We start from the raw sequence: 70,656 nt of genomic DNA, 5'->3' as shown, positions 1-70,656 counted from the left end.
GCTTCTGTAGATATTTGCCCCCCCCCCCCGGAATATCTCATCCATCCGTTTATGACTCTTCCATGGTTTAACTCCAAAAGTGCTCAGAATTAAAACCACTATGAATCGAATGTCAATACTAATAAACCTTCATATTGTTATTCTGTTACAGACAAGAACAGTAAAAAGGCTTATGGCGAAACACTTAATGCCTCTATCGTGACAAATGTTTTAGCATAGCACAAAAACTTCGCAAACATATCAAAGTTCATTCGGAGGAAAGGGAAATGAAAAGCAATGCTCGCAACAAGCGCTTTAGCCAAGCAGGAATCCTTTGCAATCATCACAGCAGACACACGAGAGAAAAGCCTTTAAAGTGCATGGTTTGTGACAAGCGCTTTAGCCAAGCAGGAATTCTTCACCGTCACAACAGGATACATACTGGAGAAAAGCCTTTTAAGTGTAAGGTTTGTGACAAGTGCTTTAGCCGAACAGGACACCTTCGCCGTCACAACAGGATACATACTGGAGAAAAGCCTTTTAAGTGCAAGGTCTGTGACAAGTGCTTTAGCCAAGCAGGATACCTTCGAGTTCATCAAAGGATACATACAGGAGAAAAGCCTTTTAAATGTAAGGTTTGTGACAAGTGCTTTAGCCGAGCTGGACACCTTCGCCTTCACAACAGGATCCATACTGGAGAAAAGCCTTTTAAGTGCAAGGTCTGTGACAAGTGCTTTAGCCAAGCAGGATACCTTCGAGTTCATCAAAGGATACATACAGGAGAAAAGCCTTTTAAATGTAAGGTTTGTGACAAGTGCTTTAGCCGAGCTGGACACCTTCGCCTTCACAACAGGATCCATACTGGAGAAAAGCCTTTTAAGTGCAAGGTCTGTGAAAAGTGCTTTAGCCAAGCAGGATACCTTCGAGTTCATCAAAGGATACATACAGGAGAAAAGCCTTTTAAATGTAAAGTTTGTGACAAGTGCTTTAGCCGAGCAGGACACCTTCGCCTTCACAACAGGATCCATACTGGAGAAAAGCCTTTTAAGTGCAAGGTCTGTGACAAGTGCTTTAGCCAAGCAGGATACCTTCGAGTTCATCAAAGGATACATACAGGAGAAAAGCCTTTTAAATGTAAGGTTTGTGAAAAGTGCTTTAGCCGAGCAGGACACCTTCGCCGTCACATCAGGATACATACTGGAGAAAGGCCTTTTGAGTGTAAGGTTTGTGACAAGTCCTTTGGCCAAGCTGAAAGCCTTCGCCTACATAACAAAGTACATTTGGGTGAAAAGTTTAGCTGCTGGATTTGTCAGAAGTTATTTCGTACTGAGGACGCCCTGCAAAAGCATTACGATGATCACATCGGTTAAGCAGAGACTTCTGGTTTTGAGACAAAGTCTGATGATGTTCTCAATATAACTAGCTGGACCTTAACTGTTCTGTTTAACTTCTTACAATTACATTTTCAAACATAAGCTATATACCTTGGCGAACCTGGCTACTTGCAGTATGCTCAATCATTTTTACCTGCTCCTGTGTCAATTACAGTACTCTTTGTTTTACAAGTCTGAATGAAGCTTACTCGAGAAAGCGGAACATGTAATCAAATGAATAGCGTTGTAATTTTTGGGTTTTTTATACTTTTTGAGATAAAGTATCTACAAATAAAACCTTGCTTAAAAGTGCTGTTTTGAAATGTCTAAAAAACATAAGCGTTTTACTGCAAATCCCGGACACAATTATTTTAGTTAAATAAGTGCAGATCACGTTCCGAGGAAAACTTAGCCTGCAATGCATTAACGTTAGAAGCTCTTGATCGTATATCCAACCAACCATTTTCGATTTAGAGTTACAGTGGACGGTGGGGGGAGAGGGCAGGGGAATAGCCTGCGTAGCAAGCGTTTCTGTGGAGTTTTCTAAAGTGAAAAGCCAATTTTCGTAGTTTCGGACGCGCCCAAAATAGGGCGACAGCGAAAACGAGGAGGATGAGACGTGAGGGGAGGGGAGAAAGGAGGGGAAGGTAAATAACTGTTACGACTTCGCCGAGGTCCGTCGTGTGGCCGTAAAGGGACTGGTTGTAGTCAAATTCCAAAAGTTTAGAGACTGACACGTACGCAAGGGTTTCTAATTCAACTTTAAGAAAGTTAGACGTTCAAAGTTTAAAACGATTTTAAGGTGGTCAGCGGTGCTTCCTTCTACGAGTTATGTATCGACATTTTGTTGACCGAAAAACAGCAGTTTGAGCTTGTTCTTAAGGACTACGCCTCCTAATAGGGATCTAATTTTTCCAGGTAAATGGTAATGCAAGCTTAATACATCTTATCTTGTCGAAATCCACGCAAAAATTTCGAGATAATTAGGTTAGAAATCTGAAAGAAGTGGCAATCAAAATTTCCACGCCGATTCCATTTGAATTCGATTTTTTTTTTTTACAAAATCAATTAATGTAAAAATCAGTAAAGTAACAAGCAAATATTATCCTCAGGCCAGTGCAATATTGGCTTAAAAACGAGTGAGATCCTGTTATTAGTCATGATCATCTTGTTCAAGACACCGGCTTCCTGATCGGACTGTTAAAATTGAAAGAAAAAGAAAGGTTTTGTCAAATAACAGAGTGAATCACGATGTAGTAACGGCACTTAGGGACTTGGGTTTGTAGTACAGGATTTCTTTCTGAACTAAACTGAAAAATTATTGGGAAATTATACTCATTTACAACAGGGATGAATAACAGGGTTTAAAAGACAGTTTGAAATTTCTTTCATGTGTTTTAACGGGAGGAAGTTTCGAAACGTCATTTTGTGCAAATTGAAAAGCCAAACCTCATACAGTAGACAAAATTTATTCACAATTTTTGAGACCTGTTAAGGATTATTAAACGTTTCAGAACTGAAAAAAGGGGAAACAGCTGAGTTACTTTATCTCAGGTCGGTTAAGTCACGAAGGCTGCTGATTTGATATTTATCCTTAGTGGATCCTATGGGCCCCAATCCCCTTAGGACGGGTTATTGAACAAGAAAAATGGTTATTTGTGTGATATTATTACTTTGTATCATTTTTAAAAAGTAGAACCGAAACTTTCTTGAAGGATTTAGAGTAAATCAAGCAGAATAGTGATTTCCTCAATGCCGGAGAACTTTCGTCATCAAGGTGGCTTATTTTAGCTTCACTGCCTCGCTTGCCAAGTTATCTATCGACAGACGACGTTATGGACTTACTGAACCTTTGGCTAACATCAACTTACTCTCAGTACAACGGTAAACCTAGGATGGTCCAGCTTCGAAACAAGGAGAACAATAGCCAGATTAAATCTAATGTATAAAATATGCCATGACAACGTCGGCATTGACAAAAATAGTTATTTGTGCCCCTCTAAAATTAGCGGAGCCAGAACTCTGACCACTTTCATAAATGGCTGCCGGATTGATATTCTTTTGTTGAAATTCAAGTTAGCCTTTCTGGCCTCGTTCTCCAGTTCAAAATTCAAAAGAATGCATTATCTCAAGCGAGGCTAGTGAGGCAATTTGAATTTAAACAAAAGAATATCAATCCGGGAGCCATTTATGAAAGTGGTGTATAATTACAAATTTTTTAATATAAAAGCCACAAAGAATGCATATTTTTATTCCTTTTTTCCAAGCGCCTTCAGAATATGGAACAAACTTCCGAAAGATATTGTTGAAAGCATCTCTTTTGAGACTTTTAAAACGAAGATTTCCAAGTATTTTAACGAGAAACTTTAAAGTGGTAGATATTATTTCTATTGTTGTTATTTACACTTTTTGTATTTTTAACGTTGGTGTTATGTTTAACGACTTTACCGACGTATTTTAATGTAGATGTAAACACTAAAAACAGTTACACGGCACAGCCATGGGGTCTCCAATTTCTGTCGTTGTAGCAGAAGTTGTGACACCACAATTTCAACGACTACAGCAATCACACCGTACATAAAAGGCATGTCTGAGAACATCTCGCGCATCCTACAACCCTTCAATATCCACGTCGCCCACAAACCCATCACCACCCTACGAACCGAGGAACAGGGAGGGAGCGATTTAGAAGATCAATTGCTCCGACTGCCAAGCCTTCTACGTTGGAGAGGCTGGCAGAAATCTCGCAACAAGACTGACTGAATACAAAAAGGTGACGAGGAAAGGTGATGTTAACAATCACATTGCTGAACATCATCGACTTACGAATCACAATATAGACTGGGACTCCGCACAATGCCTAACCTACAGCACTAACTATTTTCAACGACTCACTTTGGAAAGCTGGTTTACTAACAGACTCCCCTCAACAGGTGGCAGTTACTACCGGCACCATACAAACGACTCATTCACGATGCCAACATTACAAACGAACCGAACAGAGCGACCTAACTTTACCGACGGATCGAAACAGATCAATCACGACCGACTTACGCCACTTGAGTCTTACAGCCAACAACATCACGGCAAAACTGACCAATAATTTTACACGAACTGAAATAAGAACATTCTACCGACGGCAACTAATGACTCACTTGACTCTGACGATGACTTCCGCACAGGTTGTCGAAACGTCAGTCACCACCTCCGAAAACAGTCCTTCTCAGGACTACACTCACCCGGACGATCACACTACTCTTTCAGCTCTTTTTCAAAGGTCTTGAAAAGTAGTAGCAGAATGCAATTTGAAAAAAAATAAAATTATAGGAGGGTTTCTTTTATCTTTTGTTGTTCCACTCATTAATTTTCTTCTGTTTTCTTAGTAGCTAGGTAAAAGCATCTCGCCTTCTGTTAGAGTACAGCTCTTATTGTTGAAAAGATTTTCATGAAGGAAGCAATAATGATTTCAAGAAAAAAGAGAATATTAGGCGAAGCCTTACTGTCTCCCAAGCAACCTATTAGAGCTTTTTTCAAGCGAAGAGTACATGTATATCTTACCATTGGAAAATATATTTCCGAGCTTTAAATTACCTCAAAAATTCGCGAGAGAATGTATGTTCGGCTTTGTCAATTCTGTCAATGTGTGATCGAAAAGCTAATCAGCAAAGCTTGGTGTGGTCACTCTGTGTTTGCTTTTCGGAAAAGATGTTTACATTTGTGTTTTAGCATCCACCGGCAGCACTTAGTTAAATTTTCAAACCTAATAGGTTTCCATATGGACACACTCATAAATTGCTTGTTCTATTTAATACTACGAATGGTAACTATATCGTACAACAGCCACAGAACTGTCTCATAACTAACGCTGAAGTCTTCGTTCAAATGTTTGCTTACTGCCTGTTATTTGTTGTTTCGCTGGTTGGCAACACGCTTATCGGTTTAAAAAACCATGAAAACGTATGAGGAAGTCGATCAACTTGTTCATCGTAAACATGGCCACGTCTGATCTGCTGTTCCCATTTTCCGATTCCCTCACAATGTAAGCAAATTGTTTGCGAAATCCTGGTTGATCGGTGGTTCTTTTGGTCAGGCCTTGTGTAAGCTGCTTTTTTTCTTGCCTGCTGTCTCGGGGGGGGGGGGGGGAGGGGATGTCTATTCAAAGTATGGTTCTGATAGCAGTGGATCGTTTTGGAGCGGTGTTATTTCCTCTTCGATCACCTCTCATCAGTTTAGAACCCAGCTTTTTTCTTATTTTAGTCTCTTGGATCATTGCAATGGCTGGGATCGCCCCATTTGTTTTGGAGCCAAAATTTTTTTAAAACTTCACTGGAAAGTAAACCCGTGCGATTCTTGTGAATGAAGCCTATAGGATGTGCATGACGTCAGTTTTCAGTACCCTATTTTATGTGGCTCTTATTTTGGTTGCCATGCATGCCGGCTCTATAGCACTATGTATCTTGAGATTGAATCACTGAGCATACCAGGAATACGATCTGTTAACACAGAAAAACAGCGACTCTAGAGGGAGAAAGACTTGCTCAAGTTGGTCCTTGCTATATATCGTGTCAACCTTCACACTTTGCTGGCTGCCATACAAAAATTTCCTGACTGCTTATCAATTTCCAAAATTTTGCTTTATCTTCATGTTAATTAAGAATTTTCTACTCCATTGCATTTTCTTTGACCATTTTCATCTGTGCAATAAATCCTGTCATATGCTTCTTTTTCAGTGGAAATTATTGTGAAGGACTTAAAAATCTTGTCACAGGTGCCGCCCCAGAACTCAAAGCCAATCAGATTGCAACGTACAATTCACATTCGTATTTAAATACAGTGGCTCGGAAGTAGGTTTACTGCAATTATTAGGCACAATTATTATATCTGTTGTATGAAGTTGCACTTGAAGTATCAACTGATGTTTGATAAACACGGCTAAATGCTAAGCGAACCATAGTTACCAGTTATGCTTTTCATGACATCGGCCTGAGTCAAGTCTACGTTAAACAAAGATTTGAAGTATACTGAACATGAAATATTTTTTACATCTTTCAAGACAAAAAAAAACATGAAAAAAAAAAATGATCTCAACGTACATAGCTGCTTTCTGCCTAAACTCTGTGTAATTGAATTCATATAAAATCAACCTCTATCAAAGGATAAAACTTCACGAACAATTGTTAAACCTCTGTAAAGCTTTCATACGTCAACTTCAAGTGAACTGATTGTCTCACGAAGCAAATAATTGAAGAACCTTATGTAGTGGTAAACCTTCCTGAAAAATTTATTGAAAAGGGAGTGACAGTAAATGTGAGTTGAGACTTAAATGATATATGTCAAGCCATTTTAAAAATTACTCATAGAAATAAGTTTTGGACGTCGTTTTCCACAACGCAAAAGATAACAAGACAATATCGCACGCAATTCCAGAGACTCGCGGCATTTGAGTAACAAGAAGAGGTCGAAAGAGGTAATGATGACCAAACGAAGACAGTTATAATTGGTTAAGTTCTCTAGACAATTTCTAATCATGGGAACAAAAGAGCAACTCCTTATTTCCATACACCCATTTCTCCTGTTTCTTGTATCTTCAGTCTCCTTGGAGCTGTTGCACAAGTTTTGGCTCATTACAGTTGCGCTCTTAAATCCATGCGTATGCTTCTTTTTCGGTAGAAATTATCATAAGGGGCTGAAGAATTTTATCAGACGTGCTACCCAAGAATTTGGAGGAATCAGTCCGCCCCGTAGCAGTGAGGTTCATATTCAAATACAGTGTGTGGAAAATTGGCTGACTAAGACACATTTAAAGAATCCGTCCCTTGAAGTTGAATCAAAGGATGACTTAAGTACGAATAGATTATTGCTCCTTTACGTTTGAAATCCCGGCTTAAGGCTGATTGAACTCAAATTGTCAGTGGTATTGTTCATGGCACTGGCCTTCTGCTCGAACGTTTTTTCGCAATTCAAAGGAAAAGAAACTTTTCGTCAAACATATGAAACTAAAGCAGAAGATATTGAAACCAACTAAATATATTTTTGTTTTCAATATCATTTAAGTTCTCAGAGAGTTCTTTTCGAACACTCCTAAATGCTTCCAGATCACTAACTGTAACGCTTTTATTCAGAGACAATCAAACCATGAGAATGCGGAGGATCAAGGGGAAAATTGATTTCTTCAGTTAACAAGTTTGTGACGTCAATCGTTGCCCTCATAAAGCAAATGATAAAGAGCGCTTCGTGTCCCTTTCGTGACATGTAAGATGGTATTTTGCAAAGTTCACTGGACGGAAATGACCTTACCTCGTTCTTAGTACTCGAGAAAACGTGATACACCTCTGAAATTAATTTATCCAGGTGAGAAGGAGAATATGAAGTGGGCTTTAATTAACCAATAGCTGTATCCCAGTCCTTTTCAAAGATACTCTGTAGTTATGAAGGAAATTAGCAATCGACAGATTCTTCCACCGCCCAGGGGACAATCAATTTATTTCTCAATATTTGTTCGAACTGGTGATTTAGTGCAAAGAAGCCTGGAAGTAGTAATGTGTACTTTAAAATAAGCAAATGTTGGATTCTACCATTACTTTCATATCTGAGCATGATGAAATGAAATTCAGTTTTCAAAAGCCTTTCAAAGAAACATCAAGTTTTCCAATTCAAGTCCGCCAGTTCCTGTCCGTGAGGAGGCAAAGAGTTAGTTTTATTTACCTTGTAGAAGTCAATTTCTCCTCTTCTGATGCGTAAAGCCGGATGTTAATAAAATGTAACTGTTTTTTCAATTCTGCTCATCGGACATAATATAATTCTAGCACTCTTCAGGGAAAAGGATAAATAACAAGCAATGTCTTCTCTCAAGCGTCAGAAGCTACATGACAGAAATAAATTACTATTAGATTGGTGTCTGAGAAGTTATCTCGTGGGAAGAAGAATAACTTCCCGTGCTATAAGGGGCATGAGAAAAAACTATCTGCAGTTGAACCTGTACTGTATTAAGTGGTCCTCAATAAGGGGGTATTGTGAAAAACCATATAAAGCGCCATTTTGCTTTACATTTGAATGAATAAAAACTCGCTCAGAAATACTATCAGCATTGATTTCGGGAGATGGATTAGACTTAAAAGTTTGTCGTTAGATTTATTTGAGTGTTTCCGCTCTAACTGACACCGTACAATACAGGGAGGGGGGCGGGGAATAAACAGGCCATCGGAACTTAGCAAAAGGTGATCACGACCGCTTAGTAAAGATGAGTATTAGAAGCTAGTGCAGAAATTAAGGGGAAGAAAACGAGGAATTTGACAGCTGACCGCTAATATAGGAATAAAGGCTGAAAGTTTCTAAAGAAACTGTGGTGCTGCGTCGGTGGGGGTAACAAGGTAGTTGGTTGTATCAACTAAGTTGAAATAGTAAATTGGCCACCGTAACGAATAAAAAAGCTGACGTTTCGAGCGTTAGCCCTTCGTCCTTCGCTCTGACGAAGGGTTAACGCTCGAAACGTCAGCCTTTTTATTCGTTACGGTGGCCAATTGACTATTTCAACTTAGCAGTTGATATAACCAATTACGCTAATATAGGAGACCGCTTAATACGGTGCGAATTAATACAGGTTGGACTGTATTTACAAAGACCAGTCATAATTAAGTAACTCCTATTGCAACATCTTGCAGAAAACTTGTCGAATTGACCATCATTTTAAGCGAGCGTTCCGAATTTTTTCTTGATGCAAGACGGGGGAACTAAACTTGCAGCAGAAACGGTTAAAAAAGCCAATAGTACAAATATAGCTGTGTCAAAACACTTTCAGCACTTGATTCAAATATCATGGACTTGTACTACGATACCTGCTTATTACAGTTGCCCTGTAGCGACTGCGATATATTTTGGTGTTGGCCACAGGACCTCAGAAACATATTCCGCGTTTAGAGTGACGGTAGTGTTTTTATTTTTGTCTTCTATAATCAACCCAGCTCTTTATTTATGGAGAATGAATGATACTCTAAATGAAGTAAGATAATATTTTTGCAGAAGTTTAGCTGTTGCTGGTAACATCAATGGAGAGGGGAATCGAAACTCAGGGCTACTCAAGCATAATTCCTACTCCGCAAAATATACCTTATCCTTGTGATATAAAATAAAGTAATAAAGTTAATTTATGAAGAGCCATGTTCCTCCCTGGCAATTCATAATATTTCTTATATCAATCAATTCATAACTAAATTTACTTTGTAAGGGCAGCTCTAATTATAAAGGCGTTGAAATATGTGTTGTAAAATTGATAATTTCTCATTTGAATTAATGATGAAAGATCGTACTTACCACGGATTTAACTCTGAATGCTTTGCTGCTTTGTAAAGTGAACCAGCCATCTTTAGAATTAGAATCAGCAGCATATGTCTATTTTAGTAACATTACGAGTGGCGAGGTTCAGCCCACCCCTGAAGGGCAAATAGAGAGGGCTCCCCGCTAACCACACGTCTCGAATACTCTGTTGACTGACTTGACCTAAATAAAAGCCGGGATGGAAAGAACTCGACCTCCAATCTGATCGGGTTGAGGCCTTCAGGTCATTTACAGCGATCTTTAAACGGCTCTCACAGGGACTTCGCCTTAACATCATCAGCCACACGGTTACGTTACGTACGGAAGTACGTCACGCTTTTGTGAGTCCATCTCGCGGTGCAGAGAATTTCCCTAAAGTAGAGGGAAATGCTCTACAGAGCTGACAGATATGAACGAGGTGAAAATAAAACATTACGCAACATGGATGGCTAAACCTGCTTGAGATTGACACGGATTGAAGACATCGAACTAAACTAACTTGTAGGGTAAATTTTTAAGACGCCACGACGTAAGAGACGTGCAGGCAAGCGAAGAATCATAAGTGACGCGTGATTTCAGCCAAAATGGACATGTGTTAGATATCATGAATTTATATTCTTTTGATATGTAGAGAGTGAATTTCAGAACCAGCGTGAGGTGTGATTTGCCTCCTATAACATATAGGCGACCTGTGAGTTTTTCTTTCAGCTCGAGAAAACCTCAAAATTTCGCGCAAGCTTTGAACTGAAACGAAGAAATACTCGAAATTTTTCCTTTCATATCCGTTACGTGTGATTTTTTTAAAAAATTGTGTTTAAAAAGGAATCGGGAACCCTACTTTGCTACCGTTGACGTTGTATAATCCTTGGACAACAGCATATAAAAATTAATTTAATTGTGTGGCCTTACTTATTCGAACTGAACGAAGATTAGCTTGGAACCTTTACCACCAGCGAAAGAATGTTTGATAATATCATTAGTTTTATTTCTCAAGATCATTTTAACAACTACGTTTGAGATGGTCTATGAACACTTGGTTCCTTCACCAATCAATTGACCTCTTTCTTTTCTTCTGTTTGAACCTTTAAAAACAATTTTAGAGTCCAGCCCAGTGTGAAATCTTTACCGGAGCGCACCGTGAGGAAACTGGATCTAACCACCAAATTTAAGCGTTGGCGAGCGTTGGCTAGCTGCGTTGCCTGTGATGTCTTCATGCAGACTTGTTGGTTAGAATTTTTACATCTTTCTCAGGTAAGCTACAGTTTTACGCTCACACCAGTTGCGGATTTTAACTTTAATAGTTGATACTGAGTCATTTTTACTCAACATATATGACAGTTTCGAGACATTCGATGGATAATTATTCGAACCTTGAAATGTTGAGAGATCGTAGAGTATCTTGATCGTCATCGAAATAGCTTCTGTAGAGAGTTGATTAAATTAAATCTCGTGAGTTAATGATTGCCGTTACATGCTTGTGGTTTATTTTTTGTTTATTGATAACATCACCAATGCGAATTTTCAAAACGGCGCAATTCAGAATAAACATTTGGATTATGTTTAACATCTTGCATTAGCAGGTACAAAAAGCAGGTCACAGGTCACAATTAACAGGTCACAATTAAAGAGTTATACACTGGATTGAGTAAAGGCGTTGCATTATAGTGTTCCATTTCCGGTCGTCAGAAATGAACATATGATATACATGCGTTCCGGTTTTCGTGTAAGAATAGAACAATAAAATGTCACTAGTTCAACATTCTGTGACCTGTGACCTGCTTTTTGTACCTGCCCAGCATGGACAGCATCGTGATTGTGTGGTAATGTGTTGACTCCTCTGTGCTTTATCAGCACATTTATTTCTACACGTTTCCTCTCTGACACGAATGTTCCATATTGCGATCAGAAAGGAAGTCGATGTCTACACCAGGTTATTTGAGTCAGTTTCAATTCAAATACGCTTTATTTATCTGAAGTTTATTTATCTGAAGTTTATTTATCTGAAGTTTATTTATCTGAATGGGTTATTTAAAAGATTGTTTAACTTCCCTGGACCTCACACATTTGCTCTGTCAAATGTTTTTGAGATAAAGTGCTACTGTATGGTGGCCGAGAACTGCCAATAAAAAAATCACATTTTTGTGTAATAAATGTTAGTTTGACTGAGTAATAAAACAAAACAAAATAAAACATTGAGTAAAATGAAATGAAATTTAAAAGGAAAATGACATGAAATTTAAAAGTACATTGAATTTTAAAAATAAAACCACTTTACTTTGAAGTTAAACTAAAATGGAAATACAATTCAAAGTGAAATATAAAATCAATTTCAAATGAAATTCAAAGTGAAAATGAAAGTGAATTTCACCGTGGCTGAGCACTGCCAGTACCATCATTCTGTGCACACTTACAAAGCTCTGTGCCTGCGATTCTATTAGCCAATATGGCGAATAACCATGAGGCTACCTGGACCGATGACGATAACCTAAAAGAAGTTTGAACTAAATATGTCCAGCAAGGCTTGCAAAGATCGGAAGCACTGGATTTTCTCAGACGCGAATTTACACAATATGCATGGAGTATGTGTTCCCTTGACAGAAGGCTTCGTCACTTTAACATCTTCTAGAATGACAGGAGTGTCGAAGTTCAGGACATGAAAGAAGTGGTGGAAGAGGAGCTTAAAGGTCCTGGTAAGCTGCTAGAATACAGAACCTTGCACAAGAAAATCAGATTGGAGCATGGGCTAAATGTTACCAGAGACCAGGTTTACAATGTGATGTCTGAACTGGACCCACAATGTCTCGAAGCCCGTGGTAATGTTGGAGCCAAGAGACAGCGAAGGAAAAGAAACTTCGCGACATGTGGTTTATAACTGGGTTCATTCTCTCGATGGTCACGACAAGCTAATGGGCTCTCAAAATTCAACATTTCCATAAGCAGTGTATGGGTGCATGGACACAGCTAGTAGAAAGCTGCTGTGGTTGAAAGTTTGGGTTTCCAATCATGATCCCAAATTAATAGGAAGATGGTATCTTGAACATTTATATGAAGCTAAGATCATATCTGCGATGCTGAGAGTAGATAAGGGAACCGAAACAGGGACCATGGCCACAATGCACACTTTCCTTTGCAGACACCACAATGATATGGATCCTCATAAAACAGTCATATATGGCCCTTCTACCTCAAATCAGGTATGGAAGTGCTCTGTGTATTTCATACACACAGTGAGTCTGATAGGTATGTGCAACAATTGGGATCTGGATCAGTTATCTTCAGAACCTTTTTGTACCTCTTGCCTCTGCTGTATATCATTCAAAGGAATGTCATGTACTTCTTGACATAATTTACTGTATTTGCCTACAGAAGTATCCTTTCATGACTGCTTTTAACATTATATTTAATGTTTTGGCAGATTGCTTTTGGCTTTCATCATGGTACCTCTTATACAGAAGGAGTTAGATATTTTCAGAGAAACAGTGTGGAACACACGCAGGATCAGAGCACAGAGAGACACTGCACTTCCAGATGGTATACCAGACCACATCTATAACTTCCCTGAGAATTATGGGCTTGAAGAGTGTGGTATGTGCCATAGCATCCTCTGCCTTATAAATGAATTTACAATGTGGATCCAGTACTTTCATTCATTCATTCATTCATATTCATTCATTCATTCATTCATTCATTCATTCAATAGGGTTATTAAGACTTGCAGTCTTTGATTTATTGCTCCCTGATGAAATCCCATGACAACCAAGTATATGAGATCTTGATCCAAAGGCAAAATTCCTTTTGGTGGTTGTTCAATGGTACACTGAATGTACATAATACTGATCAGTCAACATATTTTGCCTTCTAAAAAAATAAAGACTTTCTTTCAGGAGCATTTTTCTGGGAAAGGAAATGAACCCTACAAACAATACTCTTGACATCCAAGTATGAGGATATTAACAGAGAGGAAAAGTATAAATTTGGAGGGATCTCTAACCTCCCTGTTAATGCATGTTACATTTCTTGCTCAGGTTTACCAGTTACTGAGGAACAACTCAAGGAGGTGGCAACTGAATCTGGTGTATTAAACATTGCAGATGATTTCCTTACACTAGAATTTAGGGAAGAATGTGAGTACATCATTCCTGATAATGATACTGTTAACCCAGATGAATGGAAAGATGCATATATTTTTTAAAATAGAACTTCACACTTTCAGTGTAATTTAAAAATTGGAACATGTTATCTATGTGGTTTATTAGTAAATTTCTGTAAACTATCATGGAATGCAACAACTTTAACAATTTCAACATATATAACATATCACCTACTTTTATAAAACCTTTGTTCCAAATATGTCTCTCATTTTCAAATAAGCAAAAATCCAGTTATATTTCTTATTTAATATAAAACTGAAACACTGTTCAAATTCGTATGATGCATGATCCTCGCAGTAGAGAGTGCTATTTATGCAATGGCGAAAATCAGACCTTACAAAAATCAGGCCTGTACGGGATTTGAACCACTGACCTATTTTCACTATTGTGACGATCGTGCATCATTCGTCACTATAACCGCAGTTCAAAAAATATATGAACTCCATATATTCATCGTAACTTTTCAAATTATTAGTCAGAAAACTTTTGTTCAGAATAAGCCTCTCATTTTCTTATCAACAACATTAACCTATTGACGTCCAGTGCGCCCGTAAGCGCCCATGTGGACCCACACCCTTTCTATGCCTTGTGATGTCATCACTTTTAACCCTGGAGCATGACTTTGAGCACGTACTTGAACAGGTTGAAAATATCTTACAAACGATACCAGAATGAGCGCAATTGAGTGAAGGAGATTGGAGAAATAGCCAAAAAACCGTGTAACTTTGACCTGAAAATCTGCACGAAAATCTTGTTCCATTACCCACCTACCTTTCTGAGCATGTGGTTTGAAAATAATGAGTAGTTTCCTAAAAAATCTCTACACCAAAATGAAGCCTACTAAATTTCCAGCAAGTGAGGAGAAACTTCAGGCAAGGAAAGGGGAAAAAAAGGGCAGGAGAAAGAGAGAAAAGTAAAAGTCGTAAGTGGGGCATTACTTTTCAACCCAAAAACTATCTCAAAATTTTGCTTTCTGCATGTGCCCAAGATTTTCAGGCCGCCATTTTGCATTTGGATTGAAAGGCCTTCGAGTGTACAAGCTGTCAAAGGGTTTGTGGTAAGTTTGAGCTTTTAAAACCACAATAGTGACCCGAAATCTGCTTGACTAGCTTCAAAACACAGTTTTTCACAAAAGCTGTGGCTATTAATGGGTTAAAGTCAATAATTTAACATGGTAATAACATAAGGTAAGGAGAAAATCAGAGTTGGCTGTACACTCAGAGTAAATAAGTGCAAAAAGCAAGATTGTAATTTCAAAAATGAAATCAATGTTAGACAACAACAGGAACAGTTAAAATAACTTATCCTTTATATATTCTTGTTTTGTGTACATATTTGTCCTTCATATATCCTTCAATGTTATTTTGACCTATGATGGTACTAACTTAAGTCCTAAAAGTCTGCAATACTTGTTACACTGGTGTTTCTCCAAAAATTTCTTCATGGCTATTTCAGACAAATTCCCAGTACAGAATTGGTATGCACCATCATCAGTTAGCATTTGAATCTAACGATGCAATTTCTGGGTCATATATTGTGTACCCAGCACCCTGAATGTCAAGAACAATAAGCTTACCCTCAGATTTCTTATGAGTAAAATGGACAAAGGCCTGTGCCTTGTCACAAACTGTACCCTTTTCACATACTTTACCGTTATTGTTTAATATGTACTTAATAAAATCACCGTCAATGTACTCTTCAATTGAAACAAACTCCCCACTGTCTGTCTTGCCCATGAATACCTTTTTATATTCAAATGTTGGGTCAAACTCCACCAGGCGCTCTTTTTCAATTTGTTCCTTCAGTTGTGATGCAAAATTGCGGGCCAAATAATGCATTTAGACTGACTTCTTTGTGTGACTTTTTTCAGTTTCTTGTTTTGCTTTAATTATTTCCGAGGTACTTCTTGATGACCCATGTCACTTCTTTGAGTCCCTCTGTTATGCCAGTGGCCTTCAAAGCTCGTTGGAATCCACCAGAAGTGAATGGTGTCTCAGCTACCAAGAATTCTGCCTCCACTGGTACATTGGACCATTGCATGTGTTCAAAATCAAACTTATAGATGCTAATGACAGTGGAACTTTTCTTGGAGATGACTTTCCCTAGTTTTAGCATATCCTGGATGGACAAACTCTTGGGGTACAATTTACTTGAGCAAACTTTCTTAGGGCTTGGTTCCGACACAGCCTTTTTCCTTCGATTTTCATCACACCTTGTTTTTTTGGTCTTTAGCAAAAGTGAGAAAGAACAAAATTATAAGGTTATTACGAATGGCTTGCAACAATTCCAAGCGTATTAATTTTTTACCTTCTCCCTCACCAATGTTTGGAAATTTGTAAATGAGTAAAATATCAGCTTGTGGCATACAATATCTCCACAGAAGGGTTTAGAAAAGAGTACATGTGTAAATGCTGCAACTTAGAAACATCAATTTATTTTTTTATTTCATGGTTCAAACATGATCAAAGGTGGCATGCCATTTTATATTCATCCCACCACTCCTCCTAAAAAAATGGTCATGCCCCCTGCCTTCCCCCCCCCCCCTCTACCCCTCATTTCGGGCGGGTGAAACCAACAGTGCCAAAACCAAGCTCTGTATCTGTATTTTAATGCACCAGCATTAAGCTCTTAAGTACATTTATAAAACGCACATAGAATACTTTGTGGTCTGGAATTTGGCACATCTTCTTACAAGAAGGCCCACATTCACCAGCTAAGATGTCGCAAACCCTATCTTTAACAATCTGGGGAGCAAAGTGCTTCTGGCAAGCTTCTGCTATGTTGTCAAAAGTTATTTCATCGAAATCGAATGGGACGAATTCTCTTGGCCTAATCCTGGCGTACTTTTGCTCTTTTCCAGTTACTTCTGAACTCATCCTCTGCACAATTATTTCATCTTTCACCTCTACAGATTCTCCTGCTGGTCGTTTCCCCTTAGCAGCTCTTTTTTGATGCTGCTTGTTTGCGAACTGCCTCCACTCCACCATATTGGCTAATAGAATCGCGGGCAAAGAGCTTTGTAAGTGCGCGTAGAATGATGGTACTGGCAGTGCTCAACCACGATAAAATTCACTTTCATTTGCACTTTGAATTTCATTTGAAATTGATTTGATATTTCACTTTGAATGGTATTTCCATTTTAGTTTAACTTCAAAGTAAAGTGGTTTTATTTTTAAAATTCAATGTATTTTTAAATTTCATGTCATTTTGCTTTTTAAATTTCATTTAACTTTACTTAATGTTTTATTTTGTTTTGTTTTATTTCTCAGTCAAACTAACGTTTATTACACAAAAATGTAATTTTTTTTATTGGCAGTTCTTGGCTACCATACTACTGGATTAACATCTAATTCTTACTATCTAATAGTTAATTCTCTTCTGTAGCTGCTACATATTTGATTGTAAACCAGCTATGAGAATTTGGTGTGTGATCAAGATAACTTTAGTAGTGAAAATAAGCCAACTGGGAGCTGGTCATTATGTTGGTTGGTAATATTACTAATATTGATATTACTACAACATTACAGTACTATACTACTAGATAAGTAGGATTTATTACTGCAAGGATTGCTTTCGTACATTTCAAACTGCAGTACACATACATGATTTTCATAGATTCAAAATTCATTGATTTATATCACTTCAGCAGGTCTAACACAAACCAACATAATGACCAGCTCCCAGTTGGCATGCTAGCTTAGTTCAGTTGGTAGAGCACTGTACTGGCATTGCAAAGGTCATGGGTTCAAATCCCATATGGGTCTGAAGCTTTTTCAGGCCTCATTTTCACTAGTACATAAGTAAGGTTTATTACTGAGAGGGTCGCTGTCATACTTTTAATGAAGAGAATTACTATTTAGATCTTGGGAGTGAAAGTGTTAACAGTGTTCTCAGTGACTCTTGACATTCCCACCTTTGTAATGGGACAAGTTCATAACAAAGTCTTGTTTGGAGTCTTCAATTATGGAATATTTTTCATTTTAATTTTGTTTTGTACTCAAACAATTTTGTATGTTTCCAAGGTTCAAAGTGCTCAAAGAGATCAATTTTTGTGATACTGATGATGATGATGTTGATTTAGTTGCTTTTGATTAAGATAAAAATTACTTTATAATAATTAATTATTATAATAATAGTAATAATGATTATAAAAATAATTCTGCAAGTGTAAGTCAACCATGCATATCATAATCTGGAAATGAGTTCTTGGTTTTTGTGTTCAGGCTAAGAATTCCTTTCAGAAAAAAAAATTTGCTCTGATGTGGAACTCATGGACAGAATATGCAATACAGTTTAGAAATCTTCACTTGCATTCATTGCAAGAGGTAGATTTGGATGTTGAACTTTTTTGATAGCTTAGATGTACTTTGTTCAATGCCACAATTTCCAGTGGATAACAGAGATCTGAGAGTGGAGTTAAAAATATTATCCTGATCGCATCTACAATCTAGATCTCCCCTCCATCATCTACAGCTTTTGTAAGTATTTGCTCTCTTGGAATATCTCATTCATTCATTTGTGCTACCTCCCATGGTTTAAACTGCTTAAAATTAAAACTGCTTTGAATCGAATGCATTACTAATAAACCTCCATGTTGTTACTCTGTTACAGACAAGATCAGTAAAAAGGCTGAAGTCGAGACTTTTAATTGCCTCCATAGCGACAAATGTTTTAACAGAGCACCTAAACTTCACAAACATATGAAAGTTCATTCGGATGAAAGGACAATGAATAGCAATGCTTGCAACAAGCGCTTCGGCCAAGCAGGAATCCTTTTCAATCGTCACAAGATACATATCAGAGAAAAGTGTTTTAAGTTCATGGTTTGTGTTAAGCACTTTGGCAAAGCAGGACACCCTCAAGAACATCACTCGGTACATACTGGAGAAAAACCTTTGAAGTGTAAGATTTGTGACAAGAGCTTAAGCCAAGCAGGAAACCTTCGGCAATATCACAAAGCACATACTGGAGAAAAGCCTTTTAAGTGCAAGGTTTGTAACAAGTGCTTCAGCCAAGCAGGAAACCTTCGACAACATCACAGGGTACATACGGGAGAAAAGCCTTTTAAGTGCAAGATTTGTAACAAATGCTTTAGCCATGCAGGACACCTTCGAGAACATCACAGGGTACATACTGGAGAAAAGCCTTTTAAGTGCAAGATTTGTAACAAATGCTTTAGCCAAGCAGGACACCTTCGAGAACATCACAGGGTACATACGGGAGAAAAGCCTTTTAAGTGTAGGATTTGTTACAAGAGCTTTAGCCAGGGAGGAACTCTCCGACGACATCACAGGGTACATACTGGAGAAAGGCCTTTTAAGTGCAAGATTTGTGACAAGGGCTTTAGCCATGCAGGAAACCTTCGACAACATCACAGGGTACATACGGGAGAAAAGCCCTTTAAGTGCAAGGATTGTGACAAGTCCTTTGACCGAGCTGAAACGCTTCGCCTTCATAACAGAGTACATTTAAGTGGAGAGTTTAGCTGCTGGATTTGTCAGAAGTTATTTCGCACTGAGGAATCCCTACAAAAGCATTACGATGATCACATGGAAAAAGCACTTCGTACCAGTACCTAAGTTAAGCAGAGAATTCCGTTTTAGAGACAAAGTTTGGTGTTTTTCTTCTAAATTGCAGGCACTAAACTGTTGTGTTTAATCCTTCTTCGTCTTTACAATAACATTTTCTAACATTAGCTTAACACCTTAGAACTTGGCTACTCGCGATCGCAGCGTGCTCAATCATTTATACTGCTCCTGCCATTTAGAGCACTCTTTGTTTCACAAGTCATAATGAGGCTTACTCGAAGAAGTGAAAAGTGTAATTAAATGAATGCTGTGTAATTTTTGAATTTTTTATACTTTTTGAAATAAAGCATCTACATGTTTGAAGTTTATTTCCAAGTAAATATCAGGTGGTTATTACTAGGCTGGCTTGCATATAGCGAAGAGCTAGTCGCGGCAAGCCAGACAATTGAAAAGTAATTTTACACAATTTTATATAATAATATTCACATACAATTACAACATGACAGAAGAAAGAGGAGAACTACAGACTAAAGAGACTAGAGACTAAACATAATTACGGTTAGAAATTAACCTTTCATCAAGTATTAATTAAAGTATCTATTTCGCCTTTGGAGTGGACTACAGACTAAACATAATTACAGTTAGAAGTTAACCTTTCATCTTATTAATTAGAGTATCTATTTCAACATAGGAGTTTTCAGTTTCTAGAATTTCGATTAATTTTGTTCTAATGGATTTTTTAAAAGAGTTCTTTGATAAGTTTTTAAGACTAGTTGGTATCCCATTCCAGATTTTAACGCCAACACGTGAAAAACCCTTACTTTGAACATTAAGCGCAGATTTTTTAGTATATAAATGTTCAGACGTTGAAGAACGTGTGCCGTAAGGGTGAACGCTGGAAATTTTAGAAAACAAATTGGATATATTACTTGGTGCAATAAAAACCTTGCTTAAAAGAGCTACTTTGAAATGACTAACAAACATAATTGTTATAATGCATATCCCAGACACGATTTTTCTTCTTAGTTTGGAAAGTGCAGATCACGTTCCGATGAAGACTTAGCCTGCAATGCATTACCGTCAGAAGCTCCTGATTGTTTACCCAACCTTTCATTTTCGATTTAGAGTTAAATGGTGGTTTGGGGGGGGGGGGTGGGGGGCAGAGGAATAGCCTGCGTAGCAAGCGTTTCAGTGGAGTTTTCTGCACTGAAAGGCCGATGTTTGTAGCTTGGACGCGCACGAAATGGGGCGAGAGCGAAAACACGGAAGAGGGGGGAAGGAGAGAGAAGGCGAAGGTTTCCTTCCGAAATTACGAGAAATGTAATTACTGACGTTTGAGTGACATGGAAACAAAGTAGTTAGAAATTAATATTTTGGTGGCACGTCGAAGAGGTTCTCGTGGCGTTTGGCGGGAAAATTAAGTTATTCTAGGTCGGCCAGTCTTATCTTTGTTCACCTCCTTTTGCTCTTATTAGATGTAATTTTGTTTTCCAACTCACTGTATCGTATCAATACATTAATTGATTTTTCTATTTGATTAGTAGTGTGACCAGGTTAGTTACCCTTTCCTTATATTTTCTGATCACTTCTAAAGGGTGTTTTTTGTAGTGGGTTTTCGTATCTGGCGTAGCACAGTTTCTTTTCAAGGAAGAACCCATCAGTTTCATTGTACATGCGTTAAGAATGTATTAGGATGCGTATACTACAAGACTGGCTGACTCATCCTCAATAAACTTTTCATAGAAAATAACTCGTCTGAGTGTAGTCAGAATTTGGCTTTTCAGTGGAGACAACTCCGCGGGAATCTTTCTGCTCAGGCTAGTAGAGGAAAGTTGTCGCCCCACCCCCACTCCCTTATTTTTTGACCGTCGCACACCCCCTTGATACAAATTTCAAATTTGTATCAATGGGGTGAATGATTTCAGTGAAAAACTGGGGAGATAAATAGTTTTTACCTTCCCAACCTTCTGCTGCCTTAAAAATAAAAAATTGCACTTATAACGTTAGCGCTTTCGAGGGCCTCACAAACTGTAGATTACGAGTAATTTTTAGAGCAAATAAACAAAGATGTGGTTTACGGAATTTTGAAGATACAGACCAAAAAGCGATTAGTTAGATGTAAATTTTATGTCAGCTCGGATAATGAAATCAGTTGTCCCAAAATTTTACTACTGATTTTGGAAGGCCAGTGATGGTTTACATTACCCACGTGGGAATTATGATGAGAAATGGTTCGTCATCGGAGACAATGGGCCTTAAAATACCCTTATTTTTGGACTTTTTTACAACCAGAAAAAGTCGTCTTTACTTCAGAGAGAGGTGGGGAAAGTAATAAATGAAAAAATCTCGACCAGCGTATATAAAATCTCCGTGACTGCGGTATAAATTTTAGAATATTCTCGATTATTGCTAATAATTCTCGACTAATGCTTATAAATGGTATATTGTTAGAAAGACCTCGGCTAAGAACGAAGAAGACTATGGGAGATCGCGCGTTTTCAATAGCTGCCCCCTTCTTATGGAACAGTCTTCCTCTGCCAATAAGACAGGAAATATCAATCAACTCCTTCAAACGCTCTGTTAAAACATATTTATTTAAAAAGGCTTCTAGTTAGATTATTTATTCATTTAATTTAATATTGTGATTTTTAAAAAAATTCTATTTTTCACTAATTACTCTGGAAATTTATTATACTGTAAATATTGTAATTTTACCGGGTTTTATAATTAATATTGTAATGCGCTTTTGAGTATTTTTATAGAAAAAGCGCAATATAAGTATTAAATATTATTATTATCAAAGGATAAAACTTCACGAACAATTGTTAAACCTCTCTAAAGGTTTAATGCGTCAACTTCAAGTCAACTGATTGTCTTATGAAGCAAATAATTGATCTGAAGAACCTTAGGAAGTGGTAAACCTTCCTGACAAATTCATTGAAAAGGGAGTGACAGTAAATGTGAGGTGAGACTTTAATGACCTATATGTCAAGCCATTTTAAAAATTACTCATAGAAATAAGTTGTGGAAGACGTTTCCCTCCAGAGACTCGCGGCATTTGAGTAACAAGAAGAGGTCAAAAGAGGTAATGATGACCAAACTAAGACAGTTCTAAATGTTTAAGTTCGCCAGACAATTTCTAATCATGGGAACGAAAGAGCAACTCTATATTTCCATACACCCATTTCAACTGGTTTTTGTATCTTTAGTCTCCTTGGAGCTGTTGCACAAGTTTTGGCTCATTTTAGTTGCGCTCTAAATCCATGCGTATGCTTCTTTTTCGGTAGAAATTATCGTAAGGGGCTGAAGACCTTTATCAGATGTGCTACCCAAGAATTTGTAGGAATCAGTCCGCCCCGTAGCAGTGAGGTTCATATTTAAATACAGTGTGTCGAAAATTGGCTGACTAAGACACATAGAGTCCGTCCCTTGAAGTTGAATCGAAGGATGACTTAATTACGTGCCGACTGCGATATATTTTGGTGTCGGCCACAGGACCTCAGAAACATATTCCACCTTTAGAGTGACGGTGGTGTTTTTATTTTTTGTCTTCTGCAATCATCCCAGCTCTTTATTAATGGAGAATGAATGATATTCGAAATGAAGTAAGATAATATTTTTGCAGAAGTTTAGCTGTTGATAGTAACATCAAGGGAGAATCGAAACTTAGGGCTACTCAAGCATAATTCCTACTCCGCAAAATATACCTTATCCTTGTGATATAAAATAAAATAATAAAGTTAATTTATGAAGAGCCATGTTCCTCCGTGCAATTCATAATATTTCTTCTATTAATCAATCATAACCAAATGTTCTTTGTAAGGGCAGCTCTAATAATAAAGGTGTTGAAACATGTGTTGTAAAATTGATAATTTCTCATTTGAATGATGAAAGATCGTACTTACCACGGATTTAACTCTGAATGCTTTGTACTTTGTAGAGTGAAGCAGCCATCTTTAGAATTAGAATCAGCAGCATATGTCTGTTTTTTAGTAACATTACGAGTGGCGAGTTTCAGCCCACCCGTGAGATGCTTCCCACCCCCCCCCCCCAACCGCATATCTCGAATATTCTGTTGATTACTTGACCTAAGTAAAGAAAAGCCGGAATGGGGAGAACTCGACCTCCATTCTGGTTGGGTTGAGGCCTTTAGGTTATTTACAGCAATCTTACAACGGTTCTCAAAGGGACTTTGCCTTTACATCATAAGCCACACAGTTACGTTACTTAAGGAAGTACCTCACGCTATTTTGAGTCCATTTCACGGTGCAGAGAATTTCCCTAAAGTAGAGGCAAATGCTCTATAGAGCTGACAGACATTAACGAGGTGAATATAAAACATTACGCAACATGGATGGCTAAACTTGGAGGAGATTGATACAGATTGAAAACATCGAACTAAACTAATTTGTAGGCTAAATTTTTCAGACCCCACGATGTAAGAGAAGTTCAGGGAAGCCGGGAGAATTTATTAGTGACCGTGATTTAAGCCAAAATGGACATGTGATAGATATTATGAATTTATATTCTTTTGATATGCAGCGAGTGAATTTCAGAACCAGCGTGAAGCGTGATTTGTTTCCTATAACATATAGGCGACCTGTGAGTTTCCTTTCAGCATGTAAAACCTCAAGATTTCCCGCAAACTTTGTACAACCGAAGAAATACTTGAAATTTTTCCTTTCCTATCCGTTACGCGTGATTTTTTCATTCAAAAATTTGTGCTTAAAAAGGAATCGGGAACCGTACTTTGTTACCTTTGACGCTGTATAATCCTTGGACAACACCTTGTAAACTTAATTTAATTGTGTGGCCTTACCTATTTGAACTGAACGAAGATTAGCTTGAAACCTTTACCATCAGCGAGAGAATGATTGATAATATTTAACAACAACTTTTGAGATGGTCTATGAACACTTGGTTCCTTCACCAATCAATTGATCTGTTTCTTTTCTTTTGTTTGAAGCTTGAACAATTTTAGAGTCCAGTCCAGTGTGAGATCTTTTCCGGAGCGCACCGTGAGGAAACTGGATCTAGCCACCAAAATTAAACGTTGCGTGTGATGTCTACATGCTGACTTGTTGGTTAGAATTTTTACATCTTTCTCAGGTAAGCTACAGTTTTACGCTCACACCATTTGCGTGAGAAATAATTTCAACTTTAATAGTTGATACTGAGTCATTTTTACTCAACATATGTGACAGTCTCGACACATTCGATGGATAATTATTTGAACCCTGAAATGTAGAGAGCTCGTGGAGTACCTTGATCGTCATTTAGATAGCTTCTATTAGAGAGTTTATTAAGTTAAATCTCGAGAGTTAATTATTGCCGTTACATGCTTGTGGTTTCTTTTTTGTTTGTGAATAACATCAACGTGAATTTTCAAAACGGCGCAATTCAGAATTTAAGAATTTTTTCATGCTTAGCGTGGGTATATCGAGTAAGGATACAAGAGGTGCTCGAGGCGCAGCAGAGAGCAACTCTAGCTTCTTGAGTGCTCTCCAAACTTCCCAAGTACATCCATAACTCGATATACGCACAGCTAAAAGCATGGAACAATTCTTTTAGATCATACGACAACAATTTGGGCGCTGAAAGACATTTTATTTTTTTGATTGATTACAAAGTTCTCGCAACGAAGTACAAAGGCGCTCATTGGCTGATTATTAACACGCCACAATCACTTCAGCGACAGTTGAACAGAACGCTTCATCTAATTTCTAAAATTGTCAATGAAAAAGTCGTTTCTTCGAAAGTGGGTGAATTTTTTTTAAACAAAGTCAAACTCCTCGAAGAAAATGTCACGGTAACCAAACAAAGTCAAAATACACGAGTTTTGGTAAACAAGCCTGGTTGGTAAAAGTCAAATACCAGAAGTAGCGGGATTTGCAGTTTTAAAAACGATGTTCACATTGCCGTGTACAGTGCAATTATTCCCGAAGTCGGACTCCAGGAAATTTGCATTCTTGTCGTGAGCCACCACCGCACTGTTATTTTGACGGACAGTAGTACTGGTGAAAGAGGACTCAGTTGTGCCGTTGACAAGGCTGTTTGACAGGACCTCACGGCAACTGCGAAGCTGGGATGTGGATGGGGGCGTGTTGTAATGAGCAAGGCTTTACTCATTTCTGTGACCGGAGATCGCCATGATGTACCTGTTTTGAATTCCTACATTAGACCACAAAGTTATGGCTGTCGCCCTGACGCTGTGGTTGGTGTAGTATAGAGCTTCGACAAGGATGCTGCTTCGCTTATGTTTTTCATCATGGAGTCGAGCGAGTTAACTCCGACTGGAAGTGCTTCGTACCAGATGTTGTCGTCAAAACTCCAGTTCTTTCTTGGATATTGGAAAAACGACTCGCTCTTCGGGTTTAATTTGGACATGTACAATCTCAAGGCCTTGTAGCCGTCGTTCCCGCCGTCTGTTTCTTACATTCGGGCCAACTTTTCGGTGCTTAAAAAAAAATCGGCAATTCCACCAGGATGATTTTTGGTGGCTTCATCATGCGCCATCGTCGCCAAGTTGCGGCAAGTTGGGTCCACTTCAAACTTAAAGCTGGTTGTTTTCAGGGTCCTCTGACCCTCTCGACCTCTTTTACAAAAGAAGAGGATGATATTGAACCACACGTTACGGAGCAGAGAAAGTGGGCTGCTCAAGGCGAGAACTTGCGAGGATTTTAGCCACAGCAAATCCTCGTTTTCAATCGCCGGTTTGTGTTTTACGTTTTCTTTTTCATTGATGCTTCAAGCTGACAACTGTCGCATTCACTATTTCGTTTGACCTTTGAAATCTTGGATTAGAAGTGAGCTTTAGGCCTTTGTTCAGTGACGGTGCATTCAGATATCTTTCAATGTCATGACGAAGACTAAGGAGTGTAGATTTACTGTACACATTTCCGATTCTTTTGTTGATTTTGTAATTAAATGGTTTTTGGTAGGTTTAACAAATGTAACCAAAAAACGTCAACAACAGAGACGTTTACCTTTAAAAGTTCCCACAGACCAATTTGTAGTCTTCTTAGTTCTTGCTGAATGTCTTTCAGCTATAATTTTCTCCAGCTCCTGTTCCGATAAATTCGGGAAACGGGCCTGTTGTGCTTCGTTTTCGTTGTGCTTGTTGGCTTGACTGCCTGCAGGAAGGTCGAAAGCCAAAGAAAAGTTTAGTTGGTCTTCCATTTATTGATATCGCTTTCCGAAACTTTAACTTAAGGAACTCACACGACGGAAATTCTGCAACTATTTTGAAACTGCACAGGTCATTTTATTGAGCACGGCTGTGCGTACATGTACACAGAGATTTTTTTCATGATGACGCAATAGGAATTACATAGGACTAGCGCGCGCTATGTTATAAAATTGTTTGGACAATGTTTAACATCTTGCATTAGCATGTACAGCATCGTGATTGTGTGGTAATGTGTTGATTCCTCTGAATGTTCCATATTACGATCAGAAAGGAAGTCAATTTCTACACCAGTTTATTTAAATCACAGTTTCAATTTAAATACGCTTTATTTAAGTTTATTTATCTGAGTGGGTTATTTAAAAGATTGTTTAAACCGGTTGTCTCGCTTAACATTCCTGAGGGTGCTAATTTTACAGTCAACGTTAAACGACTTAAAAAATGATAGTTGTTTTCACGAGGAAGATTATATGTGACTTTGGTAATTTGAGAGCACGCGCGCGAATAAATCAATTTGAATAATATGGCGGAAGACGGAGAAGATGGTCGCATGTACGTCCTTCTTTTTTTCATTGCTGAGTTTATGCAGTTGACTTTCATCCGACGGAGGAGCCAATTTCAACAGAGGCTGAGATTGCTTACAATCAAAAGCAACAAGAGAAGAACAGAGGCGTGCTACTTTCAGTTAAGGAAGGCATTTCGTAAAAAGAAAATCGCTTGGGTTCTTGAAAGGCCACAGTTCTGGCTGGAGCTTATGGTTTTAAACCATTACGAAAATAATATCTGGCAAGAACATAGTGCATCATATGAATGGGAAACTTTATTATTTATTATTTTTTTTTATTTAAAGATTTGTACAAGCAGTACCAGAGCAAAAACAAGAGGACATAAGTCCCCTACTAGGTTTAAGCTCCATAGCTTCTTGGATCATAAAAAGAAAAATTATTCGCTCTATGACTATCCATGTTGTTTTGAATGCCGCAGAAACTTCACGGGAGAATATAAATACCACGCGTGTTGTATTTCCGATTTCACAGCCCAGTCAAATGAATAACCGCGAACTACTCCTGATTGGCCAAAATTAATTACCAACTCGCTTAAGCGACCTGGTTTAGTGGCTTAAAGTTAATGAGAATTCCACTGAAGTTTGCCGACTCGCTTAACTTTAAGCGAGTTGGCAAAACAACTGTTTTCACTCGCTAAGCGACCTGAAAAATAATGTTCTTGAGATAAAGTGCTACTGGACTAGCCTCTAACTCTTAATATCTGATGGTTAATTCTCTTCTGTAGCTGCTACATATTTCATCGTAAACCAACTATGAGAATTTGGTGTGTGATCAAGATAACTTTAGTAGTGAAAATAAGCCAACTGGGAGCTGGTCATTATGTTGGTGGTAATATTACTGATATTGATATTGTTGGTAGTAATATTGAGGTCTAACACAAACCAACATAATGACCAGCTCCCAGTTGTCATGCTAGCTCGGTTGGTAGAGCACTGCAGTGGCATTGCAGAGGTCATGGGTTCAAATCCCGTATGGGCCTGAACATTTTTCAGGCCCTGTTTACACTAGTACATAAGTGGCGATGATTACTGCGTGAATCACTTTCATACATTAAATGAAGAGAATTACCAATTAGATGTACTTTGTTCGATGCCACAATTTCCAGTGGATAACAGAGATCCGACAGTGGAGTTAAAAAATTATCCTGATCGCATCTACAATCTAGATCTCCCCTCCATCATCTACAGGTTCTGCAAATATTTGCTCTCTCGCAATATCTCATCCATTCATTTGTGCTACCTCCCATGGTTTAAGTGCTTCACTGCTTAAAATTAAAACCGCTTTGAATCGAATGCATTACTTATAAACCTCCATGTTGCTACTCTGTTGCAGACAATATCAGTAAAAAGGCTGAAGGCGAGACATTTAAATGCCTCCATAGAAACAAAGGTTTTAATAGAGCACCTAAACTTCACAAACATATGAAAGCTCATTCGGATGAAAGGACAATGAAAAGCAAGGCTTGCAAAGAGTGTTTCAGCCAAGCAGGAATCCTTTCCAATCATCACAAGATGCATGCGAGAGAAAAGCGTTTTAAGTGCATGGTTTGTTTTAAGCACTTTGGCAATGCAGGACACCTTCAAAAACATCACAGGGTACATACTGGAGAAAAGCCTTTTAAGTGCAAGATTTGTGACAAGGGCTTCAGCGAAGCAGGACACCTTCGAGAACATCACAGGGTACATACGGGAGAAAAGCCTTTTAAGTGTAGGATTTGTGACAAGAGCTTTAGCCAAGGAGGAACTCTTCGACAACATCACAGGGTACATACTGGAGAAAAGCCTTTTAAGTGCAAGATTTGTGACAAGGGCTTTAGCCGCGCAGGAAACCTTCGACAACATCACAGGGTACATACCGCAGAAAGGCCTTTGAAATGCAAGATTTGTAACAAGTGCTTCGGCCGAGCTGGAACCCTTCGCCGTCACGGCAGGGTACATACTGGAGAGAAGCCCTTTAAATGCAAGGATTGTAACAAGTCCTTTGGCCGAGCTGAAACCCTTCCCCTTCATAACAAAGTGAATCTGGGTGGAGAGTTTAGCTGCTGGATTTGTCAGAAGTTATTTCGCACTGAAGAATCCCTGCAAAAGCATTACGATGATCACATGGAAAAAGCACTTCGTAAAGTAACTTAAGTTAAGCAGCGAATTCTGTTTTAGAGACAATGTTTGGTATTCTCCTTCTAAATAGGAGGCTCTAAACTGTTACATTCAATTCTTTTACGTCTTTTCTTTACAATAACATTTTCTAACATTAGCTTTGCAGTTTGGATCGGAGAACTTGGCTACTCGCAGTAAGCTCAATGATTTGTCTCTTCTCTCAGTTAGAGCACTCTGTTTCACAAGTCTGAATGAAGCTGACTCGCGAAGATGGAAAGTGTAATCAAATGAATGCTTTGTAATTTTTGAGGTTTTTTTTGTACTTTTTGAAATAAAGCATCTACGATAAAATAGCGCGACTTTGAAATGACTAAAAAACATAAGTGTTAAAACGCAATTCCCAGAGACGAATTTTTCTTAGTTTAAAAATTGTAGGTCATGTTCTGATGGAAACTTAGCCTGCAATGCATTAACATTACAAGCTCTTGATCGTCTATCTAACCAATCATTTTCGATTTAGAGTTAGGGTGGACGGTGGGGGGAAAGGGCAGGGGAATAGCCTGCGCAGCAAGTGTTTCTGTGGAGTTTTCTGAAGTCAATTAGCATAGAGAGGCACAATCAATGGCGTCAAGAGACAATCATTTATTGAAAAGTTAAATTCAATCCCGCAAATCGTTAAACATTTGTGTAATAATTACAAACAATAAAGGGAAACAAAATTTCAAAATTGTTTCCTAATTTAAGGCTATTATCCTTCGATTGCTTCGTTATTGATGCATCTTGGTAAGTACGTCTGCATAAACCTGAACCACTGTCCACATTTGGTGACAGTGATGGTACCAATATTCCTCTGTAGTGCTTGAAGTAACAATTAACTGCGTGCGGTAATTTCCCTAAGCAAGTTCTTGACGTCTGGCTTTAGCGCGGTCGGTCACCTGTACTTGAATTTCAGGACGACTTAGATCCGCCTTTATTGCAGCTTTTAAGGCACTAATAGCTTGTTCAACAATATTGAGAAAGGGACTGTAAGGTGGCAATTTTCTTAATTCTGAATTAGGTCCGGGAATGGCAAGATTCCTGTGGGCTGGCGCACCATCATAAATTAAAATCACGTGTTCATCGCCGTCGAGATTTAGCCTTGTCTGCGCGAGAAAATCATCAAATCTTCGTTCATTCATGCCTCCGAGTATTGCCGAGTGAAACACTAGACCACCACTGGGGGAAATTGCCAATGCCACAGTAGTCACATTTCTTCTTCGCTGACCACATACTTGACGATAGGCCCTCTCTCCCCTTAAAGTTCGTCCTTGACTTCGTGCGTTCCAAATATTGTAGCCACACTCATCTATAAATACAGTGTAATTTACGACTGCATGACCCATGAACCAGTTTCCATATTCTACTCGTTTTCGTAGGACATCAGGGCGGTTTCTATCAACCGGCAGAGGTCTTGCCAATTTCACAATATCATATAAGAAGTTTAAGTCTATTGATATGAGTGTGTTCCGATCAGCTATAGCTGATTCTGATTTCTGCAAAAATCCACCCGATAATTTTGATGATCTTGCGATCTGCTACGATACTACCTAAAAAAAGATTCTGGACAAACACGCATCGCTTGTAACGAGAACGATACTAGAAAGACCACGCGTTCCATATTCTCCCTCGCAGCCGTTTTTAGTCTCGTCACGCAATGCTTCTTTGGGGACGAGCGTTGCGTGACGAGACTAAAAACGACTGCGAGGGAGACTACGCGTTCCATGGTTTACTGAAGAAATCAGGGATTCAAAGCATGGAAGACGAAGAGCAGAGAAAAAACGGAGAAGGACTAAGTCTACAGTAGACCTAGCTAACTTTAAAAAGAAAAGGAATGTAACAACTGCATTAATGCATAAAGCACGAGCTGATTTCTACACGGATTTCATTGCTGAAAATAGTTACAACCAGGGTAAATTATTTCGTGCTGCAAGTTCATTGCTGAAAAAGCCAACTTCTATTGATGCTTCATGTTTTGTTAACGACTTGGGATCTTTCTTTGTTAAAAAGATATCCGAAATCCGAAGTCGTCTTGATGCTGAAGAGGTTTCCGTTCAATCTAGACCTGCTTCTCCTCTTCTTCCACCTGATGTTATTATGAGGGAGTTTAAAGATCTCACAAAGGAGGATGTCAAAGCCCTCATACAACACTCATCCAGGAAATCTTGTCCATTGGACCTAATACCATCAAAGCTATTTGCAAAATGTGATGAGCTTCTACCTGTAATCACACTGTTAATTAACAAGTCCCTTAGGACTGGGGTTTTCCCTAGAGTATGGAAGGAGGCTCTAGTTACTCCGTTATTGAAGAAGCCTGGCGCCGACATCAACATATTTCAAAATCATAGACCAGTCAGTAACTTCTCGTTTGTGTCAAAGCTGGCTGAAAAAGCTGTTTTCAACCAAATACAAAACTATCTTTGCGTCCATAACATCTATCCGGATCAGCAATCTGCTTACCGAAAGAATTACAGCACAGAAAAACCTCTATTGAAAGTGAAAAACGATCTTCTTGTGAATATGAACAAACAACATGTGACCCTGTTAATACTACTAGACTTGAGTGCTGCATTTGACACAATAGATCATAAAGTGTTAATTGACTGTCTTAACACAAGATGCGGAATCTCAGATGCCGCTCTACAATGTTACTGTCAATGGTGTCGAATCACGATCATGTAGTTTGGAATTTGGTTTGCCACAGGGGAGTTGTCTTGGCCCACTAGTATTTACAATTTACGTTGGAGAGCTACTTGAGATCGTCAAACCACTCCTACCGACTGTAATGTGCTACGCTGACGACACTCAATTGTACATGTCTTTTAGTCCAAAGGAAGAAACTGGCGAGGTTGAAGCCATGGCGAACATGGAAAAATGTATTAATGATATCCACAATTGGATGAAAGATGTCAAACTTAAATTGAATTCTGATAAAATTGATCATGAGCTGATACTCATTGGCACAAAACTACAACTGGCCAAAGTAAAAACTACGCACCTCAGTGTAGGAAACGACCAGATTAGACCAAGTAAAGTAGTTAAGAACTTAAGGGTGTGGCTAGACCCATCACTAACAATGAACACTCGTATAAGTAAAACCTGTAGTACAGCTTTTTATCACCTATATAATTTACGTAGAGTAAGGAAATATTTAACACTAGAATCGATTGAAATTTTAATTCATGCGTTAATTTATAGTCGTATCGACTACTGCAATAGTTTATATTTTGGGCTGCCAGATTATCAAATCAAAAAGTTACAAAGAGTGCAAAATGCGGCGGCAAGGTTAATATTCATGGCTAGTAAATATTGTCACATTACTCCATTACTCTTTAATCTTCACTGGCTGCCCATTCGTCAACGTATTTAATTTAAGATCCTTCTGATCACGTATAAGGCTGTTCATGGGCTTGCGCCTAATTATATAGATCGCCAAGAACCAGGTAGAAAAGCAAGATAACTGCAGAGCGCATAAACACGTGTATCGACGCCGCCATGTTTGTAATTTACGTTGTTGAAGTAAAGTCTCAAATCGGAGTTTTCATTAACTCAAAGTCAAGCATGGGATTTTTCAGAGAATACCATAACAACGTGAACTTCATTTTGATGATACTTGAAATTTTTCCTTTCATATACGTTACGCGTGAATTTTTCAAAAATTGGTGCTTAAAATTCGTAATCGGTAGCCCTCCTTGCTACCGTTGACGTTGTTTAAGCCTTGAACAACACCATACAGAACTTAAGGTGGCTGTACTAGTTTCTTCACGCGGATAACAGGTCACTCTTGCGTCACGCACGAGAGAAACGTGCGAAAGAGGCGCGAGATTAAAGACGAAAATTCAAAACAAAGATGGCGGCGCGAGGCTTTTTTCTTCTTTTGTAAGAAGTTTACCTAACAGCGTGTATTTGACTTTTTGCACGGCCACTGCGTATGCAGCAGACAGAAACAAAGATAAAGAAGACGATTCTCGGAGACATAAAGGCTGCTACACATCTATACGAAATATCCAACCAATATGAAATCTTGCGATGGCGAAAAAAGGAGAACTCAAGTGAAGGACAATCTGCCTGAGTGGAAGAGGACTGTGAAACCTCAAGTCATAATATAATATAGCCAGAAGTTATGAGTAGGTCCTTTAAGATGAGCCCGGGAGGCTGTCTTTGACGGCTATTGAATGATTTTCTGAGCAGTAAACGTCTGTAAACATCAAATCGTAGGTGCTCGCGCGAACACACACGATAGTCAACGGTAGCTATAACAGATCATGAGCAAATGTCGATCTTATGGAATCCAGATTTTTTAAATGCGCGAGAACGCGCGTGGGAATTGCTAAACTCACGAAAGCTATTGCATGAAAACAAGTCCGGTGACCCCTTCTTTTTATTGTTCCAATATGACAATAACGTTAAAAGGAATCGTCAGAAAAAAAAAAACACTAGAAAATTCTACGGAAGGACATTTGCAATCGTGATGCGTGAAAATTGCCTTTTTCTAGATTTTCTGAAATTCCGCTCCGTATAATTTTTTTAAAATCTTTGTGCATTTTCCTTTTCAAGTGCCAAAAGCAAACACAAAGAAAAAATCATGGGGTCACCGTGTCAGTTTTCAAATTATTTGAGCCATAAGGTAAAGAATGCGTCTGAATAATCCTTTGAAAGCGTTGCCATGGAAACTGCTAGTGACGAAATGTCACCTCTTTTTGGATAGCCAATGATTATATAATTCAACCCTGTAAAAGCGTTCAGCTGGCCTTGGTCAGTCTTTTTGTTGTATTCTTTCAAAGTTACAAACCATCAAAAAGATGAAAACTGGTACTAGCCACCTTAATTTAGTTGTGTGGCCTTACTTATTCAAACTGAACAAAGATTAACTTGGAACCTTTACCACCAACGAAAGAATGATTGAAAATCTCATTAGTTTTATTGCTAACTTCTCAATATCATTTTGACAACAACGTTTGAGATGGTCTATGAACACTTGGTTTCTTCACCAACCAATTAACCTCTTTCTTTTCTTTTATTTGAACATTGAGAATTAGTATATACTAAAACAGTGGATAGCGTTGAAGGTTCGCTCTGATTGGCTAGTCAAACTCCGAATATCCTTTGCTATTTACCTCCGAGCAACTCAGGAAAAAATTGCGTCCCGGTTTGCATCCGTGACAAGCGAAGAAATCACTCAAATTAACGACGGTGGTGTATATTATCTCACTGTTTTAGTATATACTAAAACAACTATTTACCTCAGTGTCGGTGGTTAGCGGTGGATATTTACCTCGCCGCTTTGCAGCTCGGTAAATGTCCACCACTAACCACCTCCACTTCGGCGAATAGTTGTTAACTATTTCAGAGTCCAGTCCAGTATGAAATGTTTCCCGGAGCGTACCGTGAAGAAACTGGATCTAGCCGCCAGGTAGTTTGTGTCTTCATACTGACTTGTTGCTTCGAAATTTTTTCCATCTTTCTCAGGTAAGCTACAGTTTTACGCTCACACCAGTTGCGTGAGAAATAATTTTAACTTTAATAGTTGATACTGAGTCATTTTTAATTAACATATAAGACTTAGCTTCGACACATTCGATGGATAATTAATCGAACCCTAAAATGTCTAGAGCTCGTGGAGTATCTTGATCGGCATCTAAATAGTTTCTGTAGAGAGTTTATTAAATTAAATCTCGAGAGTTAATGATTGGCGTTACATGTTTTGGTTTCTTTTTTGTTTGTTAATAGCATCACCAATGCGAATTTTCAAAACGGCGCAATTCAGAACAATCGTTTGGACTATGTTTAACATTTCGCATTAGCATGTACAGCATCGTGATCGTGTAGTAGTGTATTGAATACTCAGAGCTTAATCAGCGTGTATTTATTTCTACACGTTTTTCTCTCTAAAAATAATGTTCCAGAATGCGATCAGAAAGGAAGTCGATGTCTACACCAGGTTATTTAAGTCACACAGTTTCAACTGAAATACACTTTATTTATCTGAAGTTTATTTGCTTGACCAGGTTATTTAAAAGATTGTTTAACTTGCCTGGACCTCACACATTTCCTCTGTCAAATGTTATTGAAATAAAATTCTACTGGATTAACCTTTAACTCTTAAAATCTGATTGTCAATTCTCCTCTCTGGCTGCAACACATTTCCTGGTAAATCAGTTCTGAGAATTTAGTGTTAGATCAAGATAACTTAAGCAGTGAAAATAAGCCAACTGGGGGCTGGTCATTATGTTGGTTGGTAATATTACTTCTACATTACAGTACTAAATTACTACACAAGTAGGGTTTATTACTGTGAGCATTGCTTTCGTACATTTCAGGAAACTGCAGTACACCTATATGACTTTCATGTATTCAAAATTCATTGATTTATATCATTTCAACAGGTTTAATACAAACCAACATAATGACCATCTCCCAGTTGGCTTGAAAGTAGTAGGCAGTAGTAGTTTAGGCAGTGTGGTCAGCGTGCCGGACTCGCAATCCGCCGCTCCCGGGTTCGAGTCCTGGACTCGAACTTTCACGGTAGCTCCGAGTTCAATTCCTCGGCCATGCTTGTAAATAACCAACTGTAGTTTGTTTTCGGCCAGTTGGGATTTTTAATAATGTTATTTTCAATTTGAATTATTTGTTTCAGTTGTTTGGTGGAAAACCTGTGAACTAGCTTTCAGCCAAGTGTTCCTCCACGTTAAACAAAGATTATAATTTTTAATTAATTATTAATAGTTAAGTAGTAATTAGTGTTTTAAAATAACCAAAATGCAGGACTCTTCCATTACTTTCATTTCTGATGACAATTTATGCGCAGTTTTCAAAAGCGTTTTACAAGAACCATTAAGCTCTCCATAGGTCTGCCAATTCATATCCGAGAGGAGACAAAGAGATTTAACCAACGTTAATTTTATTTACACTGTAGAAGTTAATTCCTCCACTTTTGATGCATAAAGCCTTGATGTAAATGAAATGTAGCAGCTTTTTCAATTCTGCTTATAAGACATACGATCTCAAGCTTCGGAAGCTACATAACAGAAATAATTTATTATTAGATTGGCATCTCTTGGGAAGAGAAATAACTTCTTGTGTTAGAAGATACATGAAAAAAAGAAAAAAAAATAAACTATCTGCGATGTAACCTGTATTAAGTGGTCACATACGGGGAGTGGCGGGAGCGCCGCGTAATACAGGTTGACCGGTTAATACATATTTCGCAGTAAGAGGGTATTGTAAAAAACGATATTAAAAGCAACTTTGCTCTAAAATTGAACACTTAATGTACAAAAAATCGACATAATACTATTAGCATTGATTTCAGGAGATGGATTAAACTTAAAGGCTTGTCTTAGGTTTATTTGTGTGGTTTATTTGAAGTGACACCGTACAATATAGGGGATGGACAATATAAACAGCCCGAAAATGGTGACTGCGACTGCTAAGTAAAGGTGACCGCTTCATAGAGATGAAAACTGCAGTAATTTAGGGGAAAATTTCAGGACTTTGACAGCTGAACTCTACTACGGGGTAACCGCTCAATACGGTGCGATTTTACACAAATTGGACTGTATTTACAAAGTCTAGTGATAATTGTGTAACTCCCACTGCAGCAGTATTAATCCTCAGGATCAGAACAGCTTGTTCACACCGTGTACCTTACACAAAGACAGGAGTGTATCCTTCACTCGTCTCGTTTCTTGCCGACTTCTATTATCATCGCTTTTCTCTCACCTGTGGCTGTGGCGGGAAATGCGTTGATTTTGGCGGCGGTATGGAGGAAGAATTTCATGCGAACACCATTTTGTATGCTGCTGAATGGTTTGGCTTTCACTGATTTCTGTACGGGAATCATCGCCCAACCTTTCTATTCGGTAACGTTTTTGATGTGTTCAGGGAATTGAACTGTGGTGTATGACTCGCCAACACTTATCAATCAATCAATCAATCAATCAATCATATCCTATATTTAAACACGACGGGGTTTAAAGCTGAGAGCTTGTGGGGTCGTGTAAATATGATTACAATAACAATAAGAATACTAAAAATTATTTAAAATCACTTTACACAATATACAGTAAGAATAATAAAGATGATTTACATTAGTTTATCAAAGGCCTTCGTACAATCGGTGAAAGCAACGGGACTTATTTCATTTTTGCCACAGTTTTAATCCTAGCAGTGATGTCCATTAAACAATGGCTGATTGTTTCTCGCTGATCATTCTTCAATCGGCGACGAGCATGCTTAGTTTCGCTTTGATGTTATATACGACTCCCACGGCTGTTTTACGCGTTCTACAGAATGTAAATATAGTTTATGGACGTGCACTACGATTAATTCTCATTGCGAATATGCTGTCCTGTTATCTTATTATGTCAATAGCCAACTTTAAGGTTTATCGAAGTATTTGTGGACACCAGAGGCAAATTCAAGACAATACAACAATGTATAATTTTGGTATAAAGGCTGATAGTTTCGAAAGAAATTGTTTGGGGCTGCGTCGGTGGGAGTAACGAAATAATTTGGATATATCAACAAAGTTGAAATGGTAAATTGGTCACCGTAACGATTACAAAAGCTGAAGTTTCGAGCGTTAGCCCTTCGTCGGAGCGAATAGAGGAATTGTGGGTTGTGTGTGCTTTTAAAGGCGTTACTCCCACCGACGCAGCCCCAAACAGTTTCTTTTGAAACTATCAGCCTTTATCCTTTTGAAATGGTTTAAAAGTTTTAAGTATCATCGGTGTTTATTCAACCTACAACTTGCACAAACCAATGAAATATTTCCCTAATTTAAAAAGACTCCAAATTGACTCATACTAGCTTCATTGTTTCGTCCTTTTCTGGTGTTTTGTTTGTGCAATCTCAACAGACCCCATACTAGCGAAAGTTATTTGACGTGCGGCAAAAGCTTGTCATATAACTGGCTACGGCTGTTAGCGTGTAGCCAACATTTTCTTTCTGGAAGAAAAATCGATTAAACAGAGTATCAGGTTAAGTTTTACTGACTCATCAGGTATTTTTACAGTTTTTATGTTACTCAAAGGTAGCCTAAGTTTTCAAATGCACATAATTTTAATTTGATCATTATCACCCCAAAAATGCATTATTAAAGCGTGAACAACTGGCAAGGTAAACTTGATTCAAATACTGATTTTCATTCCAGGTTTTTTTTTTTTGCCAACTGATGAATTTCTTTTGCATTCGGCACACCAAGTCTAATATAGCTTGCCACAAGGGGCGTACTCAGCAAAATGGGAGTGTCTCCCCCGTTATGTTAGATAATTTGAACAAAAACAGTTATATAGACTACGTAAATAATGACTACAAACGTGAGTACATCAATGAATGATTCCCATAGTGTAGAACAGCCATCGAAACGTTTTAATCCTACAGCAGAAAGAATTTGCATGACTTCGGTTATTGCTTGTTCCTTGTTATGTGTTGTTTCATGAGGGTGTGAATGGGGTTAACCGGTTAGCGAGAAAGGGCGAAAAATACTACTGACTACCGACAAAACGAGAAAAAGGTTACGGCCGACATACGTATCAAGAAAAGCTGATAAAATTCAAAGACAATAGCCTTTGTTTAGTGTCTCAAACATGGCCATAGAAGCCAAACAATGACATATTAATTCACGAGGGAAATTCAAACTCGCTACCACTATAATAGCGAAATTCACGAGGTAAATTCGAACATAGCCGATTACTGCACAAGGGCAAAATTGGAATATTTGGCGAAAGCGTGTTTAGGTCAAATCTTACCCTGGGGAGGAGGAGGGAGTTACTTTTCGTTCAAGGTCACTTGCTACTCAGAACGTCGCAACTGACAAAGAGTGGTGAAACCAAATGAAATTTGAACCAGTGTGAATGGTCACGAATGAAACTTGTTTGAATTAAACTCATTCCGTGAAACTGACAGGCAGTCCGGTTCCATATCTAACAATGTTAAGCCGCAGCTACAAGAGCGATTTTTTGCTTGCGATGATGATGCAATTTTTTCTAAAGTTGTCGCGTCGCCAGCGCGCAGCGCAAATCACCCGTGTAGCCACCCTCGCGCAAGTGCTGCGATAACGACAGCTACTAAATCGCTGAAAAAATTCGCGAGAAGTTCAATTAGTTGAACCTTTTTTTTACTCTCTCCCCTGGTGCCGCTAATTCGACACACCGACAATTTTGCGACGATTTGAAATTCATCTTCGCCGAGTCTCCGCACAACTCTCTCAGCACAACAAACAACAAAAGGCTTTTGTTTGAACTTGTGAAGCCGAATTTAATGTTTACAGAAAGATGAGATCAGAAGAGCATTTCGTATTTTCTCTAGTTTACAAAGTAACCACCTTGAGGTTGCCTATTTACTGAGTTAGGATTTCGAGTTGGATTTTCGAGTTGGTTTTTTGAGTTGGATTTTCGAGTGGGATTTTTTGAACCAGGTTTTTTTTTGTTAAAAAAATGGGGGATAGGGAAGTAAAGTGTTTGGTTTGGTTTTAATGCATTCATACTTGCATTGTTGTTACCAGTGTGTTCCCCTGACCAGAGCTATATCAGTGTTTTTTGCTTACAAAGTTATTGTTATGAATACAAAATCAAATAAATCATAATTCTTGTTCTGTTTAAAATTCTGTCTTTTAATTTTATACCTAGTAGTTTTGGAAACGTGAACAGGAGGGGTGGGCAGGCCTTGAGTCCCCATGGTGAGGAGACGTATAAAGACCTTATGTACTTGAATGATGCGTATAAGCGTGCAATAATCGAAAGCCACGGACAGGAAGAAATCTCGTTCGATGTGGAAAATTCTTTGAATGCTTCGTATGATGTCCAACCGCTTAAAATGCAGAAAACAAAACAGTTAACGGGGGGTTGGGGAACTAGGAAAGCACGGTGCCATTTCTCGGTCTTCAAAATATGGTGGGATTACAGGATTTATATATTTGCCTTTCGTTGTGTCTAATTCTTAACGCGGATTTCTAAATTTGTACCACCAGAATAGATGTGACAAGAGAAATCATATTCTAGATCTTATCTTCGATTTACGCCCGGTTATCGTAATTGTTTTCATTTCGTTTATCTTTTGGTATTAAAGCTTTCCCAATCTTGCCATTTTTTAAATGAGGAGCATGTTAGTGGCAAAGGGAAAGGAGTTCGTGGAAGACTCGATGTCTTGCCTCTTTCCTCATGTCTCCGTTACATAGTGACGTCGCAGAATTAAAAGGTAAAACACTAACCCCACCCCTACACGAATTATTTTGTTGACTGCAGTGGACTAGCCGACTCGTTTCAGCTGGATTACTAGTACGCATCTCGAAAAAACCGACTCTACATCCTTACCCGAAAATCCAACTCAAAATCCTAACTCGAAAATCCAACTCGACAACCTAACTCGAAAATCCAACTTGAAATCATAGCTCGAAATCCTAGCTCGAAATCCTAGCTCGAAATCCTAGCTCGAAATCCTAGCTCGAAATCCTAGCTCGAAATCCTAACTCGGGAGTAAGTTTTTTCTCAACCACCTAAAATGCAACTATAGAATTTCCGGTCATTTTCCCACTTTTTGGCCGGAAGAACGCGGAATCATTTTGCAGAACAATTTCCTGTAGTCGAGCCCACGAAACCTCCCGCTGTAATATTTCAACCACTTTGTTTGTTCATACGGTCCAGAGTGGGTTTCTTCCGAAAATGCGAAGAAGACGTGATCGAACGCCACTGTAGCCAGGTTCCGGTGGACAAAGATAAACGCACAAGAGTATTCGAATTTAAAAAACATCTAACAGAATTTTTGGAAATGAAGGCGCAAGCTCTTCACTTTGGAACTGATGGTTTCTCGCTGAAGCTCTTTCGCCTGGCTAAATCGTCCAAGGGAAAATGCGAGAACTTTGCCATAGTAATAGATGGGCAGTGGCAACTAGAACTGCCAAATTTAATATCTGATGAAGGCAACAGTAAGCTCAACTGTAAGTCGTAGAATGCTCTATCAGTCTGATTAGTTTTTAAACATGTCCAGCGGAGTGTGATGGTTGCATCACTGTAGTAGTTTTGTGGTTAAGTTGTAAGATTAAATATTTATGTTGTTCTCTACTCGTTCTATTTATTCCATTTGCTGTTTTTCATGAAAAGAAAATTTCTATTTCAGAAACGAGCTAACTAATAAAAAAATATCCCTTAGAAATATTAATAGTCAGTAAAGTGATTTAAATATAAGCTTCCATCCGTATTTCTGTGTAATGAACAACGCAGCTTAAACAGCAGTAACTGTTTTGTCTACAAATTGTTGTATTTGACTTCGGTTGTTAAAACACAAAAATCTTCTAGGTTGACAATCTGTTGTTTATCGCATTTATGATTCAAAGCAAATAATGTCATGTTCTATTGATTATTGCGGCTTCAGGTAAACAGCCGCCTTAATGGCACCAAGCAGATTGAAGTTGAGAATTAACAAAAATAGAAAATGCGCAGATATGAAAAGCTAAAAATAAATCTTTTGGATAACCTGGCGTCAAACTACTCAGTTTTCTGTAGAATTTATGAAAAGAAAATTTCTTAAATCTTACATGTCCAACCCCTTTTGGAACCACCTTCAGTGATATATATGGCGTGTTACATCGAAATGAGTAACTTAACTTTTGCAGATTCTTTTTTTTGTTGGTTAAGGAATTAGATTTAGAGATAACGCTTAGCGTCACCTGAGCCTGCAAAAATCTGCTAACGAGAGTACCTCAAACAGGCCCTATTTCACATTTTAGTGCACATTATCCAAGAAGTTACAAACTGGGCCGGTCAACCCGTCGTGCTGCTTAAGGCGCCAGAGGCAGGTGGTACGCGTACAAGCAAGCAGAAGTTGATGAACGCTTCCGAAAACAAAGGCGACCGGTGGGAAGTGAGGAGAAAACATAAATCACGAGAAGAAGCGAGAGAGGACAAAAGTTTGGTAAAGAGGATTATGATTGAAAGAGGTGACGTTAAGAAGGGTGTGAATGGGGTTAACCGACTAGCGACAAAGGGCGAAGAATACTACCGACTACCGACAAAGATCGATAATTTTAACCGGCTACCGACAAAGTGACTGAATTTGAACCAACAACCGACAAATAGAACCGCCATTCAGACCCTCTTATTGTAGTGGTATCGTGCGAAACGCGCGTAAAATACATCCACGATGAAAAGAAGAAGAATGATGATTTCTCGAAAACTCCGACCAAACAAGAAGCGTTTACATGATGTATAGAGTAAATAATGTAAAGAATTTTTGTCAAGGAGATGAACCGAAAATAAACGGCGTCTGCAGAAAACTTGTTTGAAAAGAAGTTTATTGTGGCTAAAACAATAGAACTTGTTATAATAATGCAAATCATTGCGGCTTAAGATGACATTTACCGACACTGGAAGCACAGATTTGTAGCCACGCCTTTATATGTATCAAGGTTTCTGTTGTGATCAGAACTGACCATATCAGACGTCTGTTAACACTGGTTCCCTGGTAAACTGCTCTTTTCCCTGGTAAACTGCTCACGCCGATATCTTGGCGTGCCCTCGGCCTTTACTTGAATTTCTGATTCAAAAGGTATGTCCAATGCTAAGTCTGTACTAGGTAATTTTTCCAGTCGTTATTTTATTGCAGTTTTCAGCTGTTCCAAAAGTTCTTTTCCAACAAGAAAGTCGAACGTATTGATATATGCAATCTTGTACCCCGTTTAAATCACACCACTACATTTGTTTTAGTTTGTTTTTCGCTCAAAAGATTACCAAATACCCTGCACATTAACTCACTTCTGGGTTTTCCTTTCCCATTTCTTTTACAAAGCAACTACAGTTTATAGACCTTTATAGACTTCTGTCGAAAGCACATGCTATTTACAAGTGAGCTAATGCTCTTTCCTTTAGTTTGAGACGAAACAGGCCAACAACAAACAAGTGCCTCTTTGCTGTGTTACTTTGGACAAAACGAGAATCATGCGCTCTAAAAAAATAATTCATTTCCGATCATCGCTTTACCAGCTTGTTAAACACATTGATCAGTTTGAGATTCGGTAGCTTTCTGGTTGGCTTGCATCTGCTTAAAAAAGAGAGAGCTTTATTTTACATCATTACTAACACCCCCTCTGGCATTTAAATTGAGGGCGAGGTATGCTCGAGTTTATACTCTAGTTTGGGTTCGGGTTCGAGTTGGAGTCGGACTTCGAGTTACACTTCGAGTTGTGGTAACGTTTTTAGACACGGTCGAACCTGTAGTAAGAGGTAGGATGTAAAAACCCCGAAAGTTTTGTTCCCGTTAGTTGCTGTAATTTTCCCCTCCATGATTAAGCGGTAACCACTGTTAGTCATTCGTGGTCAACCTTTGCCAACGACCTGTTTGTATTGTCTTCCATCCGTATGGAACGACCATTTAAACAGGAGCTACTCAATTATATCTGAGAATGATCTTTCAAGTAAAGTTTAATCCATTTTTATCTCAGAAAATTAATGTCTCAAAGTACGTTTCAGTGTTTGTTTTTGGATATTTTGTATTGTGGTTACCACCAGGCTTACCATCTCGACCTTAGTAATCTACGGTCCTCAACCATGGCCGTCATGGTCCTCAATTTAGTACAGTTTTTTTTTTCAGCCATACATTTTAGAAGTATCCAATCTTTATGACATGATATGGTTATGAATAAATTATTGAAATTATTTCTAAGGTAACGCGCGCATCCGGTCACTGTGTTGTTCAATATGATAGACATTTAGTAGACAAATTTCACAAGAATGATAGTGTTTCATTTCATTTCGCGAACAAGAGCCAATCATGTATTGTGATCTCCTCGTTTCTATCTACAAAAAATATCATTGAAAAGATGTAATTCATAACCGTGCTATCTTGCACGTTTTATATCTTTGAGCAGAGTAAATTTGGAATCGCGCAAAGAAGGAATTAGGTGTCTTAGATTTTCTGGGTCTGAGTTTTGATTTTTCAAGGTCTGAAGTATCTTGACAGCCTCCTTATTCTAATCCACAGTGAGAAGTAAGAATTATTATTACTTATTCAGTTCCCAGTGGGCCAATTTTTTTTTCTTCGACAGAAGTTCAACTTGATTTGTAGTTTGGAATCTAACTCAAAGTCGAATCCAAAATCGATGGTTCGCGCTTCATTTCGAGTAGCTTGTCCTTTCAAGGCTTTAGGGACAGAAAATGAGGTGGAAAGTGTGATTTAGGGGAGTAGTTTTCGTCTCTTAACTTAACATGCTCCGCCTGCCAACGGCTTCTTTAATGGCAACTGGTTCCTATTTCGTTTGTGAATACATAATAGTTGAGGTGTCACGTTAGGTACATTTTGCCGACAAATACCAATTATTCTAGTTTTGGCTAAACTACAGAATACAGGGCCATAATCATGCAGGAGTTGAACACGAACACTCTCTTTATAAGAATCTCGCAGTTTAGAGCCTTTATTTAGGAACATTATCGAGCCTTACTGTAACAGAACGAATCAAGCCAATTAAAATTCTTACAGTTCGGTATTTGTTTCATCTTCATCGCGGTAGTCTTTGTGACACAAAAAGTGTGATAAAATCTCACCTTTTTTTGTTCTGCGCACTAGTTTGCTTTCGTGTTCTGTTGTACGTCAGTTTTAGAAAGATTTTTGCCGAAAGTCAGCTAACGCATTAGTGCCACTAGGGAAGCGCTAACTAGAACTTTCTCAATTTTTGAAAGTCATAAAATGAAAAGTCAGAGTAGACAAAGAAGAAAGTGGTCGTTACAACTGAACCTTTGAAGTTAGTGTTAATAATTTGGATATATCAACAAAGTTGAAATGGTAAATTAGCCACCGTAACGATTACAAAAGCTGACGTTTCGAGCGTTAGCCCTTCGTCGGAGCGAATAGAGGAATTGTGGGTTGTGCGTGCTTTTAAAGGCAGAAAATGGAGCTACGTTATTGGTGGGAACATGGCAACGAGAAAAACAAGAATAAATTAGTGGAATGAAAAGCGTTCGTTGATCCCTGTGGGATTTAGACTGCCGGTTTGAAAGATGAGCTTTTGTTCAAGATTTTTACGGCTTTTCGTGCTACCTAAGTGTAAGGAAAGACCGCAGATTGCCATATGTTGCTTAAAATGATTAGGTAGATTACCATTTTAACTTTGTTGATATATCCAAATTATTTCGTTACCCCCACCGACGCAGCCCCAAACAGTTTCTTTCGAAACTATCAGAAACAATTTAACACGTAACAACAGGCAAAGTTTGATACAAAAGAAAAACCGGTAGTGAAACATATTTTCTTCAGAAATTCCAAATCACAATGGGAGCAATGGAGGCTTTGCACGGAAGCATGAAACAATTCTTAATTTTAATTTAGTTTGTACTCAAAACAATTATGTTTGTCTCCAAGCTTCAAGGTGCACATAGAGATCAGTTTTTGTGATAATGATGACGATGATGAAGTTGATTTAGTTGCCTTTAATTAAGAGAAAAAATACTCTGTGGTCTAAAATTTCTAATAATTACCTGTAATAATCATAATTCTGCAAGTGTAAGCTAACCGTTGATATCATAATCTTGATATGGGTTCTTGGTTTTTGTGCTCAGGCTAAGAATGCGTTTTAGGAAAAAAAAGCTTTCACTCTCCATGGACAGAATATGCAATACAGTTTAGAAATCTTCACTTGCATTCATTGCAAGAAGAAGATTTGAATGCTGAACTTGTGTGACAGCTTAGATGTACTTTGTTTAATGCTGCATTTCCCAGTGGACAACAAACATCCTGCAGTAGAGTTAAAAAATTATCCTGATCGCATCTACAATCTAGATTTCCCCTCCACCATCAACAGCTTCTGTAGATATTGGCCCCCTCGGAATATCTCATCCATCCGTTTATGACTCTTCCCATGGTTCAACTCCAAAAGGGCTCAAAATTAAAACCACTATGAATCGAATGTCGATACTAATAAACCTTCATATTGTTATTCTGTTACAGACAAGAACAGTAAAAAGGCTTATCGCGAAACATTTAATGCCTCCATCGTGACAAATGTTTTAAAATAGCAGAAAAACTTCGCAAACATATCAAAGTTCATTCGGATGAAAGGACGATGAATAGCAATGCTCGCAACAAGGGCTTTAGCCAAGCAGGAATCCTTCGCAATCATCACAGCACACACAAGAGAGAAAAGCCTTTAAAGTGCATGGTTTGTGACAAGCGCTTTAGTCAAGCAAGAAGTCTTCGCCGTCACAACAGGGTACATACTGGAGAAAAGCCTTTTAAGTGTAAGGTTTGTGACAAGTCCTTTGGCCGACCTGACACCCTTCGCCTTCACAACAGGGTACATACTGGAGAAAAGCCTTTTAAGTGCAAGGTCTGTGACAAGTGCTTTAGCCTAGCGGGAAATCTTCGCCGTCACAACAGGGTACATACTGGAGAAAAGCCTTTTAAGTGCACGGTCTGTGACAAGTGCTTTAGGCAAGCGGAACATCTTCGCCGTCACAACAAGGTACATACTGGAGAAAAGCCTTTTAAGTGTAAGGTTTATGACAAGTCGTTTGGCCGAGCTGAAAGCCTTCTTCATAACAAAGTACATTTGGTTGAAAAGTTTAGCTGCTGGATTTGTCAGAAGTTATTTCGTACTGAGGACGCCCTGCAAAAGCATTACGATGATCACATGGAAAAAGCAGTTCGTACAATCATCTAGGTTAAGCAGAGAATTTTGGTTTTGAGACAAAGTCTGATGATGTTCTCAATTTAAATAGCTGGACCTGAACTGTTCTGTTTAACTTCTTACAATTACATTTTCAAACATTAGCTATACACCTTGGCGAACTTGGCTACTTGCAGTATGCTAAATCATTTTTACCTGCTCTTGTGTCAATTACAGTACTCTTTGTTTTACAAGTCTGAATGAAGCTTACTCGAGAAAGCTATTATTGTAATCAAATGAATGCGTTGTAATTTGGTTATTTTTAAAATACTTTTTGAGATAAAGCATCTACAATTAAAACCTTGCTTAATTAAAAGTGCTACTTTGAAATGTCTAAAAAACATAAGCGTTTTAATGCAAATCCCACACACGATTATTTTAGTTAAATAAGTACAGATCACGTTCCGTGGAAAATTTAGCCTACAATATAATGCATTAACGTTACAAGCTCTTGATCGTATATCCAACCAACCATTTTCGATTTAGAGTTAGAGTGGACGGTGGGAGGAGAGGGCAGGGAAATAACGTGCGCAGGAAGTGTTTCTATGGAGTTTTCTACAGTGAGAAGCCGACTTTCGTAGTTTTGGACGCGCCTAAAATACGGCGAGAGCGAAAACGTGGAGGATGGGAGGGGAGAGAGGAGGGGAAGGCAGATAACTGTAACGACTTCGAAGTCCGTCGCGTTGCGGCAAAGGGACTGGTTGTAGTCAAATTCCAAACGTTTAAAAACTGACACGTACGCAAGGGTTTCTAATTCAACTTTAGGAAAGTTAGACGTTCAAAGTTTAAAAGGATTTTAAGTAGTCAGCGGTGCTTCCTTCTACAAGTTATGCATAGACATTTTGTTGAACGAAAAACAGCACTTTGAGCTTCTTTTTAAGGTTTTCGCCTCCTAATAGGGATCTAATTTTTCCAGGCCAATGATTATGCAAGCTAAATACATTTTACCAAGGGCTATCAAAATCCTAAAAGAAAATTGGGGGTAGCCACGCAAAAATGTTGAGATAATTAGGTTTGAAATCAGAGAAAAGTGCTTATTAAAATTACCCCGCCAATTCCATTTGGATTGAGTTTTGTTTTACAAAATCAATAGTAAATGAAATATCAATAAAATAACAAGCAAATGTTATCCTCAGGCCGGCGTGATGTCGGCTAAAAAAGGAGTGAGATCCTGTTATTAGTCATGCTGTTTATGACACCGGTTTCCTTAAAATTCAAAGAAAAAGAAAGTTGCTGTCGAATAATACAGAGTGAATCATATAAGAACTTTCCCTTGATTTTGAACCAAAGGATGACTTAAATACGAATGGATCATTGTGTTCCTTCTCGGCTTAAGGCTGAGTGAACTCAAATTGCCTGTCGTATTTTTCATGGCACTGGCCTTCTACCCCATCGGTTTCTTAAAATACAACGGAAAAGAAACTTGGGTCAAGCATATGAAATTATAGCAGAAGCGACTGAAACCTCAAGTATTTTTTCTATATCATTTAGGCTCTCAGAGAGTTCTTTCCGAACACAGACAATCAAACCATCGATCAAACCATCAGAATAGGGGGATCAAGGGAAAAATTGAATTTCCTAACAAGCTTTATTACGTCAGTCGCTTATCTTTATAAAGCAAATGATGAAGGGCGCTTCATATCTCTTCATGATATATAAGATGGTATTTTGCAATGTTGACTGGACGGAAAATACATGATCTCGTTCTTGAATACTCGAGAAAAAGCAATACACTTCTAAAACTAATTCATAGAGGTAAGAGGGAGAATAATGATGAAGGTGGGCTTTAATTACTCAATAACTGTATCCCAGTCCTTTTCATAGATACTCAGCAGTTAGACAGAAAAAAGTAGCTTTCGACGCCCTCTTCTAGCGCGCAAAGGATACTAATTGAAGTTATTTCTCAATTACTTTTCGTACAGGTGATTTGGCGCAGAGAAGCCTGGAAGTAGAAACATGTATTTTAGAATAATTAAATGTAGGACTTTTCCATTACTTTAATTTCTGATGAAATGAAATTCATGCGAAGTTTTCAAAAGCCTTTTAAAGAACCATCCGGCTTTCCAATTCAAGTCCGCCGATTCATATCCGTGAGGACGCAAAGAGGTCTGACCAAAGTTAGTTTCAATTTATTTACACTGTAAAAGTCAATTTATCCTCTTCTGATGCATAAAGCCGGATGTTAATAAAATGTAATAGCTTTTTCAATTCTGCTCATCAGACTTAAGATAGATCTAGCAGTCTTTAGAAAAAAGGAGAAATAACAAGCAATAATTCTTCTCTCAAGCCTCAGAAGCTACATGACAAATAATTTGCTATTAGATTGCTGTCTGACAAGTTATCTCGTGGGAAGAATAACTTCCTATGCTGTAAGGTACATGGGACAAAAACTATCTGCAGTTGAACCTGTTCTGTATTAATTGGTCACTTACAAGGTATGGCATGGTGGCCGCTCAATAGAGGTTGACTGCTTAATACAGGCTCACTCCACAGTGAGAGGTATATATACTGAAAAACGATATAAAAAGCTATTTTGCTCCAAATTTGAATGAACAAAAACTCGCTCAGAAATATTAGCATTGATTTTGGGAGATGGATTAAACTTAAAAGCTTGTCGTTAGTTTTATTTGAGTGTTTCCGCTCTAGGTGACACCGTGCAAACAGGGGGAGGACAATATAAACAGGCCGTCGGGACTTAGCAAAGGGGACACCGTGGAAATATGTTTTGGTGACGCCACAGTGGTCAGTGGTCATCAACTTTAGGCTGCCAAGTGCTTTCATGTGTTTGTAGACTGAATTCGATGAAAACATCGGCCTTTTGCATGGTTTTAAGTTGGAAAATATCCATGATACCTCTTCTTGTTGATATATTTGATCCTTTGAATGGGTTTTTACTACTAAAACCACGTCTTAATAAATAGTGGTACAGGGGAGTCATTTTGTTTGGAGTTGTGTGCTGTTTGTTGACTTTAGCTGGCCGTCGTTGCGAAGCGCGATCGTGGTTCTTCAGTCGCCCTCGCCTTCAAAATTGTCAAAAACAGCGATAGTTATCCAGAGAAAGCAGGAGATTAGTTCTGTAAGATACTTTTCCAGCGAGGCTGAAGACTGGTTTGATTTTGAAGTGTTTAATTAGCATAAAGCGGTACGGGTAATTATTGTGTTTTCCTTCGTTCACGTACGAAATAAACAAGTAAGTATATATAATAACATTCTTACCGTAAATTTTAATACTGTAAAGAGTATCTTCGGAAAAGGTAGTTGAGCTCGGAAGAGGAGTAAATAACATCGAAAACAAGCGCTCGCCGTAGCCGGCTCAAGAAGTACAAAATACACTTTACGTAATGTCAACAATTCTAAAGTAAGATTTGTGTTACATGTGTTTCATGTTAGCGGCATTTACAATAAATTTACCGGTGGTCCACTTTTTCCCTTTAGTTTGCTCATTTACACCATATCAAAGGAGGGAAAGAGTCATGACGATGAAGGTAACGATTCTCCTTTAGCATCTGTCGTGAAGAAAATTTTGGAAGACTCAGGAGCACACAATGTGGAAGTAAACAAACGCATTTTGAACGTTTTTAAGAAAAAGATATCAATCCTCCATACAGCGTTCAAGCGGGCAAGCAAATCAGGAGGAAAAGCCCTGAAGAAATTAGTTAACGGGTGGAAATTTAGACCAAATTATAAATTGAAAGTGTTCTACAACGAAGTCGACGTTTTGAAACTAAAGGGTGATTGCGATCGGCTGAGAGGTGAGAAAAGAGTTCTCAGGAGTGCGTGACTGAGCAAGCAGCTAAACGGATTTGCCTTGAAGAGAAATTGAAAGCTGCCCTGAATAAGTCACAGAAGAAAGATGAAGAGAGCGAGAGACGATTTAAACGTTTAGCGGAAAAGGTTGCAGACATGTGCTCGGAGAAAAGGTCAAGAGGCCCAGCAAAGACAAAATCTTTTCAGCAGTACACGCGACAGCATCAGGCACGCGTCAAAAAACAAATGAAGGAACAATGTCACACAAACCTGTCATTCCTTGGTTTATACAATTATGTTGCCACCAAGGTAGAAGTCTTCAATGAGGACACTGGTCAGTTAGAGACTTTTAGTCTTCTTGAAGAAGGTGAACTTCCTTTTATTGACGACAATGCAAAGGAAATGACAGACAAAGAGCTGGATGATCTTAATATGTGGATGTATTTGAAAGACAAATATAACATCTCCAATGAAGCCTGGCGTGAGTTTTCAATCAAGGCAAAAGATATGCCAAAACTGTCCCAGATAACGAAACAGATAAACAAGTTAAATACTTCATGGAATTCGAGTTGCACTCCTGGTGAAGCAGAAGGTGTTCAAGTAAAATTTGAAGACAGCCTTCGAAAACAATTAAAAAGACTAGACTTGAAAGAAAACACAATTAAGGTAAAGCTCAGTGGGGATGGAACACAGATAGGAAAGAGGTTGAAAATAGTGAACTTCACTTACACTATATTAAATGAGAAAGATGTAGCCATGGGGGAAAAAGGGAATTACATTTTGGCAATAATAAAAACAACTGAAAGCTATGAAAATTTACAAGAAAGTCTCTCTGATCTCAGGAATGAGATGGAATTGCTTAAGACAATTACTGTAAATAATTGCAAATATGATATTGAATATTTCCTTGGGGGAGACTGGAAGTTTCTGGCTTGTGTTTGTGGCCTGGGGGCTGCAAACCAAGACTATGCTTGCATATGGTGTAAGTGCCCCAGACTACAGAGGTGGGATACAAATAAGCAATGGTCTATAACTGATCTTAGTCTAGGGGCACGAAACCTGGCACAGATAAGTCAGTGTGCAAAATCAAAAAAGTTTAATTGTAAAAAGAATCCTTTATTCCCATTTATTCCTCTTGATCATGTAGTCATTGATACTTTACATCTGTTCTTACGAATTTCTGACAATTTGATTGAACTTCTGATTAGACAATTAAGAAGACTAGATAGCATTGAGAAAAAGGTAATATTTACAGATGGATTTCCGAGAGATAAATATAAATATATGGCGGGTTATGAATTGCTCCTCAACAACCTGGGAGTATCATTTCAGTGGCATATTGGGAAAGAAAGCAAGAAATTAGAGTACAGAGACCTGACTGGTCCTGAGAAGCTGAAATTGTTTCAACATATAGAAATGTCAGCAATTCTTCCTACTTGTGAAAACTGTGCCCAAATTCAAAAGCTATGGGCTGATTTCATAGATATTATTGGTGATTTAAAGCTTGATTTTCATTGTAATGATGAAGTTATGCATTTAAAAGGCAAGATAGGGGATTGGTTAGGTAACTTTCTTACATTATACCAAACTAAGGATGTCACCCCTTACATGCATGCCTTTTATTACCATGTTCCTGAATTCCTTAATCTATACACAAACATTGCCCACTATACTCAGCAAGGTATGGAGAAGTACAATGATAGGGCATCAAAGGATTACTTTCGATCCACCAACCACAGGGGAATTGCTGCACTCAAACAATTATTTCTGAAGAAAAATAGAATACAGTACCTAGAGGCAGCTGGATATGCAAGGGTCAAAAACACCTATAAGTGTTCCAACTGCTCAAACATTGTGCACACAATTAAGACATGTACATCGCATTGTATACATTGCCAGCATCCTACATGTTGCTCACATCTTGTTAAAATTAATGGGAAATGGACCCCAAAATGTATGTAGGGTTTAAGTGACTGGCAAAGCCTTTGTAGCAGTCTTAACAACATAATTTGAACTTATATCCCATTTGTTTTATGTTCATATCAGAAAATATAACAGTGAAACTATACTTTTACCTCATTGAGTGATTTAAGCCTTTGACAAATTATGTGCTTTCAAATTAGCAAACATAATGCAAAATTTATTTTACACATGACATATTATAATAAAACTAAAAAGTTCTGCTGATGTACTGTCTCTTGTTGCCGTCTCCCCTAACAAAGGTTAAAACTAAAGCATACTGGCCTTCTATCTCTGACCGTACAAACTTTCCTCCGATGTATTTAAACTCCATAATTGGGTTTCTTGGTCAACCAGTATTGTACTGTTCCATTCACAACATACGCGAAGTCGCCATTTTCATTGAAAATCCTCTCATTCCCCTTTAAACCTGGTATATGATCCAAGTCAGCATTATCCTTGATTGTATGCACCTTCTTCCCTCTGATCTGAATTCCTTTTACAACCTTACCAAGTCCTCTATCGAAAACATCACAGTCAACATTAACTTCGATCCTGATTTCAGGATCATCACGCCGCCATGACCACAGCTTACGCTTTATTTCTTGATAGATATGTCCATGGAAGACGTTCGTCCTGTCTTCAAGAGATATTTCTTCAGGAATATACGCTTTCTTCACCCGTTCGAATGGAAACATGTTCTCGTCCTGACAGTCACGCCATTCATCAGCTTCTTCTTCGTAACCTTTATAGTGAATTTTAACTCTTTTCTTCTGTTTGTCGATCGCGACTATTTCGATTTCATAAAGCTTATTATCCCTAGCTGATTTCCTCCTCTTTTTTTTCTTATATTCAACCGCCAAATATTCGTTTAAAAGCCGTTTTGGAGGCTGCGACGTGCGTTTCGTTTTTTCCGCCATTTTTTTCCGCCATTTTAGGGTAATTTTACGAAATCCTTCAAGTAAGATTACTCAAAATCAAACGTTCCACTCAGAGGGGAAAGAGTATGATATGTACAACGACTAGTCATAAACTCGCAGCAGAAACGGTTAAAATAGCCAATAGTACAAATATAGCTGTGTCAAAACACTTTCAGCACTTCAAATATCAGATTTAGAAACCCTATAAGAACCCTAAGATGGTCTATTCGATATTTGCTTTCACTGTTCAACTATTTTTGTTCAGTCTTTGGCACTTGCCTGCAAATAGAAATACTAATTGCGACTTGAAATGTTCAAAATGTGGACAAACAAAATTCGCAAGGTCAGTTAAGCTGCTTTTAAAAGAAGCAATATCCTAAATGATGTCTACACACCACGGAGCAAGAACGGATTGAAAAAAGCATTACCAAATTTAGTATAGGGGACTTCCAACTCTGAGGGTACCCAGGAATAACTTAAATCTATCATCTCCTTGACGCTTAACGAGAAAGTTCAGGAAAAACTTATTACACCACTGTTCAACAACACACGTATTCATTCTCAGCATCAGAGTAGCTTTTTCACGCTGTGTACCTTACAAAAAGATAGGAATGACTCATTCCCTCATCTCGTTTTCTAGTCGACTTCTATCACCATAGCTTTACTCTCACCTGCGGGAAATGTGATGATTTTAGCGGCATTATGGAGGAAGAATTTTGTGAGAACACCAGTTTCACATACTACTGAGTGGTTTGGCTTTCGCTGATTTGTGCACGGGAGTCAGGCCAACCTTTCCAGGTTGGCCTGACTCCCGTGGCTGTGGTTGTTTTTTTTTTTTTTGTGCAATCTCAACGACCCCATACGAGCAATGGTTATTGGATGTATGACAATAGCTTGCCATAAAAGGCTGTGGTTGTTGTTGCATAATCAGCAATTCACGCTGCCATTTAGATTTATCACAACAGAATCGTTGCTAATTAGTGTATATTGTAATGTAACCGTAATTATATGCAAAATGCCCGAAGATATAAAACACGTGAATTTTGACTCTACATTTATTATTTACTTGGATTAGTGTGTGCGCAAAAATAAAGAACCTTATTTTTACAGGACCGAGTAGTTAACAGTTGTTATCATTTAACTGTATTTATTTCTCTGGAAGCAAAGGTGATTAAACAGAGTATTAGTCGAAGTTGTAGTGACTCATGAGATATTTTTACAGTTTATATATTACTCAAACGTAGCCTAAGTTTTGAAGTTACGCATCTTATGACTTTGATCGTTATCACCTGTTTCAGTGGTGTTGTGAGGTGATTCAACTGCATGGGAACTGCTCAGTGTCTGCATTCAATTCATCCAAAGATAACTTGGGGGGCAATCAGTTTTATTTAAACTATTAACCCTAAGCGAAAAGTAAGAACAACTGCGAGAGAAAGTTAACTTCACGTGCAAAGATATAAAATTATTACGACGTGAAAGCCTCGCTTGTGACAAAACTATTTCAAAGGGAGAAATACAGAAAAAGATAGCTGGATCTCTGTCAACCAATATTGCAAATTTTTACTACATTATTATTATAACAATTAAAGTCACTGTTTCTTTGTTTAATTTGAACTTTGTACCACATTAAAAATGCGAAGTGAACTGGACATACTGGCGTTGAAGAGTCACCGTCATCAGATCTATTATGGGTATAACTATACATTATCAATTATTAACTAATTATTATTAATTGCTCTGCTCTTCCAGTAACCAAGACCTGCACTGGTAGAATTTGTGAACTACCTGGCAGCGTGCACGTGCAGTTTTGATGAATGGGAAATATAGAATATGTAACTACATTTAGCCTGTGTTAGCATTGAAGCCACAACTTAGACTACTTACCGTTCAACTCGATTTCACCATCAGAATGAAGCAGGAAGGGTAATCAAACTCGAGTTCAAATTGCCAAAAGCAAACTTCTTGGTTTGGTTGTTAAGAGAAAGAAAATGGATGATCTGTTTTTAACATGATGACATGGAGTAGTGTCCCTCTCCGATTTGTATTCTCGCCTTATACCTTTCGGATTAGCTTCTCCTCCCTAGCTCGATAGAAACTAACCGTCATTCCTTTCAAAACCGCAGTCACAAGTACACTGAAAGAAGAAACCAGATATTCTCTATATATATTCTACTGTTTGTTGGTGCATCTCGAGCGCGAAAAGTTTTGTTTCACACATTATTCCAATGTAGTGCCTGAGCAAAGTTTCTTCATTTACAGTACCAGAATAAAAAGTGTAACAGTTGTAAACGCTTAAGCCACAAGACACAACATAACAGTATATCATTTTGGTGACACTTTCACACTGACGTCTTAGAATGGAAACACTTTTACACCAAACTATGTTTTACGCCTAAAGGTTAAAGTTTGTCAAATTTTACATCCAACGGGTACAATTTATTAATTTTTACGCCTGGCAGTTAATTTCCTGAGACGGTGTTACGGCTATCGGTCAACCCCCACTGAGGCCCTCCTGAAAGCCACAGCTTAGAACTTAAACTTGCCTATCTTCTGGGACGTTAAGCTGAAAATAGCGAAAGCTAGTCTAGGCGGGTACTGTAGGATATTCCGGCAACCGCTATTATGGTAAAACAAGTCAAAAAAGTCAAAAAGAGCCTAAAAGAAAATTAATTCCAATAAGACGCGTAGATTTGAACAAATGATCACATAACGAATTAGAGCAAATTACAATAGAGTGTATTACTTTATTCCGCTTTGTGATTGGTCCAGAAAAATCGCACCACTCCGCAATCGCACTGGTCCGATGCAAAATTAAAATTTAATAAGGCTTGGTCGCCCTCGTTTTCTCGCGCTTTGCCGCGCTTTTGGGAATTGGCTTGTGTTTTTTTTTTTTTTTTTTTTACCTCTCCTTGGCTCTTAATGTATTTACTTTCCTTCTGACGGATTGGTCGCTGTGATAATTTGGTTTTGGTTTTAAGTCACTCAATCGGAAAACGCTCTAACGACTGAGTAAACATATGAATTACAAGAGTATTCAAAGAAGAAATTTAAGCTTACCAATGTGTGTCAAATTATGATTAATAACTTTTATTATTATTAAATTACTAGCTCTTAGAGATCGCCGTTAAGTTTAGAATCTCAATATGCCCTACGGATGTCTTTTATTCTAGCTCCTTATTGCAAACGATCGGACCAAAATGACAGGAAAATCTTTTCAACCTCTTATCTGTCGCGAGATGTAGGGAGAAACACGAACAACAATTTTGAAAACATCTCAATTGATAAGATAATGGGAACAAAATAATTACAAAACTTTCAAGATTCACTAGTGTTCGGATACAACTTTCTCATTTTAAGTTCCGAACTAAACAGGTACGTTTTAACTACAAATTCGTCTGCTGTTGCTGTTTACGTGCTATACAATCCAGTCTGCACTCAGAAGTCTAATTTAGTTTTATTTTATTACGGAAGCTTATCGAATTAATCCCGTGTAGTCTTGCACGTCAAGTTATCTCCATCATGGATTTGTTACATGTGTTGCGTTATACTGATGAGTTTTCGGCGATTCTTTTTTCTCATACAAACGAGTTAAACTCAGCAAAATAACTCATTTACTTCATTTCAAGTATCATTCATTCTCCATAAATAAATAGCTGGGTTGATGGCAGAGGACAAAAGTACAAATATTGCCGTCGCTCTAAAGGCAAAAAAATGTTTCTGAAGTCCTTTGGCTGATACAAAAGTATAACGTAGTCCATATATATGTATATGGATATATTTATACAGGGTGGCCCAGTTAAGCACTCAGCTGGTTTAAATGGGGTCCTGTGTAACACCCACCCAGGGGCGTAGCGTCCTCTACGCATATACGCACGTGCGTACTTGAAGTGACCAGAAAAATTTGAAAACAATGTTGTGTTTGCGTCAAGTTTGCTCAAAATAATGGCAAGACGCTTTGTTCTTTGCTTGTATTCAAACAACTATTTCAAACAAGAAATAAAGAACGCAGTATTTTTCGCTCAGTTTACTTAGGTTTCTAGATCATATGTACTTGTGCGTACTTGAAAAAATGACCACGCTACGCGCCTGCCACCAACCCACCCCATGGGAGGACAACCATCACACAGTAATCTCGTGTATGGGAAATTAACGATATAACATGCATGTGGAACGAAACATACTAAAAAGGTCAACATAACAAATACCAGTGTCGTTACGGATTTCTTGTATTTCGTTACGTTTATCGCCGATCGATCGTAATTGTGTAATCATATGTGTTCTCTTGGATTTGCTTTTGGTGTAAACGAATACTTCGATAAACCTTTAAGTTGGCTATTGCCATAACAAGAAAACAGGACAGCATATTTCCAATGAGCACGAATCGTAGTGAACGTCCATAAGCCATATTTAGTCTAGATTATACGAAGGACAACTGTGGGAGTCGCAGCTAACATGAATGCGATTATAGTGAAACACGCGCGATGCGAGGGACCCCAGATATACACTGACTGATAGCGGACCCTGGTAATGACCAGTGTGATCCACTTTCAAAAGTGTAAAAGGATATAAAATCGCTGACCATGAAGTATCAAGTAGAAATGACCTACACGAATCGCGGTGAAAGCATCGTGACATAGAAAATCTGTTTCGGAGTCTTTCAGTAGCACATTCCTTGGTTTTGATCTTTTATTCTCGTTTCCTCGTTTGCTTTCGTAAATAAATTTTCTCAGAAAAATATATAAAATGCGAAGATGATTAAATCCCGCATTTTCGAATCTCTAAGAATGTCACGTTTTTCCTTCTCGTATTCCTTAGCGGAATTTAGTACACGAGAGCTCCCCGCGGGCTAATGGTAAGTCGAGAGCAGACTGGACACTAGCGTTAAATGCTATCATTTTTGTCTAGCCAGATTACAGTTTGCTTGTCTTCAGCTCCCTGAGAGATTTATTCGGTGTTCATTTGGACCAGGTAAGACATACTTATCTAGGCTAGGGAAGTCAATCTTAAAGTGCTATGTAGGTCAAGTCTGTCAAGGAATGGCCCTGTCTAAAGGCTGTACAGGACAAGATAATCAGAAGTACCTCGGCCAGTCTTGAAATTAAGCTCTTTTGCAGGCGTTTGTTCGTAGTTGTTATCAAAATAATGAGGTAAGGGTTGGGTAACCATTAAGCTTTTTACCTGTAAATCGTAGTTTACACTCCTGTAACTTGCAGGGTGTTCATTAGGCATCGGAGATCGGAGATTTCTCCGGCAACTACGCAGAATTCTCTGGTGAAGTTAGACGGCCGGTTGGGCTGTATTATTTAATACTTTTATTCAGATGTGGAGCCGTAATGAACGAGGATTATATTTGGCAAATATTCTCTCTTTCTTTGAGCAAAATGCACGGAACGTTTTAAACAAGCAAACAGTGTTCGTTCAAATAAATTATTTCTTTGAGAGTCAAGTCACGGACGTAACACGCCGTCACAGTAGTCATATTTTTATGAATTTTACCTTCCTGCCAACGTGAATTAAACTTGAAGCTACTGACTTTGAATGGCTGAATAAGTAGGGAATTAAAATATAAATGAACTTTATTCAAGTGCTGGGAGTATTAACCCAGAAAATAAGAATGAATTGGGACGCAAATATATTGAAAAACTTGTCGACGACCTGCAGCTGTGTAACTGTACTATTACCAGCACGAAAATTCTTGTTCTAAATTTATAAACCACACGTGAACGAAGTTCTCTAGGGACAGAATCCTTCACTGAGAAAAGATTTCTTAATCTAAACGTGGTAAACACTAATTTTATGTCAAGATCATTACAAAAACGACTAACAAGGCGACGTATTTTGTTTTGAGCTACAGTAGAAAAACGGCATAAATAATGAGTAACTTGAAAAGGTATTGTTTACCCTGTGAAGTGATATTAGAGGAAAGAGGTGTTTGAGTGGAGCCATTTCGGTCGATGGCTGTGTTCAAATAAATGCATTTATCGATAAGATGAACGGGGAAAAGAAAATTAAGAAATCTTTTCTCAGTGAAGGATTCTGTCCCTAGAGAACTTCGTTCACGTGTGGTTTATAAATTTACTTGTGCTTGCTGTAATGCTTGCTATATGGGCGAAACTGGTCGTCATTTTTCAACACGCGTCCGTGAACATCTCTCTTCAGACAAGTCCTCACATATCGTCAAACATTTAAAAAACTCAGAAATTTGTCGTCATCTTGCTCTGCGGATTGTTTTGAAATCCTTGATTCCGCACCTACTAAATTTCAACTTAAACTTAAGGAGGCTATGCACATAAACTGGGAAAAGCCTAATTTAAACCAACAAGTTCATCACGTCAACATGACGCTTACGCTTTAGGCTTTATATTCTTTCCAACATTTTGTTACTCACTCAGATATGTAATTTTTGTCACTTATTTATAATTAATTATGCATGTTTCGCCTAGTCGTTACATAGTTTTAGCGGTTTTTCAAATATTCTGTAACTGACGATGATGTTCGTAATATCGAAACATGTCTTCGAAATTAAAATATGTCGTACTCTTCTTGAAGATAACGATTTGCTTTCTTCTGTCTCGACCTTTTATTTTAAGAATACGTTGGAAAAATAATCGAGAAAGGCGCGGAGAGAAAACTTAGCCAAATATTAGTGGATAAACTGAACTTGATTCACCGGGAAAGAAAAACGATTTTTGTGATATGAACTACTATGCAAATTAGAGATGTTTATGATACGGGTTGATATGGGTATCAAATTACTGCTACAACAAATGCAAATCTCCGTTTTAACCAATTCCTTGTAAATAGCAACACTGTAATTTGTAACTGTACAGGGTGTTCGCGTCCGGACCCACATTGGGAGGATCTCACGCCCCAGTGAGACTGGACTTATGACGGCACCACCCTACTGAGGACGTCTTTTGTTGCATTACTGTTATTGTTAGAGCGTAAACGTAATGGAAACATGTGACTTGTGACGTGTGACGTGGCAACATCCGGGACAGTTACAATAGAGTTGTAGTTTTTGGAAAACAAGAAACATATTCTTCTAGAAACGTTCATCATTAAGAGTTCCTTGTGGTTCTTGGACTACGGCTAACATTATGGTATATAAAAACATGTGCTTTTCGCTTGAAGTTATTTTAGTAGTCTGAAAAAAATATTTTAGTAGTTGGAACAAAACATTTTAGTAGTCTGAACAGAACACAGGGAACAATGATGGTATATCCATTAATAATCCTCATTCAAGAAACCGTTCAATAGACAAGACATGATGGTAAGTTTTGCCGGTACTGCCCCATTCAAAGTATGGTTTTGGGAGCAGTGGATCGTTTTCGAGCTGTTGTACTTCCTCTTCGTTCCCCTTTTATCAGTTCAAAGTTATGTCCCTTTGTTACTCTCGTCACCTGGATCATCGTGATGACTGTGTGCTCACCATTTCTTTTCGAGCTCAGAGTATCCCTTTTACTCCGCCGGAAGGCAATCGTGTGTTCTGTCTTTGAATAAAGGTTTGGAGACGTATTTGGTGTCAGTTATCAATAATGTATTTTATGTTCCTTTCATTTGTTTGGCAATACTTCTCATTATCACCTATTTCAAACTCGAGCCCTAGAAGATTCCAGGGGAGTAATCGGTCAACATTGGGGAACAACACGTGAAAAGGGAATAAATTTCGCTGAAGCTGGGCGTTATTATTGTGTTGGCTTTTACACTCTGCTGGCTGCCACATGATGTCGCTTGGTTGCCTTTCCATTTACGCACGCCCATTTTGCTTTACTACAGTTTCAGATTTTTTTCGTCTACTTTGCTTCTCTTCCGGAGAGGCCGCAGGCACCATGTTATGGTGTCGTTTAACTCCGCAAACCTTCCCTCTAGTCTCTCACGGTTTTCAAAATGACGGACGATCACAAGACACTCGTAACATCTTATGTGCCGGCTAGTTCTGGTTCAGAGCTGACACTACCCTTCGTTGATCGAATCTAATCGAGTTTTTCGGATTTATTTTTGTTTTTGTCGGGTTTAGTTATTTATTTCCTAGGGCCTCGCCACTGCATTTCAAAATTGTTATGGATTTGAACGTCAGAGCTACTTTGTCAAACGTTCGCGCATAGACGTTTATTCTGAACATATCTATCATATCCTTTGAAGGAGAATTTAAATTGAAGTGTAAAAAATTTTGTATTAAAATAAATTTGATCCTTCTTTTAATTTCCTGCCCTGTCTCCAACCTGTTAATTGAGAATAGTACACACAAGTCCAAATTCTGCTCTAATCGAGTCCCCCTTTTGTCACAAGTTTGGCATCGACAAGAACTGTTTATTAATTCCTCTTCAATTTACACCACATTACTTTTTAACTGCAATACTCTACAACTAGACAACAGAGGAGACATGCAGTTGTAGACTGCCTTTTATTTATACTATTGCACGGTTTCTTCTACTTCGTTCCCATTGCCTTTTCCCTGACTTGGGGTTGGGAGGGGAAAAGGCCCTGGTATCAACCGGTCGCATGATCACAGAGGACTCAAATGTCTTGGTTGTACTAAATTATCATAAGTTTAATTAAACTTTTTTTAACATATGAAGCATTCAAGCTTCTGAGTTTCAGTCTAAAGCCTCTATAAACGTACAAAGCGCGAGAAGAAATAAATTCGAAACGAAAGAGTGAAAAATAGTAAAAACAGTAAGGCCAGGAAGAATTTCCTGTTTTGACAAAAGGTTGGAGCTGTTATCAGATTTATTGCATTTCGCTACGTTTATCGCCGATCTACCGAAATGATTCATTGTTGTATTGTTTTGGATTTGCTTCTGGGGTCGAAAGATACTTCGCGCCTAAAGTTGGCTATTGTCATGACAACTATCGATAAGTATGTAGCAATATTAAATAAATGGATATATCAATTCAAAGAGTCTAGTTTATTTCAATTCAACGCGTAAATTTATGTTTAGGATACTTTTTTTTTTTGGGTTCAACGTCCCATTTTGCATTAGACACTTTTTGCATTCAATACACTTGGGTATCATTCAATGCGATTGCTTCGGTTCAACCTCTTTTTTTATTTCAATAGCATATTTTGCGTTCAACACTTTTTATTTCGTTCAACGCAATTTATTTTCGTTCAAATATTGATTGCACGGCGGTTGACTACTATTACTCAGTCCCTCTTGATCTCGGTAGTTCACGGAAGGCTGGAACACTGTTTAGGGCGAGGCCCAAACTAAGAATTGACGAGGATTTCAAAAAAGAGATGAAGCAAATCCGTAACAACGCTGAAAAAAATCGCGAAAAGTTTGATGAGTTGAACCTTTTTTTTTCACTCTCTCCCCTTGTGCCGCTAATTCGACACGCCGACAATATTGCGACGATATGAAATTCATCTTCGCAGAGTCTCGGCACAATTCCTTCAGCACAACAAACAACTGTTGTTTATCCCATGTATAATTTAAAGCAAATAATGTCATATTCTATTGGTTATTGCAGCTTCAGGTAAACAGTCGCGTTAATGGCACCAGGCAGATTGAAGTAGAGAATTTATAAAAAAAGAAAATGCTAAAAATAAATCTTTTGGATAACCTGGCGTCAAACTACTCAGTTTTCTGTAGAGTTTACGAAAAGAAAATTTCTTAAGTCTTACATGTCCAACCACTTTTGGAACCACCTTCAGTGATGTATAGCGTTTTACATTGAAATGAGCAATCAACTTTTGCAGCGTTTTTTCTCTGTGGTTTAAGGAATAGATTTAGAGATAACGCTCAGCGTCACCTGAGCCTGCTAAGATCTGCTAACGAGAGTACCTCAAACAGGCCCTATTTCACATTTTAGAGCACATTATCCAAGAAGTTACAAACTGGGCCGGTCAACCCGTCGTGCTGCTTAAGGCGCAGGATGCAGGTGGTACACGTACAAGCAAGCAGAAGTTGATGAACGCTTCCGAAAACAAAGGCGACCGGTGAGAATTGAGGAGAAGACGTAAATCACAAAAAGAAGCGAGAGAGGACGAAAGTTTGGTAAAGAGGATTATGATTGAAAGAGGTGACATAAAGGAGGGTGTGAATGGGATTAACCGACTGGCGACAAAGGGCGAACAATACACCCTTATCACGCAGCACCGTTTTGGATTCCGTGCCGTACCAAATCGAGGCTGGACGGGCATTGTGTTTCGCGTGTTTGGCATATTTCTATACAATTCACTATGGCTGAGAGAGTAGCTTCTGTTACGTGGTCGAAATCTCTTAAGAATATTCCTTATTTTGATTCAACTCGTCGAGAAATGGCTCGAGAAAGATGTAAAGGTCCCAAAGAAAGTAATAACCCGTCGTTACAGCAATTTCTACAAAGGCTACATCTTTGATATCGACGAGTTGTTCTGAGGTTTTTGTTGATGCCTCAAGTCTGGATGAAGATGGAAATATTTCATTCGAACAGTTGGGTAATTCACGCCATTCATACCATTTTTACAGATATCGTATTGTTCTTATCTTTTATTTATGCCCGGATTCGTTAATCAAAAACTTCCAACGAAGTAAAAAAGTGATGAAATGAAGCTTTAGAAACCATGACTCGTAGCGTGTCCACGTTGTTACACATCCGCGTTCGCACCTTTCCTTTCAGTGAAAACACTAGACACAGGAGTCGTCGTGAGAGCTCGAAGCTACAGGTCACAGCAGAAGAATGAAGAGCCGTGGAGCTTGCAGATATTTATTTGACCATCTTGATTTAAACCTCGCCTTACGTACTACTAATAAATGATATTTGAGTAAAATTTTAGTGTTCTAATTTCGGGCAGTTTTTAGTAATTTTCTGTCGTGTAGTTCAAGTTTGTTGTAATTCAAGTTTTATTTTTCATTATAACGCGAATAAACGAGGGCCGGAGAATCTCATTTAATACATATTACAAAATCCGAGTTAATAAAAACAAACAAAATATTGCCATGAGCGTTTGACAGCTTGAGCCAAAAGTAAAAGACCAGTAGATTCCTTAAATGACTAGTGTTCTGGATACGAAAAAAGTAGGTATTTCGCAAAACGTGTAGTGGCTTTGTTTTCAATCGAAAGCAAAACTTCGGTCGCTAGTAATACGCGCGTCTGACAACTCGCCAGTCACAGCTCCGGATTCTTATCTCAAAATCTAGCCCTTCATCTCGCTTTATAGCGGCAATCCATTTCGATGTCAATAAAGAATTTGAAGGAAAGTTGAAAAAAGTTAAATTCTCGCTCCTCTGATTTCTCTTGTCATTTGTACAGAAGTTAACAGAGCAATGATCCTGAGCCATGCTCACTTGTCATATATCCCCACTGTAAACACTAGTGTAACACAAACTTTATGCCCGTCCAGCCTCGATTTGGTGCTTCACGCAATCCAAGATGGCGCTAAGTGATGAAGGTGTATACTACCGACTACCAACAAAGATCGAAAATTGTAACCGACTACCGACAAAGTGACTGAATTTTAACCGACCGACAAGTGGACCCCCATTCAGACCCTCTTATTGCACTGGTATCGGTTTTTTTTTAATTTGACATGACTGCACGTGGGGCAGGGCTGTGAGAAACGCGCGTAAAATACACCCATGATGAAAAAAAGAAGAATGGTGATTTTTCGAAAACTCCGACCAAACAAGAAGCGTCTACATGATAAATAGAGTAAATAATGTAAAGAATTTTTGTCGAGGAGATGAACCGAAAATAAACGGCGTCTGCAGAAACTTGTTTGAAAAGAAGTTTACTGTGGCTAAAACAATAGAACTTGTTATAATAATGCAAATCATTGCGACTTAAGATGACATTTACCGACACCGGAAGCACAGATTTGTAACCACGCCTTTATATGTATCAAGGTTTCTGTTGTGATCAGAACTGACCATATCACACGTCTGTTAACATTGGTTCCATCGTAAACTGCTCTCATTTCTGATTCAAAAGGTATGTCCAATGCTAAGTCTGTACTAGGTAATTTTTCCAGTCGTTATTTTATTGCAGTTTTCAGCTGTTCCAAAAGTGCTTTTCCAACAAGAAAGTCGAACGTATTGATATATACTATCTTGTCCCCCGTTTAAATCACACCACTACATTTGTTTTAGTTTGTTTTTCGCTCAAAAGATTGCCAAATACCCTGCACATTAACTTACTTCTGGGTTTTCCTGTCCCATCTTTTTTACAAAGCAACTACAGTTTATAGACTTCTGTCGAAAGCACATGCCATTTACAAGTGAGCTAATGCTCTTTCCTTCAGTTTGAGATGAAACAGGCCAACAACAAACAAGTGCCTCTTTGCTGTATTAATTTGGACAAAACGAGAATCATGCGCTCTAAAAAAATAATTCTTTTCCGATCATCGCTTTACCAGCTTGTTAGACATATTGATCAGTTTGAGATTCGGTACTTTTCTGGTTGGCATGTATGTGCTTAAAAAAGAGAGAGCTTTATTTTACATCATTACTAACACTTCCTCTGGCATTTGACATCATTACTAACACCCCCTTTGGCATTTAAATTGCGGGCGTGAGGTATGCTCGAGTTTATATTCTAAGAGGTAGGATGTTAAAACCCCGAAAGTTTTGTTCCCGTTAGTTCCTGTAATTTTCACCCCCATGATTAAGCAGTAACCACTGATAGTCATTCGTGGTCAACCTTTGCTAACGGCCTGTTTGTACTGTCCTCCATCCGTATGGAACTGCCATTTAAACAGGAGCTACTCAATTATATCTGAGAATGGTCTTTCAAGTAAAGTTTAATCCATTTTTATCTCAGAAAATTAATGTCTTACAAAGTACGTTTCAATTTTTGTTTTTGGATATTTTGTATTGTGGTTACCATTAGGGCATCTCGACCTTCGTAATCTACGATCCTCAACCAATTTTCTAGTGCAGTGTTTTGTCAGCCATACATTTTAGAAGTATCCAATCTTTGTGACATGATATGGTTAGGAATAAATTATTGAAATTATTTCAAAGGTAACGCGTGCATCCGGTCACTGTGTTGTGAGCTGTATTGCACATTCAATATGATAGACATTAAGTAGACAAATTTCACAAGACATAGAGTTTCATTTCATTTTGCGAACAAGAGCCAATTATGTATTGTGATCTGGTCTTTTCTTTCTACTGAAAATATCATTGAAAAGATGTAATTCATAACAGTGCAATCTTGCACGTTTTAAATCGTTGAGCAGAGTACCTTATAAGGTAACTTCGGAATCACGCAAAGAAGGAATTAGGTGTCTTAGATTTTCTAGGTCTGAGTTTTGATTTTTCAAGGTCTGAAGTATCTTGACACCCTCCTTATTCTAATCCACAGTAAGAAATAATAATTATGATTATTTATTCAGTTCCCAATGGGCCAAAATGTTTTTTTTTTTCTTCAACAGAAGTTCAACTCGATTTGTAATTTGAAATCTAACTCAAAGTCGAATCCAAACTCGATGGTTCGCGCTTCATTTCGAGTAGCTTGTCCTTTCGAGGCTAAAGGGACAGAAAATGAGGTGGAAAGTGTGATTTAGGGGAGTAGTTTTCGTCTCTTAACTTAACAGGCTCCGCCTGCCAACGGCTTCTTTAATAAAAACTGGGTCCTATTTCGTTTGTGACTACAGAATAGTTGAGGTATCACGTGAGGTACATTTTGCTAACAAATAACAATTATTCTAGTTTTGGCTAAACTACAGAATCCAGGGCCATAATCGCGCAGGAGTTGAACGCGAACACTCTCTTTATAAGAATCTCGCAGTTTAGAGCCTTTATTTAGGAACATTATCGAGCCTTACTGTAACAGTAAGAATCAAGCCAATTGAAATTCTTACTGTTAAGTAATTACCAAGTAGCATTTGTTTCATCTTCATCGCGGTAGTCTTCATGACAGAAAAAGTGTGATCAAATCTCACCTTTTTTTTTCTGCGCACTAGTTTGCTTTCGTGTTCTGTTGTATGTCAGTTTTAGAAAGATTTTTTCAGAGAGTCATTAAAGTCAGCTAACACATTAATGCCGCTAGGCAAGCGCTAACTGGAATTTTCTCAATGTTTCAAAGTCATAAAATGAAAAGTCAGAGTACACGAAGAAGAAAGTAGTCTTTACAACTGAACCTTTGAAGTCAGTGCAACCCAATTTATGTCTCTAAAATCTCTAGAGCTAAATCTCCGAAAGGCAAACGTTCTTCCACTAAAAAATCGTCGCCAGAACTCAACACTTGCCGAACGCTAATATTTTAAGCCATCCAATGAGTATTACAAACAATAGCGCCATTGTCCTTGAAAAACAATTTAACACGTAACAGCAGGCAAAGTTTGATACAAAAGAAAAACTGGTAGTGAAACATATTTTCTTAAGAAATTGCAAAACACAATGGGAGCAAGAGAGGCTTTGCACGGAAGTATGAAACAATTCTTAATCTTATTTTAGTTTGTACTCAAAACAATTATGTTTGTCTCTAAGGTTCAAGGCGCACATAGAGATCAGTTTTGTGATACTGTGATGATAATGAAATTGATTTAGTTGCCTTTAATTAAGAGAAAAAATACTCTGTGGTATAAAATTTCTAATAATTATCTGTAATAATCGTAATAACAATGATGAAAATAATTCTGCAACTGTAAGCTAACAGTTGATATCATAATCTTGATATGGGTTCTTGGTTTTTGTGCTCAGGATAAGAATGCGTTTAAGGAAAAAAAAAACTTTCACTCTCCATGGACAGAATATGCAATACAGTTTAGAAATCTTCACTTGCATTCATTGCAAGAGGAAGATTTGAATGTTGAACTTGTGTGACAGCTTAGATGTACTTTGTTTAATGTTGCATTTCCCTGTGGATAACAGACATCCTGCAGTGGAGTCAAAACATTATCCTGATCGCATCTACAATCTAGATTTTCCCTCCACCATCTACAGCTTCTGTAGATATTTGCTCCCCCCCCCCCCCGGAATATCTCATCCATCCGTTTATGACTCTTCCCATGGTTCAACTCCAAAAGAGCTCAAAATTAAAACCACTATGAATCGAATGTCGATACTAATAAACCTTCATATTGTTATTCTGTTACAGACAAGAACAGTAAAAAGACTTATGGCAAAACGTTTCATGCTTCACAACAGGGTACATACTGGAGAAAAGCCTTTTAAGTGTAAGGTTTGTGACAAGTCCTTTGGCCAAGCTGGAACCCTTCGCCTTCACAACAGGGTACATACTGGAGAAAAGCCTTTTAAGTGCAAGGTCTGTGACAAGTGCTTTAGGCAAGCGGAACATCTTCGCTTTCACAACAGGGTACATAATGGAGAAAAGCCTTTTAAGTGCAAGGTCTGTGACAAGTGCTTTAGGCAAGCGGATCATCTTCGCCGTCACAACAGGGTACATACTGGAGAAAAGCCTTTTAAGTGTAAAGTTTGTGACAAGTCCTTTAACCAAGCTGGAACTCTTCGCCGTCACAACAGGGTACATACTGGAGAAAAGCCTTTGAAGTGTAAGGTTTATGACAAGTCGTTTGGCCGAGCTGAAAGCCTTCTTCATAACAAAGTACATTTGGGTGAAAAGTTTAGCTGCTGGATTTGTCAGAAGTTATTTCGTACTGAGGACGCCCTGCAAAAGCATTACGATGATCACATGGAAAAAGCAGTTCGTACAATCATCTAGGTTAAGCAGAGAATTCTGGTTTTGAGACAAAGTCTTATGATGTTCTCAATTTAAATAGCTGGACCTGAACTGTTGTGTTTAACTTCTTACAATTACATTTTCAAACATTAGCTATACACCTTGGCGAACTTGGCCACTTGCAGTATGCTCAATCATTTTTACCTGCTCCTGTGTCAATTACAGTTCTGTTTGTTTTACAAGTCTGAATGAAGCTTACTCGAGAAAGCTGAAATTGTAATCAAATGAATGCGTTGTAATTTTAGGTTGTTTTAAAATACTTTTTGAGATAAAGCATCTACAATTAAAACCTTGCTTAAAAGTGCTACTTTGAAATATCTAAAAAACATAAGCGTTTTAATGCAAATCCCATACACGATTATTTTAGTTAACTAAGTGCAGATCACGTTCAGTGGAAAATTTAGCCTACAATATAATGCATTAACATTACAAGCTCTTGATCGTATATCCAACCAATCATTTTCGATTTAGAGTTACAGTGGACGGTGGGGGAAGAGGGCAGGGAAATAACGTGCGCAGCAAGTGTTTCTATGGAGTTTTCTACAATGGAAAGCCGACTTTCGTAGTTTTGGACGCGCCTAAACTAGGGCGACAGCGAAAACGTGGAGGATGGGAGGGGAGAGAGGAAGGGGAAGGCAGATAACTGCAACGACTTCGCCGAAGTCCGTCGTGTTGCCGTAAAGGGAGTGGTTGTAGTCATATTCCAAACGTTTAAAAACTGACACGTACGCAAGGGTTTCTAATTCAACTTTAGGAAAGTTAGACGTTCAAAGTTTAAAACGATTTTAAGTGGTCAGCGGTGCTTCACCGAAGTCCGTCGTGTTGCCGTAAAGGGACTGGATGTAGTCAAATTCCAAACGTTTAAAACCTGACACGCACGCAAGGGTTTCTAATTCAACTTTAGGAAAGTTAGAGGTTCAAAGTTTAAACCGATTTTAAGTGGTCAGCGGTGCTTCCTTCTACAGGTTATGTATAGCCATTTTGTTGAACGAAAAAGTGCACTTTGAGCTTCTTCTTAAGGTTTACGCCTCCTAATAGGAATCTAAGTTTGCCAGGCCAATGATTATGCAAGCTAAATACATTTTACAAAGGGCTATCAAAATCCTAAAATAAAATTGAGTGTAGTCACGCAAAAATTTGGAGATAATTAGGTTTGAAATCAGAGAAAAGTGCTTATTAAAATTACCCCGCCAATTCCATTTGGATTGAGTTCTGTTTTACAAAATCAATAGTAAATGCAAATATCAATAAAATAACAAGCAAATGTTATCCTCAGGCCGGCGTGATGTCGGCTAAAAAAGGAGTGAGATCCTGTTATTAGTCATGCTGTTTCTGACACCGGTTCCCTTAAAATTCAAAGAAAAAGAAAGTTGCTGTCGAATAATACAGAGTGAATCATATAAGAAATTTCCCTTGATTTTGAATCAAAGGATGACTTAAATACGAATGGATCATTGTGTTCCTTCTCGGCTTAAGGCTGAGTGAATTCAAATTGCCAGTCGTATTGTTCATGGCA

At 38.2% G+C, this 70,656-nt stretch overlaps 6 protein-coding genes and 1 pseudogene across 6 annotated transcripts in view; 6 read left to right on the top strand and 1 right to left on the bottom strand.

Moving 5' to 3' along the window:
- LOC148716363 (uncharacterized) overlaps nt 1-1,663 on the top strand; it is a 37,004-nt gene extending 35,341 nt beyond the window's left edge. Inside the window, exon 2 of the mRNA XM_088744849.1 lies at nt 152-1,663. Coding sequence (XP_088600975.1) covers nt 267-1,349 — 1,083 coding nt within the window. The 5' untranslated portion in view covers nt 152-266 and the 3' untranslated portion in view covers nt 1,350-1,663. The remainder of the gene's footprint in view (nt 1-151) is intronic.
- A 9,187-nt stretch (nt 1,664-10,850) lies between these two features.
- On the top strand, nt 10,851-14,750 carry LOC111347416 (uncharacterized). The gene is made up of 5 exons (XM_088744858.1): nt 10,851-10,916; nt 12,292-12,355; nt 12,799-12,859; nt 13,081-13,250; nt 13,691-14,750. Exons 1-5 carry the CDS (start codon nt 10,878-10,880, stop codon nt 13,855-13,857), a joined length of 501 nt encoding a protein of 166 aa, XP_088600984.1. The 5' UTR covers nt 10,851-10,877; the 3' UTR covers nt 13,858-14,750.
- Nucleotides 14,751-15,185: 435 nt separating this feature from the next.
- LOC148716362 (alpha-protein kinase vwkA-like) lies at nt 15,186-16,803 on the bottom strand (annotated as a pseudogene).
- A 613-nt stretch (nt 16,804-17,416) lies between these two features.
- On the top strand, nt 17,417-29,683 carry LOC148716361 (uncharacterized). The gene is made up of 3 exons (XM_088744574.1): nt 17,417-19,391; nt 27,821-27,951; nt 28,429-29,683. The coding sequence occupies exons 1-3, from the start codon at nt 18,517-18,519 to the stop codon at nt 29,226-29,228; spliced, it is 1,806 nt and encodes a 601-aa protein (XP_088600700.1). The 5' UTR covers nt 17,417-18,516; the 3' UTR covers nt 29,229-29,683.
- A 2,360-nt stretch (nt 29,684-32,043) lies between these two features.
- On the top strand, nt 32,044-37,436 carry LOC148716360 (uncharacterized). The gene is made up of 3 exons (XM_088744572.1): nt 32,044-32,257; nt 36,846-37,090; nt 37,323-37,436. The coding sequence occupies exons 1-3, from the start codon at nt 32,044-32,046 to the stop codon at nt 37,434-37,436; spliced, it is 573 nt and encodes a 190-aa protein (XP_088600698.1).
- Nucleotides 37,437-39,932: 2,496 nt separating this feature from the next.
- Nucleotides 39,933-42,315, top strand: LOC148716359 (uncharacterized). Its single transcript, XM_088744571.1, has 3 exons — nt 39,933-40,024; nt 40,874-41,166; nt 41,956-42,315. The coding sequence occupies exons 1-3, from the start codon at nt 39,933-39,935 to the stop codon at nt 42,273-42,275; spliced, it is 705 nt and encodes a 234-aa protein (XP_088600697.1). The 3' UTR covers nt 42,276-42,315.
- Nucleotides 42,316-68,480: 26,165 nt separating this feature from the next.
- On the top strand, nt 68,481-69,443 carry LOC148716358 (uncharacterized). The gene has a single exon (XM_088744853.1). It carries the CDS (start codon nt 68,487-68,489, stop codon nt 69,120-69,122), a length of 636 nt encoding a protein of 211 aa, XP_088600979.1. The 5' UTR covers nt 68,481-68,486; the 3' UTR covers nt 69,123-69,443.
- Nucleotides 69,444-70,656: the final 1,213 nt, after the last annotated feature.

The sequence above is a fragment of the Stylophora pistillata genome, chromosome 14, assembly GCF_964205215.1.
Source record: "Stylophora pistillata chromosome 14, jaStyPist1.2, whole genome shotgun sequence".
Taxonomy (NCBI): domain Eukaryota; kingdom Metazoa; phylum Cnidaria; class Anthozoa; order Scleractinia; family Pocilloporidae; genus Stylophora; species Stylophora pistillata.
This window is presented reverse-complemented; position numbering and strand designations above follow the sequence as displayed.

Bases quoted from the DNA above. Each gene is read 5' to 3' on its own strand.
- LOC111347416 (XM_088744858.1), top strand. From the start codon at position 10,878: ATGCAGACTTGTTGGTTAGAATTTTTACATCTTTCTCAG. The intron at 10,917-12,291 runs GTAAGCTACAGT...AACATCTTCTAG, and splicing joins AATTTTTACATCTTTCTCAG to AATGACAGGAGTGTCGAAGT. The intron at 12,860-13,080 runs GTATGGAAGTGC...ATGTTTTGGCAG, and splicing joins GCCCTTCTACCTCAAATCAG to ATTGCTTTTGGCTTTCATCA.
- LOC148716361 (XM_088744574.1), top strand. From the start codon at position 18,517: ATGAAAGTTCATTCGGATGAAAGGACAATGAATAGCAATGCTTGCAAC. The intron at 19,392-27,820 runs CTAAGTTAAGCA...TCTCTTCTGTAG, and splicing joins AAAGCACTTCGTACCAGTAC to CTGCTACATATTTCATCGTA. The intron at 27,952-28,428 runs GTAGTAATATTG...ACTCTGTTGCAG, and splicing joins TACTGATATTGATATTGTTG to ACAATATCAGTAAAAAGGCT.
- LOC148716360 (XM_088744572.1), top strand. From the start codon at position 32,044: ATGTCTTTTAGTCCAAAGGAAGAAACTGGCGAGGTTGAAGCCATGGCG. The intron at 32,258-36,845 runs GTAAAGTAGTTA...ATTAATCCTCAG, and splicing joins AAACGACCAGATTAGACCAA to GATCAGAACAGCTTGTTCAC. The intron at 37,091-37,322 runs GTAACGTTTTTG...GATTTACATTAG, and splicing joins TCGCCCAACCTTTCTATTCG to TTTATCAAAGGCCTTCGTAC.
- LOC148716359 (XM_088744571.1), top strand. From the start codon at position 39,933: ATGTACTTGAATGATGCGTATAAGCGTGCAATAATCGAAAGCCACGGA. The intron at 40,025-40,873 runs GTATGATGTCCA...CATACGGTCCAG, and splicing joins GAAAATTCTTTGAATGCTTC to AGTGGGTTTCTTCCGAAAAT. The intron at 41,167-41,955 runs GTAAGTCGTAGA...TTCACATTTTAG, and splicing joins AGGCAACAGTAAGCTCAACT to TGCACATTATCCAAGAAGTT.
- LOC148716358 (XM_088744853.1), top strand. From the start codon at position 68,487: ATGAATCGAATGTCGATACTAATAAACCTTCATATTGTTATTCTGTTA.